General features: G+C 40.6%; 1 protein-coding gene across 5 annotated transcripts; it reads right to left on the bottom strand.

The window, feature by feature from the left end:
* Window positions 1-25,026: 25,026 nt before the first annotated feature.
* Window positions 25,027-54,343, bottom strand: LOC131223861 (glycerol-3-phosphate dehydrogenase [NAD(+)] 2, chloroplastic). 5 transcript variants are annotated; one of them, XR_009160739.1, is made up of 9 exons: window positions 53,815-54,300; window positions 44,892-45,028; window positions 30,361-30,466; window positions 29,491-29,692; window positions 29,179-29,266; window positions 28,688-28,835; window positions 25,967-26,116; window positions 25,618-25,884; window positions 25,027-25,475 (listed from the first exon to the last, which is right to left on the bottom strand). XR_009160739.1 is itself a non-coding variant. In XM_058219386.1 (9 exons), exons 1-9 carry the CDS (start codon window positions 54,160-54,162, stop codon window positions 25,461-25,463), a joined length of 1,344 nt encoding a protein of 447 aa, XP_058075369.1. In that variant the 5' UTR covers window positions 54,163-54,294; the 3' UTR covers window positions 25,027-25,460. The 5 variants fall into 5 exon arrangements, 2 of the variants coding, with proteins under 2 accessions (XP_058075369.1, XP_058075370.1); XM_058219386.1 differs by having other exon boundaries at window positions 25,735-25,884; window positions 53,815-54,294; XR_009160740.1 differs by lacking the exon at window positions 29,491-29,692 and having other exon boundaries at window positions 29,179-29,372; window positions 53,815-54,304.
* Window positions 54,344-72,089: the final 17,746 nt, after the last annotated feature.

Genomic DNA, 72,089 nt, shown 5'->3' with positions numbered 1-72,089 from the left:
TTAAAACGAGAAATCTCTTAGGCCAAGATCCAAAGGACAACCTTATGAATAGGTGATTTGAACCTTTTAATGATGGATATTCCCTAAACATTTAGGTTGATCGGACTATAGAATTATGGAACTATACACCTGCAAAACATTCGCGGTTTGACCCAATTCTCAATCTTAAATGACTACCAACGGACTCACTGCCTTGACCGAGCAAAAGACCAGGATCCACCAGGAATAAAAAGGGAGAAAATGAACCTTCTACACTGGACAGGTAGATGATCGTTGTATTAGGTTTAAACTAACTACAACCGTCTCTCCGTGTTGGCCGAACATTGAAAACATGCATTTTTACTCTAAATAGAGGGGAACTGTCGTCATGAATCTAAATATTACAAAAAATGAATAAATTAATAAAATAAAAATTTTAGTAAATCATTAAGACGGAAAAGTTTTAAGGGGGGTAGACTACAATCAACCAGACTAGCATAGATAGTATGCACCTTACAATACACATGAACGTAAAATCAATGAAACTTAGACATGTAGAATTAAAATACATTTACCTATTTATTGTAGGCAATTTCGAGGATGAAATTGGTTTTTAAGGGGGGTAGATTGTAACACCCCAAATTTTTGCTATTTTTTTATTACCAAAAATCCTTAAAGCTAACCAGCCACGTCGTCACTTAGTGACCCTTAATGCTCGAGGTGAGCTTACACGCGGTGGGTACTGATAAAAATCGTACAAATAAGATTGATCAACCATAAAAAAACCAATGAATCCAACCGATCACTTAAACATCGAGATTAAACGCATGATTTGTTCACATAGGGCCCAAATCTAACTGACCTACCACCGACTAACCAAACAACCGTAACTAAATTAAAGATCTACCCAAACCCAAGCCAGCTATGAATCAGCCCTTAATTAATAAACCAAATAAACCCAGTTACTCTTTTAGCCTAAAACCGATGGTTTAGAGTGATCATGACTAAATCACCATTTTCGCTCATTTCGAATAAGTCATACTATGAACTTAGTTAATCCATACCTCAACAACTGCGCCCAAGAAATCTCCCTACCCAATTTACTCTAGAAATGCCCCGATTACCCGAACAAGCTCTAGACTACTCATTAATGAGCCACAACTCTAAAATTATAGAATAATGTCCATCTCACCGGGCTTGTGGTCCATCACGGGCAATACACTTAAAAGGCGCCTTGAAATGGACGATTTGTGCCCTCTAGTCAGCACATGTAAAATGCAGCTCTCCCAAGTATTGGTCAAAAATCTGAATTTTAAAACAAATGGCCCCGCCACTTAGGACAATAAATTAGGACATTTCAGCCATCGAATTTCTTCCAAATTTGCACCATAGGTTGAAGATATCTCCCTGCACTCATCCATAAATCTGACCCCCGATCGAGAAATGGTGACATTTATCGCAAATCGAACCCTTGCGATAAAACCCGACGTCCGTTTACCGTCAAACTTTGCACAACCCTTCATCGGGCCATGGGGCACCCATCTCATACTTAGATGGGCCAAAGGACCACCAGGGTAGCCCTAAAAACCATAAGTGGGCCCTAAAGGGTCACTTGAGGAAGTTATTGGCACCCAGGGCCAACAGGGCAAAAGTCTAGCATATGTAACCCTCCAAATCTCTCTATCCCTCTCTTACACAGCAATTTCCATTAGCTGAGAGATAGAGTGAGGAGAGAGAAGAGAGAGAGTGTCACGCCCTAGACTCGATAACTGGACTCACAAGGAACCCGATGGCCGGTTCTGGCCGCAACAGCCTCCGTAGTACCCCATTCTCGGCTCCTGAGGGAGGTTCCGACCCTGGTATCCTACAAGGAGGATTTTCATAATAGTATAATCATTCCATTACGAGCATACCCAAGATCACAGCCAGTATATCTGAGAATAACAGAGCCACACATCACAAAATCCACTATGAATTTGAACTTTTACAAATATCCATAAGGTCCAAAAGGACATACATAAGATAATAAAAGAAGGAGAGGAAAGGAAAGTCTGCAACACTGGGTCCTCAAGCTCAGCTCTAATCCACGCTCTACCGCTCTACGAAACCTACCTAGGATCACCTGCACGCATCAATCGTGCATAAGCTTATAGAAGCTTAGAGGGTGGTGTAAGTGTGTGACCATAGTGCGCAGAAGAATGATAAGAGGTACGAGAAGAGAAACATGCTTAATGACAATATCATCAGCCTTACCAAGGCTTATCATGAATACGAGGCAATGAGTACTGGGCACCTTACCAAGGCAATGCATGGAGGGGCTCATAAAGTCGATTGAAAATGTTATGCAAGTAATGTCAGTGCTCATATCCAATCTATATAGTAAGTACATTTCCAATCATAATGAAATCACTGGGGTCCATTACACTGCAGAATGACTGCCGCTCTACTGACCCGCACAGCTAAACGAGCGTAAGAGACCTCACTACCTACCTGTGGACAGCCAATTACCAACAAGGCTCGACGACGGCAAACTCATTTCATGAGCTAGTCAGACTCAGCCTAATAATGCCCTCCCTCACAGGCGGATAAGGCCACATCACTCCTGTCACGCCCCAGACTTGGTAACTGGACTCACAAGGAACCCGATGGCTGGTTCTGGCCGCAACAGGCTCCGTAGTACCCCATTCTCGGCTCCTAAGGCAGGTTCTAATCCTGGGATCCTACAAGGAGGATTTCCATAATAGTATAATCATTCAATTACGAGTATACCTAAGATCACAGTAAGTATATCTGAGAATAACAGAGGCACACATCACAAAATCCACTATGAATTTAAACTTTTACAAATATCCAAAAGGTCCAAAAGGACATACATAAGATAATAGAAGAAGGAGAGAAAAAGAAAGTTTGCAACACTGGGTCCTCAAGCTTAGCTTTAATCCATGCTCTGCCACTCTACGACACCTGCCTAGGATGACCTGCACGCATCAATCATGCATAAGCTTATACAAGCTTAGAGGGTGGTGTAAGTGTGTGACCATAGTGCCCAGAAGAATGATAAGAGGTACAGGAAGAGAAACATGCTTAATGACAATATCACCAGCCTTACCAAGGCTTATCATGAATACGATGCAATGAGTATTAGGTGCCTTACCAAGGTAATGCATGGAGGGGCTCATAAAGTCGATTGAAAATGCAATGCAAGTAATGTCAGTGCTCATATCTAATCTACACAGTAAGTACATTTCCAATCATAATGAAATCACCGGGGTCTATTACGCTACAGAATGACTGCCACTCTACAGACCCGCACAGCCAAACAAGCGTAAGAGACCTCACTACCCGCTTGTGGACAGCCAATTACCCACAAGGCTCGATGGCAGTGGACCCATTTCACAATCTGGTCAGACTCAGCCTAATAATGCCCTCCCTCACAGGTAGATAAGGCCACATCCCTACCCAACCAACTACATGACAATGGGAGTCGCGGCCTAATGGTATAAGGCCCTTGTGCGCTCATAGTTTCTACTCAGTCACGGCGTTGGGGCAGTCCCTTAGTACCATGGAAGTTTTAAGAATTTCACCCATGGGCATCCTATGTACCCGGTATGCTTACGTAATATTTCTGGTGTCCACTCATACAGCCATCCATGAACATCCCTGTGGAGGCAGGGCCCTAATGAAGTAAGGGCGGTATCATCATGAAATGCAATGTCAATGCATGACTCACATATATAGATCAGACATAAGCTTCAGGCACTCAACATGCACAAGGGGAGAAACTCCATCCCTCTATGACCATCATACAATGCAATCAATTCACACAAATGATGCGTATGGGTCACAATGACGTAAGTGTACTACCTGCAAAATATGCATTCCTCCTTCCCAAGGAGTGACAATGACAAGATATATATAGACAGGTACTCTAAGGTGAAATGAAGTTCTCTTAGTGGGGGCCCAACAGTTTGGAATGACCCACAAGCTAGGGGAGTCCTAAGGCCTCAAAAAGGAAATGGGCCTAACAAGGTCCAAGGTGGGCCTTCAACCACCTATAAGGGCCTTATGGGCCTACCATAGGGCCACCAAGGTGGACATCTAACCTCAACTGGGTCCCAAAAGGTAGCCTGCTACATATGTAAAGTAAGGTCTAAGGCCCATGCAATGTGTGGCCTAATGGGCTATACATAAAGCCCAACTCATAGGCAATATGGTGGACCCTCAAGTAAGGTTTGGGCCCAACCATAAAGGACATAAATCCATATATTGTGGTGGGCTTTATGGGTAGCCCAGTAGTTCATCCTCGTGCGCAAATTTCATATTTTACACAAGTGAGTTGGGCCCCACTTTTTGGCCCAAGTACAAGGTCAAGTTAGTGGGCAACCAAGGGCCCAACTACTTACATATTATAGACCTTAAATCCATCACAATAGATAGGAGAGTATAGGCCCAAGATCAATGGGTCTATCTAAAAGGATTTAGTCCACAAGGCTTAAGGAACTAGTCTTTCAATCACATGCAACATTCCATTCAAACTCAACTTGGGTGGGCCTCATATGGGCCTTAATTACACTCAATAATACTATTAAAAAAGGTAAGATAACTAATTTAAATCGTCCTCAAATCTAGTGGGCCATACTGCCCCAACACAAACATTTATAGGCAACAATTATTGGGCTCATTGCCAAATTCCAGCCCACCCATTTTTTGGGTTGGTTGGAATTAACAACAAAATTTATTTTATAGCATATGAAATTTCTGATGGCCCACATACCTAACAGTGGGTCCCACCAGATGAGAGGGGGACATACAACTCATATATTAAGTGGGCCGTGCCGTTGGAGTGCAGGCCCAGCAACAGCCCAAGACAGGGATGCCTTATGTGTAGGCAGCCCTATGGGCCCGGGTATTTAGCCGAAAATCTCATCCAAATGGGCCCCAATTAGAAACCACCAAAGGGGAAGATGATCAAATCCCCTAAGTACCCCACATGGATGGATGATGGGATATACAATACATGTAAGTGGGCCCACAAAGCAGGCTGGATGGCCAACCAAGGCTGGATGCCCTAGCCTGGGCGTCCCTGCTTGGTGGGCCACTTCAGGCCGTACCGCGGGCGGTACAAGGTTCTGATGGCTCTAAAAAATTTTTAAGGTGATAATTCCATGGGTATGCCACACCTCCACAAAATTTCAGGATTTTTGGACATTTATAAATATTGTAATTTATTTAAAGAAATCAATCTCTCCTGAAATTCTGCCTGATCTAGAAACCACAATACAGTGGGCCGGTCCAGCCACTGCCATGGTATGTACAAGTGTCCATTAGCCTCAAAATTTTATAGGTAGGTCATATCATGGGTGGGACACATCTCTAAAAAAATTTATAATTTTTTGATACTTAGAAGTATTTTAATTTATTTACAGAAAATAGTCTGTCCAAAAATTCTAATCATCCTGGACGTCCCAACATGGTGGGCTAGTCTGGCCCTTGCCACGGTGTGTACAGGGGTTCATTGGACCCAAATATTTGTAGGTGGGTCCCACCATGGGTGGCCCACCTCTGTATAAATTTTTATAATTTTTTAAAGCTCAAAAGTATTTTAATAAATTTCGGAATTACAATCTGTCCAGGGTGAAATATTGCTGGAAATATAACTGTCCTGAATTTAGGCCATCCAAATGAGTGGGTTCTAGGCCTCCAAAATTCCTGAAATTTGGACCCAAAGTCCCTCATCAAGCCTACAACAAGGTAGGACCCAGAAATATGGCCCACGTTCTGAGAAAATATTTTTAAAATTTTATTTTTATGGGACTATGCTGCTAGACCGCACAATAGAAATTTCTAGCAGTCCACTATGTTGGCCCACCCTTTTAGATCCCCAAATGGGGTCCATTGGCCCTAACATTTTGCAGGTAGGTCCTAACATGGGTGGAGCACCTCTCTGTAAAATTTTAGATTTTTTGGGATAGTAAAAGTATTTTATTTAACTCATGCAATTTATGGACAGCAAGGTATATTGCTGCCTAGGACAGCCCATAAATAGAAGTTCAGCAAGAAAAATCCTCATATACATCAAGGTGGGGCCACCTAAATGGGCCACACACATCCGGAACATGCTCCCGACTGATCCGGACCTTACATGTACAAGTGGACAGCAAGATAGGTCTCCATATGTCTAACAAATGGGACATAGGGGAGTCCCATCAAGTGTGGACAGTTGGATGTGCCTTGCACATCATGTGGGCCACCATGATCAGCAACATTAGAGAGAAAAAGAGGGAGAAGGAGAATAAGAAAGAGAGATCAGCCATTCAAGAGGGATTTCGCAACTATAAATCCCCTATGCACACATAAAGAATCAACCATACAATACTCATCTTATAGATCATACATGCATAGACCTTCATAATAAAAATCTGAGGTGGGGATGCCATCCCCACCATAAAACAAAGGTCTAGATGACCATAGAAGGGCTGAGATTATGAAATGCATCATGATGGGGTCCATGGAGAATGGCCCCATCATGTAGTTACACATGCATGAAGGATGGCCAATAGCCTCATTCAAAGGGTTAGATGGGGCCCTCACCATGGATTGGTCGGTCCCGCATGTCCCAAGCATGAAGAAACAAAAGAATAAGAGAGAGAAAGGAGATCAGCAATTGTAGGAGCACCCACCTTAAGATCACTCCTTCCTTCTTCAAGGACTAACTCCAAAGCTTCAAGGGAAGGCCTCTAATGGTGGTGATGAGGATTAGAAGGTGGGATTTGGAGAGAGAAGAGGGAGAAGTTGCTAGAAAATGGGGAAGATGGTGGACGTCCCACCTTGTAAGAGAGGGAAATGAGAGAAATGAAAGAGGAGAGAGAGGGAGGGAGAGTTGTAGAGGGGTAATCATGAGCTCTCTTGCCTTGGATAGGAAAACTCATCATGGCAAGTAGAGTGATATAAACAAAGTTGTAAACTTATAGGTTTGGGTGGTGTTTGTTTCATGAAATTTGTAGTATGTGGGTGGTGTGCATGTGAACTTGTGCCATGGGAGTAGTCCATATGCTTTTATACAAAAAGTGGGCCACATGATGGAATGCTCATAACTTTTGATTTATTAGTCGGATGAACGCACAAGATATGTTGTTGGAACCGCAACGACAATACGAACGAGATGGCATAGGTATAGGGTCAATCCAAGTCAGGTCTATGTGACCGGACTCAAGGATGACCGTAAACACAATCCGAGGGTCGCGGGTTGCCAAAAATTGACTGGTAGGACCGCGAGACCAAAATGAACAAGATGCATACTCACACACACATGCACACATGTGAACTAGGGTCGGGTCTCACAATCCTTCCCAACAACAAAGAAATTTTGTCCTCGAAATTGACAAAACTGGACCAACAAAATACATAAACATCATCATATATATATCTCAATCATCAATCACAAGAGAAAGCAATGAAAGTAATACAAGCAATCAATCATCGAATAAATGGGGATAATGCTCTCTAATCTCGGCCTCGCGTTTTCAAGACACCTCGGCCTCCGAATGATGACCCCATTGTACCTTCACCAAGTGAATGACCTTCGTCTGAGGACCTACTCCTTCTGGTCAAGAATACGAATCAGCTGCTCAATGTAAGAAGCATCCTCACAGACCTCGAGTGGCTACCAATTAATCACGGGAATAGTGTCTGACTCACATTTCTGTAACATAAAAACATGAAACATGTCGTGGATCGCGGACAACTCAGGAGATAAGGCAAGCCTATAAGCCACAGCGCCCATGTGTTTGGTAATCTCAAAAGGTCTAATAAATCTCGCGGCGAGCTTGCCCTTCACACCAAAGAAAACCACGCCCTTCATAGGTGAGACCTTGAGATATATCACGTCCCCGATTACGAACTCGATGGGTCGACTCCGACAATCAGCAAAACTCTTCTGCCGGCTCTGACTTGTGCGCATCCTCTACCTAATAACATCAATAGCCTCTGACGTCTGTTGCACAAGCTCGGGACCTAAGAGACAGCGTTCTCCAACCCCGGTCCAACAACTAAGAGATCTGCACAGTCTACCATAAAGTGCCTCAAATGAGTCATGCCGATAGTCGCTTAATAGTTGTTGTTGTATGCGAACTCGGCGAGGTGCATATGATCATCCCAACTACCCGTAAAGTCAATCACACAAGCTCTGAGCATATCCTCAAGGATCTGGGTGACCCTTTCGGTCTGCCCATCCATCTGCAGATGATAAGCGGTGCTGAGATGTAAAGTGACCCCCAGCACCTACTGGAAACTCCTCCAAAACTAAGACGCGAATCTGGAGTCTCAGTCTGAAATGATCAAAACTAAGACGTCATGCAGTCTCACTATCTCCATCGACCAGGAAACACGCACTAGAATAAAATGAGCCGACTTCGTTAGATGATCGACGATAACCCAAATGGTATCATGACCGCGCTGAGTCCTCGGCAAACCTGCGATGAAGTCCATCTATACGTGCTCCCACTTCCACTCTGGAATGCTCAATGGCTGCAAGGGACCAGGGGGTCTCTAGTGATCGGCCTTGACACGATGGTATGTATCACACTCGGCCACAAAACTAGTGATCTGGCGCTTCATCCCCTGCCAAAAATACTACCTCCTCATATCACGACACATCTTCATGGAGCATGGGTGAATAGTAAGTCTCGATCGGTGTACCTTGGTCATCAGATCACGACACAGCTCTGGCACGTCCGGGACACACAATTGGCCTCTAAAGCATAATCCACCACTGGAACCAATTTGTCAGTCTGACAGCTCCATGGATGCGGCCTTTGATTGGTACTCCTGAAGTGACTTGTCCATTTGCTGAGCCTCAATTACCCTAGCCACTAAAGAGGGTTGAATCGACAAGCTTGAAAGTTGAACAATGGAAGATAATCTTTCAGCAATTCCATCCATCGCCTCTGACGCAGGTTCAACTCAAACTGCGAAAATAGATACTTCAAGCTCTTATAATCCAAGAAGAGCTCAAACCTGACCCTATATAGATAATGCCTCCACACCTTCAATGCGAAGATGACCGCTGTAAGCTGCAAATCATGGACCTTAAGCTGACACGAGGCATATGCCACTAGCTTCCCGTGCTGCATCAGGACAGCACCCAAGCCAACTCTAGAGGCATCGATGAAAACAACAAAACCCTTACTCCCATCGGGAATAATAAGAACAAGAGCGGACGTGAGGCGGTCCTTCAACTCCATAAATACCTCTTCATAGGTATCACTCCAGATGAACTTGACGCCCTTTCGCGTCAACTGGGTCAGTAGTGCTGCAATACGAGAGAAACCCTCGATAAACAGTCGATAATACCCCGCTAGACCAAGGAAACTACGGATCTCGGACGCGTTCGTGGGCTAGCCCCACTAACGCACTGCATTAACCTTTGAGGGGTCCATAGAGACACCCTCCCTCGTCACCACATGACCGAGGAACTTCACCTCCTCCTGCCAAAACTCGCACTTCTCCAGCTTCGCACACAGCTGGTAGGTACAGAGGGTCTCCAACACAATCTGCAAGTGCTCAACATGGTCCTCCCAAGTCCTCGAATATATAAGAATATCATCAATGAATACCACCACGAACTAATCGAGGAACGGCCGGAAGACCTCATTCATCAGCTGCATGAATATGGCGAGCGCATTGGTCAGTCCAAACGACATGACCAAAAACTCAAAGTGACCATAGCGCATCTGGAAAGTCGTCTTCGAAATGTCCTCCTCTCGGACCTGAATCTGATGGTAACCGAAGCGCAAGTCTATCTTGGAAAAATATTGTGCACCCTACAACTGATCGAACAGATCATTAATACGGGGAAGCGGGTATCGGTTCTTGATGGTGACTCTGTTGAGCTCATGATAGTCTACACAAAGCCGCAACGAGCCATCCTTCTTCTTCACAAACAACACCGAGGCTCCCCAAGGCGAACTACTGGGACGATTAAAACCCAACTTATAGAGCTCATCCAACTGCTCTTGCAATTTCCTCAACTCCAACGGTGCTATCCGGTAGGAGGCCTTTGAGATAGGCACAGTACTGGGCACCAGATCAATCTGAAATTCCACTTGCCATGCAGCGGTAAACCTGGTATCTCCTAAAACACATCCGGGTACTTGCAAACAACTGGCAGCTGCTTAATACTCTCTGCCACAGAATCCTTGACGACTGATGCCAAGAAACTAGATAACAGCTCTCCTCTGGGCTCAACAACGAACTAGAATACTGGCAAACCGAGAATGTGGAACGTGACTGTCCTCGCGGCACAGTCCAAGATGGCACAATACTCCGCAAGCTAGTCCATACCTAGAATAACATCAAAGCCTAACAGCGGCATCACGAACAGATTGCCAAGAAGGAACATCTCGCCTACTAACACCGGGCAAGAAGGACAGCCACGGGTCAACACAACGGACTTCCTCATGGGTGTCGAAATGGCCAAGGCCTCAAACACGAACTCCGATGTAATACCGGTCGATCAACAAAACTGCTCGGTCACAAAAGAATGGCAAGCACCCGAATCAAACAAAATATGAGCAACGCAAGTAGAAACAAGAAGAATACCCTCGATGACTCCACCGGTCGATGACTGCAGGTCCTGGCCTGGCGCCTGCTGCGAAGAATAAAAGCGGCCCTGAGCTGGTAGAGGAAGCAAACTGGAAGACTAGGGGTCCTGAGTCTGTGCTTGCTGGGCTGTGATACACACTCGACCGAGGGACTGGACATACAGATATCCCCTCTGCTGCTGCTGCTGCCTCTGCTACTACTGCCTCTACTGGGAAGGTCTGCCTGGCTGCCTCTGCTACTAAGGAGGAGCCCTAGGAGAAGGGGCTGGAAGCTGTGCTCTCTGCTGCTGAGAAGGACGAGGAGGAGGCAACTGCGGTGACCTCTACTGCTAAATGGGGAGAGGGAACTCACGCCACTAATGCCCAGCCTGTCCACAACCGAAGCAGACACTGGAAAATGGGCTGGAAGATGAAGCGGCTGGTGGTGCTGATGATAATGAAGAAGATACTAACTGAGCCGCAGGCTATCGATACCCTAATCTGCACCTTCGTCTCTGCTGACGGTGCTACATGGAACTATCGGCTGGTGCTCTCCTCTTCCGATCTCCACCAGAACTCTACTCTTTCGACCTCTAAGTCATAGCCCAATCCTCCTCATAAACTAGTGCTCAATGAATGACCTGGTCGAACGTCTCCAAGCAATGCCCTACTACACGGTTGCGAAGGGCAGGACGAAAATCAGTCACAAAACGATAGGCCCTCATTTTCTCATTGCTGGTGAGATGAGGAGCAAATCTAAAAAAGGCCAAGAAACGGGCCTCATACTGAGATACGGTCAAATCTCCCTGAACTAGGGTCTTAAACTCGATCGCCCTCTAGATCAAAACATGCTCGTGGAAGAATTTCTGGTCAAAATGGACCACAAATTCCTCCCAGGTCTGGGGCCCGACCATCCTGGATACAGATGACCACCAATTGCAAGCCTCCCCCTGAAGAAGATAGGTCACAAGGAAACTCTCTGATCCGTAGGACACTACATAGTGTTAAAAATCCTCGCAATCTCAGTGCATCATGCCTTGGCGGCAGAAGGGTCAGGGCCACCACTAAACCTCGGGGGATCATGCTGCCAAAACTCTCGAGATATCACGCTCACGCGCGGGAAGTCAGACTACCCAGAAACCTTGGCGGTAACAGGCTGACAGGTCTGTAATGTGGTGGCAACAATCTGCATCAGCTGGTGAAAATGCTCGGCCCCTATAGGCACTGTCAGGAAGGCAGGAGCGACACTTGCCTCAGGCAGAGGTACGAGTGCGGCCGACGAAGCATGAGCCTCTGCAACCGGAACAGCAGGCTAAGGAGGGGGGATCGGTGGGGGAATTGGAGCAACCGGAGGAATAGGCGCTACAAGAGGAACAGGCTGGATCGATACCTTAAGAATCGGATCCTCAATAACGGGAGTGAGATGCGCTCGAGTAGAACGGGTATCTCAGGCGCCACATCCACGGGCACCACGAACATGGGCACCATGGCCACGGGTGCCACGTCTAGGCTGCATCGTCAATAAAATAACAACAACAGAAGGAATCAGGACAATTACAGGCTCAATACGAAGTGAAAGGAAGGGTCTCAGGACACTACTTGTCCTATGTTCTTAACAGACATGCGATGTTATCCCGAGTTATTCCAGAATTACTTGCTATGCTCTGATACCAACTCCTGTCATGCCCCAAACTCAGTAGCCGGACTCACAAGGAACCCGATGGCCAGTTCTAGCCGCAACAGCCTCCATAGTACCCCATTCTCGGCTCTTGAGGCAGGTTCCAATCCTAGGATCCTACAAGGAGGATTTCCATAATAGTATAATCATTCCATTACGAGCATACCCAAGATCACAGTAAGTATATCTGAGAATAACAAAGGCACACATCACAAAATTCACTATGAATTTAAACTTTTATAAATATCCATAAGGTCCAAAAGGACATACATAAGATAATAAAAGAAGGAAAGGAAAGGAAAGTCTGCAACACTGGGTCCTCAAGCTCAGCTCTAATCCACGCTCTGCCGCTCTACGACACCTGCCTAGGATCACCTGCATGTATCAATCGTGCATAAGCTTATAGAAGCTTAGAGGGTGGTGTAAGTGTGTGACCATTTAACATTGTTAATGGTAACAGATTCACTGCAAACCCATTATCCACCATTATTCGATTGACTTGTTTACCGCGAATATAGCCCATGATCATTAGTGGCCTATTATGCCCTTTATCACAGGTCAAATCATCATCAGAAAAGGAAATTACTAGCATGCAATCTTTCCGCTCTTCGGGCTCCCTACTTACCATTTCTATAAGCAATGCTTCTCTAACATTACTGTCGAACAGGGCTTGGATCAACCTTTGCCTGGAGTCCTTTGACAACCTTAATGCATCATAGATGCTTAACCGAGCCGGTATGCCTTTAAGATGACTCACTATGTCATAAGTCACTTTCTCTATTTCATTCTTCTCTTCCTTTTTATTACTATCGAAATGATTCTGGGTAACTTCTGCCTTTGCCGTTTCGGCTTTCTGTCTGGGGGACTTGTCACCCATTTTCCTGATCGTAGGGTGATAACTGCAGCTTTGGCTACAATCTTATGTCGTTCTTTCCCTGCTCTTTCATGAGTGTCTTCTCGGACAGTTAATACATTCACTGTCACTTTTTCATCTCTTTCTTTTTCTTTTCCAATTATTATAACAGCCCTGTTTATCATTCTTTGTATTATGCATTTTAATGTGAAGCAATTTTCTGTCAGGTGCCCTACCAAACGATTATAATGACAGAAGTCTCTTTCTCTTTCTCTTGCTGCCTCTTCAGGGCGTTTGGATGGAGGTAATCTATCGTACCAACTTTCAACAATTAGTTCATCATAGGGACCACCTCTTCCTTTTCAAATGTGAGCCATTCATGAGAATTAAGCGACCTGGGCCTTTTATCACCGAATCTACTTATAGGACAGTTTGACTCTTCTTTTACGCTCAGTCTTCTTTCCTCTCATTTCTCTTGTATCTTCACTTCTCTTTTCATGATCGACAGTGTTTGCAATCAGCCTATTGGATCCTCTTCTAACCATTTCATAGTGAAACGCTGGCATTTTTCGGGTCATCAATTCCAAGGCGTGAGCTTTTGTAGCTAAATCGCGGAAGGTCTTGATATCAGCACTAATGAGGCCAAACGCGATCCCCGTCTCTGTAGAGTTTAAGCACATCTTTACCTACTCTTTCTCTTTCGGTAATTGTTTACAAGAAGCTCCCAATGTTTTCCATCTGTCTATGAATTTCTCTATGGGTTCCCCTTCTCTCTGCCATACTGAAGCTAACTCTATGATGCTGACGTCACACTCTAACAAAAAGAAATTTGACATAAAGGTGTCTTGCATCTATTCCCAAGTCTATATCGATCCTAGTGCCAAATTGGAGTACCATCAAAACGCCTTACTCATCAAGGAGGAACTGAACAATCGAAGGCAATATTGCAGTACTGTAGAGAAGTTTCCCATGCTGGTAATGAAATGCATCAAATGTTCTTCTGACAATCCATCTCCGTTAAACTTTTGAAAATCCGGCAGCTTAAAGTTAACTGGAAAAGGAACATCTTCTACCTCTCTTGGATATGGTGTTCGATATCTAAATCGGCCAACATCCTCACGTTCTCTTTCCGTTCTGACGGCTTCTTCGACAACCTATCACACTTCCTCTTGAGTTATCGCTCTTGTTGTAGGAGCAGATCCGAGTGATCCTGTTCTTGGCGGTTGGGAGACTTCAGGTTGTTGTTCTCGTCTGTTCATATTACCCATCATTGGAGGAACTATCATGTGTGCTACATTGTGCGCAAGAGTTGCTAAAGCTTCTCGAAGATTCCTGCATTCTTCCATTAGTGTTTTTTGCACTTGTGTCATCTCGGTCATACGGTCCTCTGTTGTTGGCGAGGGTCCTTGACTTGTTCCAGCCATGCACACAGCGGCTTCTCCATTTCCCGATGAAGCTATAGTCGGAGTAGAATGGGAATATGTCGATGCAATGGTGCTTATGAAAAGAGGAGTGTTGTTCGAATTTCTTGTACTTCCATAGCAGTTGGTTGATTGGAGCAATACAGGAGTTGGTGAGCTTGCGAGTAGTGCCTTACCCTTTTGATCTTTTGTCCATCGAGCTCTCATAGCAGGCAAGGCCAGGAAATCATGCGATGTCAATGGAGGAACGGTTTTCCCAGGATATAATGCAGGAGGAGTGAGTTTGGAGTTCTTTCTAGCAGCATTTCACGTTATTGGCCCCCTGAGTCTTTGTGGAGGTGAATTCACTCTCGTTATTACTGCATTTCGAGCCCTTGTTCTTCGAGATGTCACAATGACCCAATCTTTATCACCTTCTTGTGTTGAAGGCGAAGCAAATATAACTACAACTATCACTTAGGATTTATCAACCTTGCTTGTGAGAGATTGGACCTTATGATCTGAGGACTGGTTCGTTGCATACTCCATCGTGAATCCGGTTGTAATGAAATAGAAATTCACCTTTTTCATTAGGTTTGCCATTGATCATGGCTTGCAGTTTTATATTCTTACCTTCAGACAAAATATAAAATTGCAATTAACATCTGAATGGTAAAACATTCCATCTTAGAGATGAAGGGGAGGATGTTCCCGTTGAGAGTCGCTATTTTCACATCCAAAAGACGCCAAACTATGACAAAAGTCCCCATAACCTTCTCAATGTTAATTTTAAATAAGACAAGATCCCCGGTGGAGTCGCCATTTTGTTTCAACAAGAAACAAATGCATTTGATTTGGGAGATTATCTTATTCAATCATAACAGAGAAAGTGTGTAGAGAACAATCATCATTTCTTATTTATACTAAATTCGTTTACATCCCTTGATTTCCCTTGATTCTAAGATAGTATATCTAAAACAAAAGTATTGCAAGAGTTTGAATATCCAATCCGGCAGCATTTTGGCTTGTGATTTGGTCATCTCATTAAGAGGAATACAATGATCTCATGTCTTCCTTCCGGAGAAACCGTGGAACTGAAGAAAAGATAACATTTTGACAGCATTTTGGCCCATTTATTGATGCCCGCACAACCAATAGTGTTTGCGCGGGTCTGCGCAACTGCACTACTGGTTGAGCAGACCAGGACAACTTGCCTCTCTTCATTCTTCTCCTAAATACCTTCAAACTTCTCTTCTCCAAAGCTCTGATCTTCCTCAGAATCTTCAACATCCAAATGAGAGAGGGGAGTGGGGTATTTATAGGCCTCCACAGGTGCGAACCCTCGATCTTTGTGTCATGAGGCCCACCTTCCATCAGATCCAACCGTTCATCCTGAAGGGTTTAAACTAGATGTTGTGCACGTGCGTGCAATCAACATAATTGTTTACGTCACGCAAATGCTATGAATTTTCTTATTTTCATCATTTTCTCCTCATTCTTTTCCTTCTAATTTTTTTTCTGATTAATCTTTGATCCTTCATTTTATGCATCAACACATCCATTAATTAGAATTCTTATAGGTCAGTTTCCCTTACTTAGTTTTGCATTTGATTTGTCATTCTCTTAAACCATCTCCCTGTGGGATCGACCCTATATTCACAGGACACTACTTATGAACATCTGCACTTGGAGGCAAGCAAATAGTAAGTTTTCCCAAAGTAATGAAAAACTAGAAAAACTTCTTGGCTTAGGTAGAAACTTCAAGAATAGGAGAGGCTTGGGCTACGAAATAGGTAAATTTGGTTCTTCACCCGTACCTCCTGTAACTAAGAAATATGTTACATCTGAAAGCAACACAAAAGCTACTCATATTTGTCATACATGTGGAGGTATGGGGCACTACAAATTTGAATGTCTTGCACTTAGACAGCCCCACTCCACTTTCGAGTTGAGGTATATAAGTATATCCAAACCTACCAGAGAAATGCAGAAATTAAAGAATTCTCCAAAATAAGAATATCTAAATTAGTTACCTAGAGAATTCAAAGCACCCATGGGTAACCACTCTAAACGAGAAAATGAAACATCATACTTAAAGAAAGTGGTTACCAAATGGGAGATATTAACTCGGGCACTTGTAGTGATTGCTCCAAGTGAATCAACTAGTGACTATGATCCATTTATGTGATAACTCTTAAATTTAATAATGGGTCAATCACATAAAAAGGGAGCTCTATTAAGAAAAGTGAGCAAGGAACAATACTTGAGTTTGGATTGTGTAGGATTGAAGATGCTTCAATGGTTAAGGGACTAAAACACAATCTTCAAAATAATTCCCAAGATCTGTGATCAAGATCTATCTATCATCTTACTCAAGGTAATGTGCAAGATCTTGGATCACATCAAAAAATGAATATAAGATTTTTGCACAATTAATGATTGTCAATACAGTTGTTGATGACCAACCACATGACAAAATGGTCTTTCCACTAATATGGAGGCTAATGGGAATCATGCATTATAGGAAAACCTGAAAACTACTCCATTCCTCCATTTGAGTCTCAAGTGTTGAGTATCATACCAGTTTTTAAGATCAACACCTCAATCAAATCATCATAGATCTTATAACCAGTGTGGAGACCCAGCAGTGCCTTAAGATCAACAAGCCGTCATCTTCAGATATTCGGATGGAAATTGGGATGGTAGTATTGATGATCACAACTCAAACAGCGATGGTTGTATATATCGGTAACTAACTTGTACATTGGCATAAAACTAAACTTGATATTCTTGTCTACTACCAAGGGCAGATACATTAAAACCGGTAGTTGTTATGCACATCTTATATTATTGAACATATAAAGGAAAATATTGCAATACTGGATCATGTGCCTACGGAGCAACAACTTACCGATATTTTAACAAAACCGTTGAATGTTAATGGATTTGGAGACCTCCAAATATCTATTTGAGTATGCATGATATAAATGACTCATTTGAATGAAATGTTATATTTGATGATTTTTGGCCTCATTACTCTTTTTGAACACGGGTATTTGTTAAATCTTTTTTCTTGGTTTGTGAATTTTAATTGGGTGTACAAATGACAATCTGTTGGTAAATATTTGTGTACATCTCAAAGTATAGGTCGATGCATGCTGAATTGGTAAAATGTATCTAAAAAGGATGTTTTGGCTATGGCAATATCACTACTGAGAGCTCATAATTCGTCCTTGAGTTGCTGAAGTTCTAGGAAGGTGAAGGAGATTCACTTATGGAAATATCATTGCTGAGAGCTTGGCCGAGAGAGGAGAGTATAACTTCAACAAGAGATATTTTATTAGGTGTCAGTACCATTTCTATTTGTGTAGGAGTAGAAGAAAATGGTGGCTCCGCAGGAGTGATGACTTTGGATATGGTAAAAGTAATGGAGCCTGTCACAAGAACCTCAATGACTATTTCTCGGCCAGAGGTAGTTGTTTATGGAAAATCAATTGGCCAAGTTGGTTCATCTTCTTCCTCATCTACAATCACTAGGCGTCTAGCAGTTGTGACAAGAGTAGGTTGTTCAGTAGGGCCTAAGGATGGTACAAAGTGGCTGGCTGATGTGTGAGTAGAATGAGAAGATGCACCCTGTCGAGGGTTCTATAGTGTTAACAAGATTGGCTGATCATTTTCTGGATCGAGAATGACCGATGGAGCCTCAGAATGAAAGGAAACATGAAAAGGTTCCAATGATTAGGTAATTTTCATGACTTCAAGGACATCTCCTTCAGGCCGAGGTGCATTGTTTGTGATTGCTTTAGAATTAGAGCCACTAAGTTCCACCATAAGATTTGTAGATTTGAACGCAGCAACAGAGGTGGTAGTTTCTTCAATTTGTTGGGGATCAGAGACTATTGCAACAGAGGCTTCTTATTCAGCAGACGTAGGTTCTCTCAGTTCTGCACTAGATAAGAAGGTTAGAAGAGGTAAAGAATGGGAAATAAATAGAAAACAAAAGGAAATATATCCACCTAAGTCAGAATAAATAGTGAAGGTAGACTATCGGTCGATTACTAACTGAATTTTGGTTGGGCGATAGATAGCCACTGTAAAAGGACAAGTTGATTGAAAGAGGAAAATGTGGTAGATTGGGTATGTAAGGTTTAAGGTAACAATAGAGAAGAAGGATGGGATCGTTCAGCCTTTTTCTTATCTTTTTTCCATTTATTCCAAGCCTAATTGAAACTAACTTCTGCATGTTCTTATGAGCATGCTTCATTTCTCAATCGTATTTGAAGCAGGTATTCCCGGTCAGTACTAAGTTTTATAATATTTTTCAAAGGCAGAAACAGCCTTAGCTGCAGGAGATATACTTGGAGTGTTCCTCATGGCTCGGCCAGCCCAAGCCGTCGTAGAGGAACTCATTGGTACAGCTAAAGCAGAAGGAATTGTAGGAACACAACCTGGTAGAGGTTCAAGGTTCGAAATTCTCCTAATGACTTAAGGAGATGTAGAAGCTAGAATAGATTGAGTTGGTTGTTCTTTCTTGGAAGGAGTAGCAGCCAAGACTTTCTGGCATTTACGCTTAGCAAATGTTAGATAAATCACTCTTATTGTTGTTTAAGGTGAGGTGGTCGGGGTAGCTAATGTTCTTTGTGACCACGTCATCCTCTAATTTAGAAACAAAAATGGCTTCGACATAGTTTTCTTTTTATTACCTTCGGTCACTATTTTCTTCTTCTTGACCATAAGTTTCTCTTTCCCAATTAGAAGAGAGAAAAGCTTAGCAATGATGAGATCAGTGGGTTTGATAAACAACTTATTATAGTAATTCTGCCACCAATCATAGAAATTGATCATTTTTGCGACGATAGCTTTGGAAGATAGGCAGTTCAAAAGTAGCACAGATCATTTGAAAATTGTTGTGAAGGGTGTGATAAATGTCAACCCACTTTATGATCAAGCGATGATGAGAAGGTTAATTAGCAATTTTATGAATGAAAGGATAAGGAATGCATTGAGTTAAGCCGAATTAATGGGCAAGAAGATTGGGATAGTATTGTTCAACCCCTGCCTTAGTATTGACACCAGCTTCTACAATGCCACTGTAGGGGAGATCTCTGTAAATGAGATAGCTTTCCTAGGCCCAATCTCTATTCTCAGCCATGACAGTGTCGACTTCATCAAAATCCTTTTCAGTGAACCAAGCTGGGCCGATGTCTTTATTTTAGAAGGGATAGAAAGAACAATTGGATTTATTAGCACAAAAGGAAACTAAGAAGATCATACATTCTGCAAATGTGTAGGTGATCCTATAAGACATTGCACTGACCATAGGAAGAAGGAAGATCAAAAGAAGTAGTAAGGTTGCAAGTGAATGAATGGAAGAATTTGTAAAGCCATATTTGGAGAAGCCACAAAGGTCCTCTGTTGCCGTAAAAACTTTGGTTTATTTCTTCATATATACCGCGATATAGATGGTTGAGGATGAACAGAGCAAGAGCTAGTTGTCGTCCTTGAGCTAGCACATCGGTCAAATGAACGTACTTTTTCGTGATTTCTATAACATTCATACAAAGCAGATAATGGCAGATCCACATCAATAGGAACGATATATATTCCTATTCATTGACTTTAGCGTGATTCTAATGCTGAATAAGCATGAAGTTGGAGTAAGCTCTTCCATTTTTTTTTTCTAAAAGGTCGAAGTAGTAATCATCATTTTGAGCAAAACTTGATAAGTTTGTTTCACCAAAAGGAAGAAGATGGGTGAACGCACAGACATCCATGATTATTAGACTCATGGAACCACATACGAAATGGAAGGTGTTGGTCGATAGGCTCCAAAATATTGAAGCTGCAGTGAGAATGGATGTGTATGCTACAAATTCAAAAAGAGAAAGCCCGATGCATTCATATATGCCAGCTTGTCTCTATATATCGCCATGTTGTTGTGTTATACAATTGTACCATTCTACCCATCCTTTCATTGTCTCGGTAAGATCTTGGTACTTTGAAGGCATTCGCATGGTCTGAGAGGCTGGATTGAAGTAATAGTTTTTCACCTGGACAACCTAGGAATAACTAGTTTGTCATTGAAATCTCTTGGTGAGTGATTTCAAGGTGAAAGGCTAGTCCAAGCGAAATGAATGTTCTCTTATCGACAGGAACATTGAAGACGATATCTTCTATGATCTTTGGAAAGAGATTGTTTAATTCCCTGATGAAATCTTCCTGATGGAAGGTCGAAAGAGCAGAAGATGAAGAAACATCCATGGCAGTGATAGGGATTACCGAAGAAAAAGAAGAGGGATAAGAGAGCAAGATGCGTAGAAAATCAAAACTGATTTTAAAATGCGTATATATTGGTCAGGAACGTGCGCATTAATGAAAGGATAATTATTACTCCTTGTATAATTCGATTGTGTGCTACGTGTCATAAAAACAATCGTGGGAAAAGCAAAACCATCATTAAAGTTTTTGTCCTAAACGAGCAAAATTAATAGAAAGTTGACACGTGGAAGCATAAGCCGATTGCATTTATTGCATTGAGTCATGAACCACGCCGCTTTCATCTTTTTTTCCAAAGGTGAAGCAACATGGGGGGAAATGTTGTACCATATTTTGGAACGACCAATTAGGAAAGAACACATGTCATTACACGAGAAGTACAAGCTTAAGATCTTTAAGGATATTCCGAGCGCATATTGCAGAAATAACAGTTAGCCTTGGTTAGATAATACATGTCACCCAAAGACGAAGCGTGACCGAGCAATGAAAGAATGAACGTGGTTGAGAGAAAAACAGTGCTAAAGTAGTTAATAGGACAGGTGTCCAAAAAGAGTCTAGAAGGTTAGAGTGGTACTGAAGCAGTTGTTGTAACCAACTAAATGTGGGAAGAAGCATCTAAATGGCTATCTCAAGGAAGTCTATAAATATCAAAGGACTTCAACCAATCAAAGTGTCTCATACCAACCCAATTAGACAAATCAAATTTATCAATTATCCTTTATGTTCCTTAGCACAATCTAACTTTTGCATTCCTTAGTGTAACCAATAGCTTAATCCTACATTAGGAGTAACAGTAATCCAGTAGCTGTAATCTACGTCTACGCTCATACATTGGACGATTTCCATTGTAATACAAGTAGTTCTCTCATAAAGGTGCTTTGCAGTTACTTCCTACTGTCAATTGTAAATATTTTCTTTTTGTTTGTTTTTGTATTTGAAAATCTTTTTGTATGAAAGACAACAAAAAAACAAAAAAGTGCAACCCATCTTCGGAGGACGAACCCTACCCACTGATAATCGCCTAATCATTTTAAATAACATCTTGCAAGTGGCTAAATAGGAAGTCAGTCTTCTCATATCTTGGTCATATACAGTTAATTCTGACGTATCTGCCTATCTTGGCGCTTAGGGTTAAAGTCGTTCGATTAGAATCAAGCTGCACAGTCAATTCTACCACATCTACACATATCACACATGACTAAATTTGAAACCAAGAAGCAACACACAACTCAAATCAAGTGAATCGGCTTGGAGATTTTCTTTCATAAAATGATTAGGATGAGATTTGAACCAATTGAAGAGAGGCCACTAATCTCAACTAATACAACGCATGACATAGATTTGTTTTCATTAGCAAATCTATTTATATTAACTAAGTAATCATTTTAAACATTTATAACTACTCTTAGATATTTTTAAATTGATTATTGTATCTAGTCGAGTTTCTGAACTATGCATACAACTATTTTAAACATTTATTACAACCTTCTTTTTTTCCTTACACACGAACCCAACACACACCCCACCACCTATGGGTATGGAACCCCAGACCTCGTGTTGAAACTCCTGGGTTCTACTACCGAGGCAAGGATAAGACCATTAAGTATTGTTAAGGGATTGCTATAAATTAGTGCCTCATTAATTCGGTTTTTTACTTTCCGCAATGTTTTTAATTGATTTTGCAAAGGTGAGTTAATAAGCACTTAGATCCTGTAGTGTAGAAAACAGTACCAATGTCAGCACTGTGTATACATGGCACCCTGTTGGCCTACTATGATGTAGGTGTTTTATCCACGCCGCCTGTTCACTTTTCCAAATCATTTTAGGGCATGAACCCAAAAATGAGGCAGATCCAAAGCTCAAGTGGACCATACCACGTGAAACAATGGGTATATTGAACACCTACCATTGAAAACTTCTTGAGGTCACAGAAGTTTTGGACCAAGCTGATGTTTGCCCTTCGTCCATGTCTATGTGACCTCATGAACAGGTTAGATGGCAAATAAACATCATAGTGGTGGGCGTCATTATCTCCCCCTCTTCCTATGATGTGGTCAACTTGAGCTTTGGATCTGCCTAATATGTGGGTTCATGCCCTTAAATGATCTAGCAAAATGAATGAATGGCAGGGAGATAATGGATAGCATGGATAAAACACATTCGTCTTGGCGCAGCCCACGGAGTTTTGCTGCATATGCACAATACCGATAGTTGGTGCTGTGTTCTACAACACTACACCCCTCGATAATTCAGACTTTATGGGTCCCAGTACCTTCCATCAAATTTCCTTGACGTTTGTTAGTTGAAATGGTTCTTTTTTATAATGACAAAAATGCCCTTCTATATAAAATGAAGGAAGCATGTCTACGCATATAATATTAGAGCACTATTCAAGAAAGGGCCATTGCTTTTCTAAAGCATCTAAAATGGGTCTCACTACCTAAACGGTGGAATTTGAGAAAAGATTGCAAATTCACAACTTGTACGGCGTATGTGTGCATGCATGCCATCCATCACTGCCAGAGTACCAAACTGTTTCTCTTATCCCTCTAGTGTTAAGGTTAGTATCTCTCTAAACTCAGTACAACTTTTGTACATTTTACACTATCTACTTTTAGCCCTCCAATGAAAGGTTAGGATCTTCCAATTGGTGGATGTCCCACCCACTATAGGGCCTGTAAGATCAACAGTCTAGATAATCAAACCATGTGGGCCCCATGTGCAGAAACTTACTTTCGAGTTTCATGGGGTACTTTCGTCATTTACCAAAAAAAAGCTCTTTAAACTAACGAGTGTTGGAGAATATGATGGAAGGTACGAAGATGCAAAAGACCTGAACCGAGGTACTTAGGTCACAAAGTCAATTAAAAAAGAAGGTAAATGAAAAAAAAAACAATTAGTCAGATACTGATTTATAAAAATCCCTACCATTAGTTTAATTGCAAAACATAAAATCTTCCAACTGAATGCTTTAGAATCTAAGGTCTTCAAATTAGCCGAACAAAAACAAACTATTTGGAATGAAATTTTAGTAACATTAGGAGCAAATGAGGAATTAATTAAGATCATTGACCAAGAGATACCTCAAAATGACCATTTTCGATATATTGAGTCAATAATTCTGGAGAGCTGAGAGATTGAAGAGGATGTTACTCAGATAATTAGAGCTAGGCGGATAGAGTGGAGATGTGACTCTAGAGTTTGATGTGATAACCGTCTACCAATAAAACCGAAGGAGAACTTTTTATAGGCTAGCTACAAGACCAGAAATGTTTGACTAGACAAAATGTTGGGAAGTCAAGGAACAACATGTTTATACAATGAGCATTGCAAAAACAAATATTGAAATTGGATGGGTGGCAAGACAAGAAAGGATAGAATTAGGAATGACTGCATTCGATGGAACATAGAGAGCAGCACCAATAGATAATAAGATGAGGGATAGTAGAGTATGATGGGATGGAGAACCAATAACTGCACCTGTAAGGAGTGAGTCGGCTCAAGTTGAAGGCTCTAAAAGGGCAAGGAAAAGTCCCAAAGTGATGCGGGTGGAGGTAGCTGAGGATATGGTCCGTAATAAAGTGGCATGGCCTAACAGGATCCATGTAGCTTACCACAATTAGTTGGGTTAAGGATTAGATGATGACATGATGATGATGAATAATTTAATTTTGAAGTATCGAGTCCGGGTGAAATAAAGACATCCAAGTCTTTGAATGTTGATGTGACTGGACATTGAATTGAAGTTTTCAAGTTTTCGAACTATGAGTCTATAACCAACAGTATAAACTTAATCTAATGAAACACATGTGAGCCTCTGCCATGGCCAGTCCAAGAGTCTGGCGGCGGTGGTGGTGGTGTGCACATAATAATGAAAATAATAGCAATATTACTAAGTACCTACTAACTATGACTTGTGATGGATTTTAACTCAAGCTTTAATTCCAAAAACAGGTTTACCTGCTAACTATGACTTCCAGATAGATTTTAACTCAAGCTTTAATTCACGAAACAGGGTAGGAAAAAGAAAAGAAAGTCCTTTTTTTCTTTCCATATTTATGCCTGATAAATTTTATGATTCTGATTTCCATTTGAGATTTTATGAAACAGGTGAGCAATTCCCGAACTGGAAACAATTGCACAGATCATCTCTTTCCCAAAATCAGATGAAAAACCCCTCAAATGACTGGTGACATCAATGGTTTCCATTTTTATAACCATGGGTGCCTGTGGAACCCAAAAAAGTCAAACCAGAACAACTGGGGAGAACCCACTTTCCATTGACATGTATTAAGACTTCTATTCTTATTTTCTATTTTTGTATCAACTACCAAGTGGAACACTAACAATCGCAAAGAATCTCAGACAGGAGCATTCTTAGACACTGAACATGATTCTCAGGAAAGAGAACACCAACAATTTTCAGAAGGTAGTATCTCGACTTCAGTAATCTAAAGAGGCTTCAGTAATCTGGCAAATTCACTTTCCCATCCAAGTTTGTCATGCCAAGGTAAACATCTGCCGTTGTATAAATTGCACGTGGAAAAAATGACAAGTGACCTTTTCCTGTAGGTTTTGTTCTTTGAAAAAATTGATTCATCCAATGGTTTTACCTCACCACTTCACCAAAACAGTAATTGGGTCTCTGACTGCACCCATGAAATTTCTTTCAATGTTATTGTCCAACGCTTACGTCACACTTCTTCCACCTGTCATTCAAAATCAAAATTTCAAAGACCAGAAAGTTATTAATAGACTCTCTGTTACTTTTGTACTGTGGAAGGATCATGCTACAGTTCCAATAAAAACATTTCATATAATAAAGGGAGGAAGAATTGAATGTCAACATACTTTTTAAATCATTTACCTGCTTTCAGTACAGGAAAACTGGATATGCAAGGATTAATACATTTCACTGAAGCTAAAACACAAATTGCCAATACGAACTTTAAAAAAGATCAGAATAACCTGAGGAAGGCTCATCAACTCATAAACAGCTTTCTTTGGAGTCAGTTCATTGTCAATGATGTGAGCCACTGCTGTCAAGACAGGCATCTTCACATTGTATTTCTGCGCCAATGCGATAACAGCTCCAGCCGTTGATACCCCTTCAGCTACCTAAGCAAACTGCTTTGTAAGTAATTTCATTTCATATTGAACGGGGCAACCTTAAAGGTGTATAAAAGATCTTTTAAGTAACCTGATTCATTGAACTCAAAATTTCTTCGAGCTTTTCTCCCGAACCAAGACGCACTCCCACTGTTCGGTTTCTTGAAAGATTGACAAAGCATGTAAGCATAATGTCACCAGTTCCTGATAATCCAGTGAGTGTTGTTGACTTTGCGCCCATCTTCACATCCCAAATGAGTGTAAATGTAAGATAATTGCACTGAACAGAGAATGAAGCAAGTCTTTTCTATTAAAGACAAGAAACATCTGCATCAATTTCTAAAATGCAGATTGAACCTTAGAAAGAAAGCACCCCCTTTCCTATCAATCTGTGTATATATATTGAAATCATAAGGACACACACACAAACATAAAATGTAGGGAAAGCATCTGGAGGGATTGCCAAGGGATTGCATCTAGAGGGAAAGCATTGATGTCGTTTGATTGGTTGTCTCAATCAGAAACTTCTTACCAGTGATAGACTGAAACAAATGGAGATACATCATTAATTTATCCAATGTGCAATTGGGCCGAAGCATATTTCCAAATATCAGCATCGTAGCAGCCATTGCAGTTCCAAATATTGGGTTTTGGGGGAGTTATTGTTCTAAGTATGTTGAACATAGATCTAGCATCTCGCAATGCAATTACTTTCATTTGATTTTTTAGTCTTTTCTTTAATTTCATCAGGATCTTTTTTTCTTTTTTTTTTACTTTTTCGGGATTCACGTATGGAGCTGAATCCCATTATTTTCACATCTTTTTCATTTTCTGGTTTTTTTATTATTACATTAAGATGATTATAGTTTCTTCTTTTCATTTTTTTATTTTTTTATCTTAAAGATGATTATATGATTAAATTAATATGTAGAAATGTAGGTTTTAACATATGTATTAATGTATAATCAAATCTAGATTTTAGGATATATCATGTGATATTAATTAAAATTTCTTTCATTCTTTATTGGTATGTTTGTTTTGAGTTTTTTAATTGTACAATTTACAATGCCTACATGTACTTTGTGTGTTTATTAAACATGTGTTTAACACTTTAACTATTTATATATTATGAGTAAATGCTTGGTGCTCTTACAATCTTATAGGGTACAGTGGAGGAAGATCACGAAAAATGAAGAACGTAGACCAATACCAAATCACACTACTGTCCAATAAATCTTGACTATACTTTCACTGAATATGAACCTCTTTTGCCATCATTGGAACAAAGGGAGAATGACAAGGAAGAAAACCAACAGTGAGGAACAAGAATATGAGGATATCGTGGAGAAGCATGCTCAGCCTCAGAGTCAATCCAGAGACGATTATTGAAAATGATAACGAAGAACATAGTAGCAATATATTGAGTATGAAGACCGTGGATTAAGCAATAGTGGACATAGTGGTGATGGTGGCGGTGAAGGTGGTGGTGAGACAATAGTGTCCAGCACCTATCCATATCCCCATGATGACACCATAACCACATGATACTTTAGTGGGGATCACAGAAAGAGGGCACTTAGAAGGGTGTCATCTGCTGAGAAGCAGAGTCATGGAGATGATGGTGGTGGTGGCAGTTGTAGTAACAAAGGACACAAGACTATGATGACCAGCTTGTGCCTAGTTATTTGGCGATGCAGTCTCCATGGTCAAACTCGGCCCCATACCCACACGTTCAATACAGAGAATATTTGCAGAAACCACCATAGCTGCCGTCCAGAGCCGACACATGCAATTATTTGTTCACGTATCCTCATTATTTCCATTTGCTAGTAAGGATATGATCAACAGTAATACAAAAGTCCTGACAACTGACAAGGATGACAATGCTGAGGCTGGTCAAACATACTTCTGGTATTGATAAGGTAATGCACTTGGAAACTTGGTAATAAACTAAGTAATTATAATTTGTGAATGTACACGCATAATATATGTTTTTCAGTACTATGAACCTGACAATGATACCCCTTCCTATAATTTATGCCTAATTGCCTAAATAGTCTATAGATCATACTTTATGCATCATGAACTGTTGAAGATGATAGTTGAATAGTTCATAGATTCATATATTATATCAATTTATGACATACATTAAACAATTGCAGTGCAAAGACAGACACTTTAAAAAAAACACTGCAAAGACTCAACAACCCAGCTAACAATAGGTCAACCCAATAGAAAGCATTGTTACCAAAGAATGGTCCAATACACCATTAAATACATGTCCAAAACACACACACACACACACACACACACACACACACACACACACACACACACACACACACACACACACACACACACACACACACACACACACACACAGAGACACACACACACACACACCATAACATTTTTTTATTTTTATTTTTGACCAATATGGTCTGAGATGGGGCTGATAACAACACATGACACCCATACCATAAATATTTTCAATCATGCCAATATGCTCATTGGCACCCATAGTCAGAGCCATGGGCAGAAATGCATATCTTATGGCTTCTTTACCTACGAAAAAAAAAAAAAAAGACGAGATCGAAAATAAATTGACTTGTACATGCTAGTATAATCCATTCCTACCATTTTACAAATCAAGCAGACAATATACAATCAACAAGCTAATTTCACATGGGTTGATTGACATCTCAGCAGTTGAGAACTGTAAGAGTAAACGGTGTTGAATCCATTGATTATCCGCATGGGAGAAACAGTCATTCACAGGAAAATGCCCACAACTGAAAAGAAATTCAAATACCTTTGTCGCCAACCAGCGGATCTCTGAACAACCTTGCGCGACAAGAGCTGCCATGCAATTATTCCCAAGATTCATCCCCTCTACGATCCCTGCTGCTATAGCAAGCACATTCTTGAGTGCGCCTGCGATCTCCACACCTGTAACATCACTGGAGCATCACAGATTACAATTGAACCTATGCCCTTAAATCTATAAAAAATATAGATCCAACAGTTTATTATCCACCAGAAGTCAAAATCTCTAAATCAACCTGAAAGCAAAATTTTAATCAATATATGTACAGGAAATGCAGCCTGGTTAAAAAAGAAAGGCTGATGTCTGGTGGACAGCCGATCGTAAAACTTTTGCCAATCTAAAATTTAAAAGCAGACCTCAAATTACTTAATGAAATTGAAAACACAATTGATAGAGCAGAGGTTGCATTAAAAATACATATGAAGTTCTGTTGAACATGTTATCATATTGGAAGGAAAAAAGCAAAGGTCTCCTACCTTGATGAGCTAATTCTCAAATGTTGAGAAGCTATCAGCTGCTGAGCAGCACTTGCCAGGTTTTTGTCTTTTGAAGCCACCACCATAGCTGCAGAGTCGTAAATCAAGTATAAGAACCATCTCCCCAACCCCTGAACCACGAAGAAGTTGCAGCTATAACTCGAAAGTCTTGACTTAACAAGGCCATACGCGACCTGCATGGCCTTCTGATTGTCAGATCATGCCTATTTAAGTCCAACATATGATGCCTAATCCACCACAACATAAATCCATATTGGTTGTTTTGACTCTTCTGGTAAGTTTGTAGATGACCTGTTGGCAATTTCCTCATCAGCTCCAATGCAAATGAAGGGCCTGATAATGCAACAAAAGGTTGACCAGGGTTTCCCAATGCTTGAGGAATAATTTGAGACATCATCCTTAAGGTGTTGAGCTCCAAACCCTTGCTGAGGGATATGAATGGCAATTTTGGGTCAACATGCTGCGAAATGCCTTCAAGAAATGATGAACTGAACTGCAAGGAGATAGACGAGATCAGGGCATTTGCTTCCAACTTGTATGCAATATGTTCATTAAATAAAATTGCCCACGTGAGGAATCAAATCAGTTTTTTATGATATGTAAGCATGAAGATCCAACATATCTCATGTCAATGCCATGCACTTGAAGTCATCATTACCAGGGCAAAAGCAATTGCTAGGACCACTCAAATGTAATCATACATTTCATTTTCAAGTATCAAATGAACACAGCTCGAGACGGTTGATCAGTCAACGAAGACTGCACAATCTTCTAGCAAATGTGCTAAGGGCATGTTTGGATACATGGAACCCAAGGCAAAAGAAAGGAAAAAACCGATAAATGTCCAATGATGATTTCCATGAGAACTATTGAAACATGGATTCCAATTTTGAGTTCTTGTTTGGATAGCATGTGGAAATATCAAATTCCTCCCACAATATTCACCTAGTTTCTTGTGCCAAGAATCCAAATTATGAACAGTGTAATGATTGCAAGGTGTAATTCACCCTTCTCTTTGCTGTCCAAACAACACAAACAATCACATCAAAGAAAACACTTTTCCTTCTCCATTGGTTGGCATGGAAACCATGGTTTCCAAACATGGTCTATGAATCAAATTGATCATCATAACGTGAGTGCATGAAAGGGGTTTCCAGTTACCTGAACTGGGACAGCATGTAGACAAAAATCAGCTCCCAGCAAGGCAGCCTTTGCATCAGTAGTTGCAGTAATATTGTTTGGTAGTCTATCATCCGGAAAATATTTGCTGGAAGAAAAAAAACAAACAACAAGCAACATTATTACCCCTAGGATAATGTCTAGACTAAATTACTATGAAAAATAAATGATCTAGACTAAAAATCTTTTAAAGAGAAATTACTATGGAAAAGAAATGAGAAAGAAAATATGAATTCTTCTCAGGACCTATAGGGAGCTTGGAAAATATTTGGGTGGAAAAAACTTATCCAAGAAAATGATATTTTCCCCTGATTGAGAGCTCACTTTTTGGTGGATAACATTTTCCAAGAATCTGTCCTAAAAACATTTCCCAGCGCGCTCCTTTTCTCTCCAGATGCTTTCTCTGAAAACAAATTTCAAAGAAAATTTCACTCTCCTTTTATTTTCCAATCTCCCAAACAGGCCCTTAAAAAAAACTATTAGCTTTGTGAGATTATCAATGTTGCATACCATCAACATGCAATCTGAGATAAATTTAATATGAGGCAAGCACTAACAACATGAAAATAAAACAGGAACCGACAATCGGAGCACAACATGAGCACGCACATGGAGTTTCACCACATTTCAAATTGCTGCCTTATTATTTAGACAGCCATGAATCATTTATAAAGAAACAGACCCCCCAAACAGTGAGAATAAGAACAATATTTTCATTTTTCTTGTAGTTCCTAACGGCCTATTTGGGAGTTTGTAAAATAAAAAGGGGAGTAAGTGACATTTTCTTTGTGGGTTATTTTCCAAGAAAGCATTTGGAGAGAAAATAAAAGAAAACGCTGAGGACTAGGAAAAATTTTAGGACCTTTTCCATGAAAATCCATTCTCGGAAAAATCTCGTCCACCAAAATGTCATTTTTTGGAAAGTATTTTCCACACAAATACTTTCCAAGCTCCCAAACAGGCCCATAGACAATGTAGGGATGAAAAAAGGTATATAATCAGAGACAAAAATAGGGAGTCAAGACTTCCACACAAGATGAAAACAAGATTGCATGGGGCAAGGTATATTAATTATGGATCAACAAACAAAGTAGCCGATATTGTAAATTGTAATAAGACCATTAAACATGCAAGATCGAAACAACTTAGGTCTTACCTAAGGTCTCAAAATTATATTCTAGTGCTTATTGTAGACGACTATAAACCACAAGGGACGACATCGAGGAAACTATAAAGTTGTTTATTTCTTTGAGAATAACATAAATATATAGAAGAGATAGGAGATCTGTAGAGATTTGTGAGGTCTGGAGAGACCTTAACAAGTACCGTTCTTAACATAAAAGAAAATATCTTAATCAAAGTAAGATTTCCCTAATCTACTCTAACATCCCCCCTCAAACTTAAAGTGTCAAGGTGTCCTGAATCCGTTACGTAGCGGTATCAGGGGGACCCAAAAAAGATTTGACCATAATGGTCATCTTCTTCTCCTAGCCTCCCTCGGTCTTTTTTGTCATTTCAAAATGAAAAAGCATTCAAGAGGGGTGACTTGGCCTAATACTAGCCAAGCTTTTAAAATGACTTATATAAGATACTCTTGTGGCATATGAAGCTTGACACACTTGCATTCAAAAATTTGCAAATTGCACACATGGGGCGTGGCACGTATTAAATCACAGTAAATAGAATAAAATATGGGACCTGTTGTTATAAGCAGTGTTCGCAATATCGGCATCGCAATATCAATAATATCGGCCGATATTACCATTATTGCTAGCCAGTGAGATGAAACCCATCAAAAGTCCCCAAATTTTCAAAAAAAAAAAAAAAATTTGTATCGCACGATTTTTTGCTAAATCCCTAATATTAACGATACTATCGCACATTACAGAGCCAACAACCATTTAAGGAGAGAATTCCAACGATAAAAGGCCGGGAATGTTGGGTTTGCAATATTCTCAAAAAAAAATTAAAAAAATCCAAACAAAAAGAGGGAAATCCATGTAAGAGAGGGGATTTCGGTACCTGCAAAAGATGTGAGCGTGAATGGAAGCTAAATCTGGTGGGCCACTGTTGAGGGTCGAATATTGCATATCAGACCCCAGTTATTGCCAGGATTTACAAACATAGTATTGTTTAACGGCCTGATTTAATCATGTTTGTGATGCAGGGCATATTCACGAGCATGAACTGGAAAGGATGCTAAAAGCATGGATTTAAAGCTCAGGCATCACCAAGACATTGGACGGGGCCCCATGGGACCACGATCGAGGATTTACACGTCAGAGATCAGAGAAAGTCCAGCCACTCATCTTAAACAGGCCTAAAAGACGTCCAGAATACAAGATCATAGGGTTCACACCATCTGATCAGTTCAAAACTTCATACGTGGCCTGAGGACCATGAATTAACCGTACACATCAAATTTCAACCCTCGGATCCCAATAAAAGTGGCTCAACGGATAGATCAGCCCATTAAACTCCAATTTGGGGCCCACTTGATAACAGGATATGCTTCAATTTTGGTATCAACCTCTTAAATAGGGAGGCAAAACGAATGGATGGAGTGGATTGGGAAAAATCATCGCAGTAGACCCTGTACGTGATGCATGTACATCATGCACATCAGCGCCCACGCCGCATCAGAATCGGGAGGAGGGTCAGCAGATGCTGACCCGATTTCCTGCTTAAACACGGAGCTCTGTTTTCTGCTTCGCAACAGGGAAGTCGCGGTCGACGTCAGTGGGCCACCACCGTGCATAAAAGGTCCAATCCGGACCGTCCATGAGATTCATATGGCCCATGCCACTCAGGCCTAGGTGGAGAAATTTTACAATATAATCGGAGATTGGTTTCGATCATCCAAACAGAAAACGGACGGTGACTTGAAAGATAACGTGGGCCACACTGAAACAGACCCAAAACCGATTCTGATCTACCGGTTTTTCACGAAAAACTCGGTGGACGGAATGGATTTTTCAAAAACAACATCAAAGTGGGCCCCATCAATTCGACAGCAATCACCTCGTGCGCAGGCCCTGTTTCCGCATCCGGTCGAGTCCGGAATTTGCGGGGGGCAGTGGGTCACGACCGTTAACATTTTGAGTGATCCAGACCGTCCAATGTGTCCACAGGGAGGCCAATACCCTAGCCAAGATTTCAGAATTGTCAGGAAGGTCGATATCACGCCACAAATACACTCCAAACGCAAGTCGTTTTGCACTTGTGCTGCGCATACGAACTCAGTTGCGTAAACAAAGTGCGAAAGCTCTCCTGGTGCGGAAGGGAAACTTCAACCGAAGTGTTCAGGGGGGTCTTCTATAAAACAGGGACGTGAGAGGCAAGCCAGGAAAATCATTGGGAAGGAACGTGGAGGCTGAAGAGGGGAGCTTGGCTTTTTGCTGGACGTCAGGGAGGAAAAAGTATTGGAAAGAGGTGGAGGCCGTGTGAGATAAATGGAGGCTTTGCTGCTGGGACTGGGACGTCGGCAGAGGTTTGTGGCTGAAACGTGAAAGGGAGTTCTCGTTTTGGACGATTGAAGGCTTGGGGCTTGGTTGGAACGAGAAGACGGCTGTGGAGGAGTGAAGGGGCTAGACTGGAGCAGAGGCCGACCTGGTTTTTCTTTTCCTTTCTTCTTCTTCTTTTTAATCGGAGTTTAGCCTAATCATTCATGTGTGGCTAAACCTCTTAGCTAGGGCTAAGAGGTGAAGCCTGTAGTGAGCTGGGAGACACTATTTCATGCATTTAATTTAAATTTCTGAACTGAACTTGGTTTTAAGTTGATTATTAAAGGAATATTTTCTCAGTCTTTAATGGTCTGTTGTGACTGAAATTACAATGGCTTTGAATATTTCTTTTTCTCTTTTGATGTTTATGACGTCAGGAGGCCCTGTTGTTTACCATCATCTCCTGGGCATGGTTGGATGACAGTACTCTTCCTGACATTCGTACAGATTGGTTGTGAATTGGTTTGATTTTGTTGTTTGCTTTGTCTCATGGGCATGGTTTTGTGATGAAATCCACTCTAATTTACACCTGTTTGATCTCATGAAGACTATATCAAAGGAAGTTCAGTTTAAATTCCATAATTCTTGATGCAGGCATAAGATCTCACTGATCTCTACAAGTGGATCCTCTGAATCCCTAGTTTCCCTTCTCTGAATTCCTTAAAGTTTAGACTAATCTCTCACCATTATTCATCAATTTACATTGGATTTAGATTACATCTTTTGCTAGTTCTATATCTAGTTAGTTTCAGATCACGTACAAGTTTCAGTCCCTGTGGATTCGACCTCGGTCTTACCGAGTTTATTACTACATCACAACCCTATACTTGGGGAGTGAACAGCCACTCGATCGAGAGGTAGTGGTGAGCCGTATAAGTGAGAAAAAAACCCTCGATTTTCCTATTTTTTCGTCGAATAGGGGTGAGATTTTCTACGAAATAGAGATTTCGGCCAAAATTTTGCCAAAATCGTAGGGATTTTGGATTTGGGATTTGAGATTTAGGGTTCCAGAAGGACCAGAACCCTTTCTTGCCATGAAAATGGCTTCCGATGCCATTTTATGGAAGCAGATCGGGTGGTGTACCCCACACCAGCGACCTGGCTGGTGAGTCGACGAGTTCTGTGGGCCCTACCATTAAGTAAATGTTATATCCAAATCATTCGTCCATTTCATGAGATCGTTCCAAGGGTTAAGCCCAAAAATAAGACAGATCCAAAGATCAAGCGAACCACACCGTAGAAAGTAGTGGGAGATTAAACGTCTACCATTGAAACCTTTCTAGGATCGCAAAAGTTTTTGATCAATCTAATATTTGTTTTTTCTCTGAATCCATGTTTGTGTGGCCTTATGAATAGATTGGATGGAGAAGAAACATTACGGTAGGCCCTACGAATGTTTTAACGGTAGGAATCATTGTCCCACTGCTATTTGTGATGTCGTCCACTTGACCTTTGGATATGACTCATTTTTTGTTACGTGTCCTTAAAATGATCTCGCCAAATGGATGGTCAATATAGATATAATAAATACATCATGATGGGGCCCACATAGCTTTAATCCTCTTTTCATAGTTAATACGCACGTAGACATACACTAGCGAGGCCGCTGATGTGCGGTACAACAACTAGTTGGCTTACTTTACAAACGGGCTGTGGGGTCCACCTTGATGTATATGTTTTATCCATGCCATCCATCCAATTTTTCATATCATTTAATCCAATTTTTCATATCATTTAAGGACTTTAGGCCAGAGCTTCAGCAGATCCCAATCTTAGGTGAACCACAACATAAAAAGTGGTGACTAATCATTAAAAGCATTTTATAGGCCAAAAAAGTTTTGGGTTAAGGTCATCTTTGTATATTCCCTTCATTCTGGTTGACTTATCAATGGGTTGGATGACAAATAAACATGATGGATCTACTTAAAGTGGGCCTTCATATGTTTTTAATAGTGAACGTTTAATCATCACTATTTCATTTGGTGCGGTCCACCTAAAATTTGGATGTACTTAATGTTTGGGACATCCAAAAATGAGTTGAAAATTGAATGGACGGAGTGGATATACAACATATCATCATGGTGGGCCCTACAATAGCACTGTTTTCTATGGTAGGGTCCACTTGAGTATTGGATCAGCCTCAATGGTGGGTGTCATTGTCCCCACTTTTGTCTGTGGTAGGGTCCACTTAAGTATTGGATCGGCCTCATTCTTTGGCTCAGGCCCTAAAATGATCTCTCCAAATGGATGGACAGTGTGGATACAACACATACATAATGGGTGGGGCCACAATCAGGGTTCCACGCACATAGTTCTCTGGTTCATGCTCTAAAATGATCTCTTGAAATGGATGGATGGTATGGATAGATCTATCCATACATCATGGTGGGCCCATAGTCGAGGTTCACCCTCAGTGCGGCCCTGAGAAGTTTTTAATGGTGGTCGTTCAAGAATCTCTGTTTCCTATGGTGTGTTCCACATGAGATTTGAATCTGCCCCATGGTCCTATCAGGCTCGCGGTGTGGCCCACCATGATATTTGTGACAAATCCACTGTGTCCATCCTTTTTTTTCATGGCATATTAATTGTCCATTATGCATCATATCTGAATATAGTTAGTTGTCTTAGTTCAATCAGACAACGCATAGCTTAAGACCCTATACAAAGGAAACCTATTATGTGCATTTCTTTTTTGAGATTTTATAATTTAAAAGTGTGTATTGAGGTATTTTTTTAATAATTCCGGAAGTTTCATTGAAAAAACCAAGCAATTTCCCAATGTTTCCCAACAAGTGTGATAAATTACGCGATACAAACGATATATCCCGTGCGATAACTTATATGTATCTGTATCCCAAGGGTGCGATACATTGCGCAATACCAATATTTCGAACACTTGTTATAAGTTACAGTTCCAAAATCAGATTGTTTGAATGATTCTAACCATTAATTTGTGGACACTTGTTTATTGAAATAGGACCAATGGATATTTTTCATTCTTCACTATCTAATAAATGTCCATTGATCTAATAATTAGATAATGAAATAATCATAACTTCAGACCGATTAATTTGGGGGCATTCAAGTGGCCCCCCAAATCGGCAACACCATTCATTCAATTTTGTTTTTATTTTTTTTTCTTATAATTACTTGGGGGGAATGATGTCAAATACTTGGAAATATCATCAATGGGATGAGTGCCATAGATTGCATGATTTTTAGGTTGATTAAAGGGCATCAGAGTGGTCCCCCAAATCAGTGACACTATTCATCCGAACTTAATTTTAATTTTTCTTATAATTACTTTGGTGGGGTAGGAATGATTTTAAATGCTTAGGGATATGCATTAGTGGGATGAGAGTGTCATAGATTACATGGATTTTGGAGCATTCGAGCGGGGTCCCCTAAATCAATAACACTATTCATCCGAATTTTATTTTATTTTTTTCTTATAATTACTTAAGGCTAAAGATGTCAAGGGCTTAGGGATATAATAAAACAAGTGCCATCTATTGCATCAATTTGGGGCCAATTTGGGGGACATTCAAGTGGTCCCCCAACTTGACAACACTATTCATTTGAGTTTAATTTTAATTTTTTTCTTATAGATATTTGGGGGGGAATGATGTCAAATCCTTGGGAATATGCATTAGTGGGATGAGTGTCATAGATTGCGTGAATTTAGGGGCATTTGAGTGGTCCCACTAATTAGTAACACTATTCATAGGAATTTAATTTAATTTTTTTCCTTATAATTACTTGTGGGGAGTGATGTCAAATGCTTAGGGATATAGTGAGACAGGTAGCATATATTGCATGAATTTAGGGCCAATTTGGGGGCATTAAAGTGGTTCCCTAAATCAGCAACGCTATTCATCCAAATTCAATTTCAATGGGGGGGGATCTTTAGGGATATACATTAGTGGGATGAGTGTCATAGACTGCATGAATTCTGGGCCAACTTGAGGCCATTCAAGTGGTCCCCTAGATCAGTGACACTATTTATCCAAACTTAATTTCAATTTTTTTTCTTAGGGCCTGTTTGAATTCATGGAAAGAAAAGGACGGGAAACATTATTTCCCGTGAAACTCACTTTCCATTGTTTGTTAAGCCTTTCTTTATAGGAATTTATAGGAAATGCCATTTCACACTTACCATCTCTGTTGGAAAACAAACAAAGTTATTTACCTACCTCCAATCCTAAGGCATTTCCCTACAATGAAGGCAAAATGGGTTTCTCAAGGGTTAAGCCCAAATGTGCTAGCATCCATCACATGTGCTACACGTTTCAATGTGCCACATATGCCACGTGTCAATGTAATGAGCCATTATCAATTTCGGTTATGGTCCACACGTGACACTATGCCACATATCCCAATGTGCGACATGTGTAACCATCCATCTTCTCTTGCAAGTTGCGCCCCACATTTAAAGCATCCCACATGCTAATGAGCCACACGTGATACCATCCATCTTCTCTTGTGCTCACATGTGCAAAGCTCTCCACATGCATCGTTGTGCCATCATCCATCTTCAATTGCTGCAAATATGCCACATGTCAACGGCGCCAATGTGCACAAGTGCTACCATCTGACTCCAAATGCCTACATGTTCAATGTGCCAATATGTGACCTGTGCCACATGTGCCACCACACATCTTCAAGCATCTCACATGTACCGCGTGTGCCACAATTCAGTTGCAAGCACCCACACATGGCGCATATGCCACATGTACCACTATCCATCTTCAAGCATCTAAGATATGCCACGTGCTAATTTGGCACATGCTAGTGACTACATAGATTTATTCTTTTTTCTCAAGAAAAATTATTTTTTGTTTTACCAATCAACAAATTTGAAAATATATCCTAAGTTTCTACGAAATCTTGTTGAAAAGCAAACAATAAAAACAATGTTTCCTTTTCCCATAATTTCCCCAAAAATAATGTTTCTCAAGAAACATTATTTCCGTTTTTATGCTTTCCATGAATCCAAACAAGCCCTTTATAATTTATTGGGGAGAACGATGTCAAATCCTTAGGGAGATGCATTAGTGGGATGAGTACCATAGATTGCACGAATTTAGGATCAATTTGGGGCCATTCGAGTGGTCCCCCAAATCGGTGGCACTATTCATACAAATTTAATTTTAATTTTTTCACAAAACTACTTGGGGAGACGTGCATTAGTAGGATGAATTCCATTACTTACATGAATTTCAAGCTAATTTGGGGTAAAGCTAAGCCTATCAATGACGCAGGACAATTAACCACTAGCTCTAAAAGCTCAAACTGATAGAGCGTGGTGAATCAATCCCTTTATCTCATAGCTCAGGCCCCACATCATATGGGTTAGGTCCTCGACCGAACCCCCCTCGTGGGCCCCACATCACATAGGTTCCGCATCACACGAGCCACCCACCTCACACGAGCCACCCACCCCGAGTGTGCCCCTGCATCCCACAAGTAGGGCTGAAAGTCGGGTGGGTTGGGTCGGGTTGGTGCTCAACCCTAGCCCAACCCAAGGTTCCTGTACCTCAACCCTAACCTAACACAACCCAACCTCGGGTTGGGAATTCTCAACCCAGGCCCAACCCAAGCAGGCTCGGTCGAGTTGGTCAGGTTGGTCGGTTCAATACATGATAATATTTTCATTATTACATTAGTCTATTGTATTTCAATACGCCTCTTATTTTTTGTATCTATAGTTTTATTAATTATATATGTAGTTATTTATAGTAAAAAAAAACTTCATTTTTTTTAGTAAACAAACAAGCTAAAATATAGGACAACTATTTCTTTAAAAGTCATGTTGTGTAGCACACAATTTATTTGGGAGAGAAAAATCCGGCATATCTTATTAGCTTAAGTCATAGGAAGAGACCCGACAACACTAGAATTTCCTATGCCTTCAACACAAACTATCCACGCTCAATTATAATTTATTAGTAACTTATATATTGATCAGGTTCAGGTTGGGTCGGGCAACCCAGGACCTCAACCCGAGCCCGACCCAAGCTTTATCAGGTTGGTGCTTGTATAGCCCAAGCCCGAGATCGGACTCGATACATCCTGCCCGAGCCCAACCCAATGTCGGGTCGGTCGAGTTGAACCCGCCCAACTTTCAACCCTACCCACAGGCCACCCCACTCGAGCCCGATGTGAAAATGCCCTTGCATTAATCACTTCCAATGAAAAGTCTCGAACACAAGAACTCTTGCTCTGATACCACGTTGACGCAAGATAATTAACCACTTGCTCTCAAAGCTCGAACTGATATAGCGTGGCAAATCAATCCCTTTATCTCATAGCTCATGCCCCACATCCAATGGGTTAGGTCCTCGACCGAACCCCCCTCGTAGGCCCCACATCACATGGGTTCCTCATCACATAAGCCACCTGCCTCACCCGGGTGGGGCCCGCCTCACACGAGCCACCCGCCTCACACAGGCTACCCACCTCGAGTGTGCCCCCGCATCCCACAGGCCACCCCACTCGAGCACTATATGAAAATGCCACAGCATGAATCAACTTAACAAAATCATCAGACATATCAAGACAACATTCTCACCAAAGAGTGGACCGTTACACAATCATAAATATGTTCAAAACCATAAAAGAATACATATATGGAATCCACTGAAAATTTGGAATTTTTGCCATATTTTTCTCAAGATTTTTGGCCAAAAAAAAATGATTGTTACGCCCCTTGTAACAACCATTATGCATAACGATAACAGTGGGGACCATTGCACCCACCATTATTATTACGGCACACCTTGTAAGGTGCTTTGAAAGGAATAACTTGAGTTTGAAAGGTACGATCACTTTAATTTAAAAGCAAAAGAAAATTTCAACAGTAAAGTGGAGCAAGCATAAGGCAACGAAATGATGAGTACCATGACGCGAGCAAACACTTTTGATGATTTTTTATAAGTGAACCAATGGCACGTCCAACAACTAACGAATAATCTAACGGCACTTTTGGTGGCTAGAATTTCACTCATTGCTCTTCTGGTGAATACACACTTCTAGTGGCTGAAAGTTCAACCATTACTCTTCCGATGGCTCTAGATGTTCCGACAGGAAAAAACCACTTCCACCATAAGGCAAATAGGGTAATGGATTCCGGTTCATCCGTCCGACACAATAACAACTCTAATTCATAAACTTGGAACAAATGAGTTGGGTCAAGGCGACCAGCACAAACGAGTCCAGTCCAAAATGCATGGCACAATAAGGGGTCTGGTCCATACACCTAGCACAATATTGGGTTCTATCCAAAAATGCTCGAAGCAGACAACTTCAGTCCAAAAGCCCAACACAAACGAAAAGCACATCTTATCAAAAGGCTTGATATGGATAAGACACATCACCGAAGGTGAATGAAGGAGTCGATTGATGGTGTGATTGACGGGGTATCACCCCAACGAGCATACACTAAAAAACTCGCCAAACTCAGATGAAACAAATTGGCAAAACCACCAAAATTGCATGTAAAGATCTGTCATCGATGCTCAAAACCATCATGACTACAAAATACAAATCTTTGATCCTCAAAACACCATGATTCTCAATCATGACCCCATCTTCTCCCTCTTAAAACCATATCCTAAATCCCCTTCTAACAACCTCATAAACCCCATCACCGGATGGCAAACGTCAACCACAGAGTCCCATATCATGGACTCCAACCATTGAAAGAGAGTCAAACCAGTGAACCGATCAAATCGGCAGTTGTGGAGGTTGGGGATTTCAAAAAATGGTGTCATGGATGCAATGGCAAAGCTTGAGGACTATGTCATGCATAATCAATCAAATTACAGTGGCAATCGAAACATTGAAGACAAGAAAATGGGCCTCCCCTAACATGCATAGCTTGGAGTCGTGGATGATGGCAGAAGAGGTTGTGACAATGGTAGGATCGAGGCTAAGCATTGTGGATCGAGGCTAGCCACATCTGTAGACGACAATGGTGATGAGTTCCAAAGATAGAAGCGTCGTTGCATTGTAGAGATCATTAGTTCAATAAGATGAATCAGAGAAAGAAAGGACGGTGGAGCTCAAGGTGCAACAACGATGGACGGCAGTTAGAAACAAGAGGACAGTGGTTGCAAGCGGCTTCAATTGTCAAAGATGAGGCATTGTGCAACCAAATGGAACAGATGGGGGTTGTCGAAGCTACCAATGATTTTTAGGACAACAGTGATGGCAGAACGGTGCATTGGAGACAATCGAGGTGCAAATGGTTGCGAGATCTAGAGTGCAGCGATGGTTAGACAACAACAAAATTAGTGGTGGATGGTTAGACGGTAGATCTAGTGGGTTCTGGGTCACAAGCAGTGATGGCCAAAGCAGATCTTGTGGACAAAGGCGACAGTTTGTGGACAGTAGATGGAGGTGATAATAGGCAAGATTGTTGCAATGGGTGGTGTGTTGGTGGAGATCTTGCTAGAGATGGAGATGAGGGCGAGCGGCACTGACATTAAAGTTGACAGTAAGGGGAAACAGGGCAGTAGATTTGAAGGGCCGACGAGTTCAAGGGTCCAAGAACAAGTTCGGAGTCTTCAGCAACGAGCATGTGCGTGATGGGTTCAACGGCAATAGGAAAAAGAGGGGTAACCAGATCCTGCAATGATGTACAGATGGCAACAAGATCTGTCAGATTCAATAGCCAACACTGTCGACGAATTATATAATACTTGATAACACGACTATCTATGTACCAGCAGATGGCTATTTACAAGGTTGATGTAGTGTCTGCGAGGGCACCAGCAAAGGCGGTGGCTACCACCAGTGCGGCAAACGCCAAAACAAGAAGGAGAAAGATATGGGGTCTAAGGATTTATCCCAGCTCTAATACCATGTAAAACCATAGCGGGCCACATTGTGAAATTTGTAAACTTGTTTTTTTTTTTTTTTCTTGAGAATTACATGAATGTATAAAAGAGATAGAGATCTAGAGAGATCTTAAAAGATACCCTTCTCAACATAAATGGGAATATCCTAATCTAAGTAAGATTACCCTAATCTACTCCAACAACAACAAAACGTACCCAGTCTTTGTCACCCAACCACCTAATCATATTCAAGAGTAGCTCTCAACTTGCAAAAGCAAAAGGAGGAAATAACCCATGTAGACGGGCAAAGCTTGCAAAAAAAAAGTCTTGCAGATCCATGAACCTAGGAAGGAGAAGCTAAAAACCTCCAATATCATTTGATTCTCTAAATACGCAAGCAATTTATCCAATCCCACATTATATTTCTTGTAGCCAGAAAATTTTAAATTGATCAAGTTTCATCCAAAAGAAACCAAGCATAACAAGATTTTTCTTCTACTTTCTTATTGTGCTGCCAAAACCCCAAACAATGAGGGATGGCAAAAGCCAATTCCAAAATTTCATATTGTTGAGCTCCATGCTTCCAAAGGCAACCAATATAAATCATTGAAAATTATGTTATTTGTATCTTTCCCATCCATCAACATTTTGAGAAGAAGAGTGTCTTTCGCTAAAAGATAACAGTGCACAAACAGTTTAGATAACCACATAGCAAACTCTATATATCATCATACTTCTTTAAATACTAAGGCAGATGTGAGGAGGAAGACAAGGAAAATGAAGATAGAGATCCAGGAAACAATACAAGAGAAAATGGGGGCCCTATATGGTTCCAAAACTGTCTCAAACAGGACCCGACACCCAACCCAACAGCAGCAGCAAAAACAACAGCAATACAAAGCTGTTTGGCAGATTTGGAAGCCCAAATAGGGGATGACATCATGCAGACAACAGCAATGGGCTGATGTCAAACTTCAAAGCATTCTATTAGCCCATGTGTATTGTGTGGATCCCACTTCTTTCAAGTTTTAGACTAGGAATTATGCAGGGGTTTTACTCCATATTTGGAGTCCTTATTGATGCCATACAGATAAGCAAATACACTATAACACCCGATTTGAAGTTTCAGGTTTGGAGTTAACTTCAAACCTAGAGTCCTGGTTCAGTCACACAACAGATTGAAGCATCACACCACAAAATTAGTCCAAAGCAGAATTAACATAGAAATATTCACACAATTCACCATTCATACATAAAAGTGTCTTTACACATGCAACCACACAAAGAACTTTCTTTTTCACAATTCACCATTCCTTTGTAAAAGAATCTTACCCACGCCATGCCCATGAACCAGTGCCTGCACATCCACAGGCAAAGATGCACACGTGCATGCACACACGCACTTTTCCTAATGGAAAAAATTGGTCATCTGATCCCAACTATCCATCATTTCTAATTCCACCATCTACTTTAATATGATATTTATAATGACTATACTTTCCTTAAATACCATCATTATCATACATCTCTTACATAAATCAGTCGTAACTCAATTCATGTAAGAATTGCATTATCCTGGTTCCTTTGAAGCTAACTCGAATAGTCTTTCAAATGGACTATTTTTGTGCCTTTCAGACATCGTTTTCATATTGCTTGCATTTTATTTTCTAAAGATTCAATATGAGTAGTAAATCACTTTGGTCATCCAAAGATTAAAGCCACAATTTCTCTCAATCCTCATCATCACCATGTACGTAAAAAGTTTTAAAAATAATAATAATAATTAAATTAAATTAAATTAAATGATGCAATAATGGCTATATGTGTGTCCATCTTTCATCAATGCATGTCACTTATGTTAACCATACATGGCGGCCCAAATCGTTTTGACGTGAATGGTGGCAGAAGTTTCGTGTTTCTATTACCATATTGAAACCAAAGGGAAATGAATAACATGTTATCTTAGGGAAAAAAACACAGATCCACATGTTGCTCCTGAGGTGGGAAGTTCTGCATTAGAAGACACCTTTGAATTACAATGTGTACTGCAGAGCAAAGAACAGCAGCAATATGTACTTGTTTAGGCTGAAAAGCATGTGCAATTATATCTAGTATTGCATAGACTGAGACATATAGCAAACTGACAATGTTGTTTACTCCCACAACTTACTAATTATAGTGGCTCTTGTTAATAGATTGGCAGATATGAGCATCCCTTACAAGCATGTTAACCTCCATTTCAGCCTTATTGCCTGCAATATGAGCTGCCATTGCAGTGCCAAAAGATCCACCTCCGAGAACAACAACCTAAAGATAACAAAATATCATTACTTCTGCAAATTTATCATTAAGGTCATCATTGTTCTTGAATTGAAGTAAGACACATGGTTTTAGTATCCTCAAACCATGTTTTCAGTATCGGCATCAACGTATGTATCGCACCATTGGGATACGGAAACATATTGGTTATTGCATGGGAAGTATCAGATGTATCGTGTAATGTTATGATGTTTTTGGGAAACATTGGGAAATTGATCGAATTTCTCAATAAAACTTTAAGGGAAGTTATAAAAGACATCACTACACACTAAAAAAATAAAAATAAAAATAAAGATCACAAAAAACAAGCGCCTATAATAAGTTTCCTTTGTATAGGATCCTAAACTATACGTTGTCTGATAGAAGCGATGAAACTATATTTAAAATCAATTCATATAATCTATAAATCATAGAAGACATGTATGAAAACATGACCAATTAATTATTTTTAAAAACTGCAAACATGGCATACAAGTAATTGAAATTAAATTATCCAAAGTATGTATCATGACCCAAAAATTAGGTTTATTTCCTCATCCATATTAGATTGATGGACATTTATTGGACAGTTAGAATGAAAAATATCCAATGGTCCTGTTTCAATAAACAAGTGTCCACGAGATCAAGATTGTACAAACAATCTGATTTTGGGACCATGAGTTAGCGACAGTGGGTTCCATAATTTAATTGGTTTAATTTGAGTTAATATATGACACATGTACAATTTCTAGTGCATGCGCAATTAAGTGTTATACATGTTGCCAGAGTATCATTCAAATCCCTTTTTTAAAATAGGGAACAGTAAAGTTGGTGAGCAAGTGGTTGCGGCTCAAGTGGGTCCCATTGTGGTGTTTATGTGAAATCTACCCTAATAACCAGGCACGTCACCCATGTTAAGCCTAGGGCCCAAAAGTCAGCCCTACCCGTGATTCAAGTGGACCACATGATTGGAAAAAGTGTACATGGCAATGCTTACCCTACAAATCGTTTCCCATGATGTGGCCCACCTGAATCATTGATAAGCTTGATTTTTGGGTCCCATGCCTAAATTTTGGTGTGGCATCTAATGGTCGGAGTAGATTTGATATAATCATCACAGTGGGCCCTGCAAAAATCCAGGTGGACATCTCTCTCCAAACTGTTTTCTTTTGTGTCCCACCTAAATCATAGGTCGACCTGTTTTTTTGGCCCCAGGCCTAATGTGGAATTACACATCTAATGGTCGGAGTGGATCTCACATACACATCAAGGTTGGCCCCATAAAAATCAAGGGTGTGTCCCAAAAGTTTTTTTAATATATTAGCCCAAATATCTAAACAAATGGTAGAGGGACGCCCACCCTCGATTTTTTTCCGAGGCTCACCATGATGCGGTATGTGAGATCCACTCCAACCATTACATGTGTAATCCCATGTTAGGCCCAGGGCTAAAAAATAAGACTAACCTATGATTAGGTAGGCCACGCCAAAAGAAACCGATTGGAAAGAGATGTCCACCCTTGATTCTTACCAGGCCCATCATGATGATAATATGAAATCAACTCCAACCATCAGATGTCACAACAAAATTTAGGCATGAGGCCCAAAGTGATTCAGGTGGGCCACACCAAGGGAAATAATTTAAAGGGTGAGCGTCACCCTATACACCATAAGAATTTTTCATGTCCACATTTTGGATTCTCTCCTTCCAAACATACCCAAAGTTATTCCCAACAATACTTACTCAAACCTTATTACACAACCTTGAGGCAAGTCTTCCATCCCTCATGCCTGAGTTCCACCCTCTATTCTCCTCATACTTCCACAACTCCAAAGAGCATTTTGTTCATTCTCAAATCTCTACCGCTATTTCCGGCAAAGGCTCTAATTTCTTTCTCTAGTTCTCCCCACTCTATGACTCACTCCTCACTTGTTGCACCTCACTCCATTTGAAGAGGTGGTATCATGCTTCTCTTCATATGCTTCCCAAAAGAAAGTCTATCTTCATCTTCTCTTTCTTCTTCTCTACGACTGTTGGAATGCAAAATAGTGATAGAAAGGAAACGTTGGACAAGGCATCCTTTACTAGCATTATGTGACCCCCCGGACGTAAGTATCTTCTTTAACACAAGGTAGCTCTCTCATTACTTTTTAGACTAGATCCCAAAAGGAGAAGAGTAGGTGATACGAAGAGATTTTTTTTTACAGCCCATTCTATTGGGACGTGAATAACAAAGTATCCTCAAAAGCAATACCATCCCGCTCTTGCTAAGATTGACTCTCAAGCTAGAAACTGCCTTCAAAGATTGTTAACTTGGGACTTTGAAGCTTCACATAGAACCAAAGTGTCGTCCATGAACTAAAGATAGAAGGTCCTCATATTCATATGAAAAAACCCACAACCCTTCACCATTTCGTACTCCTTCACCCAAAGGAAGATGATGCTCAGATTATCAACCACAACCATGAGAGGGGGGGGATCTCCTTGACATAGACTTGTAGAGCTCCTGAAGAAGCCAACCAACATGCCATTTAACAAGGCCAAAGAAGGGAGAAGATATGCACTCCCAGATTGGGATATCCTTGACATCCAACCCATGGCCTTTCCTTCTTTTGCATTGAATGTGGCCATTGATATATTTTTCTTAATTGTAGAAGGTTCAAGATTGCTCCTTCAAGGAGATTTTACGGGCATGGTCTATCTAAGGCAGGGCCTATCAAATCAATGTCCAAGATCACCACACCATGGCCCCCACCCGCAAGAACTCAAACTAAGACTTCATACATTAGTCCTAAAGGTAGATCATATAATTTACGAAAATCAAAAATAGATGGAATTCAAATAAATTCAAATTTTTAAACAAAAAAAAATCCAAGACAATTGATCGAATTCCTCATGAGAACAAAACAAAACGTTAATAACAATTGAGCAAATAATTCTACTTCATGGGAGGGTTTGCTTGAGAAACACCATTTTCAAGAAACTAACAAAAGGAAACGATGTTTCCCCCGATTGTTCATCAACGAGATTTTATTGAAAATATTTCTGCCATTTTCAATCATGTTGCTTGGCAAAGGGAAATTTTTCATGTAAAATTTACTTGAAGATGGAAGGTGGCACATGTGTAGCATTGAAGAAACATTGTGGTACGTGTGTCACACTGTCACATATGACACATTCAACACATGAGGGAAATTGCTTGATGTGGGATGCTTGAAGATAGACAGTGGCACATGGTGAGCATGTGGCGCATTGACAAATAGGGCACTTGAAGATGGGCAGTCGCACACGGTCACATATGTGGCACTTTATGATGCATAGTGGCATATGTTGCACATGTGGGCACTTGAGGATTGGCAAGGGTAAATGTGGCTAACATGTGGGGTGCTTGAAGATGGTCAATAGCACACATGGAGCATTTTATAAGGAGATGGCTTGTTTCATTTGCTTTTTCTTGAAATTCTTGGACATTGTGTTTTCTTAAGCATGGGCGAGGAAATGAAAAATTAACATTTTCCAAGAAATTGGAGGGAAATGGAAATTGAGTTTCCAGAAAAATTACAAAAGCCAGTAACGGAAACGTTGTTTCCGCTTAAATGGCATTTCCTTATTAGACTGACCAGATTGGGTGGCCAAATAGCCCTCAATCCACAGATAATAGCCATGCATGATGGAAATATATCCTCATACCATAGAATATAAGAGTAATATGATGGATGGTTAGAATGCTACCAAATCAAAATGCATGACCCTTGATTTGGATGCATCACCAAATATGGATAAAGCACTGACAAGAATACTATCCAATTGATCCTCAACTACCAAGTCTAATAAGTAGTTGAGGTTGAGTAACAGTCGGCAACTCCCTATTTGTTGGTTGCATTACTCTACAACCGAATAGAATTTAAAGGCAGATTTTACATGTGGGTTTGTTACGTAATACGCCTTAAAAAATCTCACCCAATGGGAAACAATCCATACAAAAAAAAAAAAAAAGTATCAACTATTTCTCATAATCCCCACTACCTTTTCTTTTTTTTATCTAGTTATTTGGGTATTTTTATTTACATGCCTTTAAGGCTCAGATCACCAAGATACAACAAATAGTTGGGAGGCTGGAGATCTAAAGTTTCGTGATTGCTCACTAGCATCAAATATTTTGGTCAATCAATAGCAATTTTACCAAGTGGAGAGATATCATTGCAATTCAACATCCACCTCTGCAAGAGGCAGCACCTAATAGCTTTCCCTTTCCTCATTATGTTGCCTAAGGAGTTACACACAAGAATTGACAGAGGCCAACAAAAGTAACCCCCTCTAGCAACTACCATAAACTTGCCACCGCCACCATCACCGAGGTATTTAATAACAGTAACGGTGAACGTAACAATCAACCTTATGACCGTTACAACAGGGAACGTTATGGTCCTATAACAGTTAAAATATTTTCTAAAGGCAGGAACTGTATCGGACCGTTACAAGCCATTCTTTTCGAAACAATCATTACACCCCATGTCGCATAACAGCTCCCACTGTTACCATTATGTAACGGTTGTTACCGTTTTTTAACACCATGGCCATTACTAGAAATTGTTATTGTTTTTATTCATGAATGTTGAATCAAAGCATCAAGCAGCCACCCCTATCAGCTAACAGTCTCTAACAACCAACACCACTCACGCAGTATTACCTGTCACAATGACCTCATAGCCACCCGTGCATCCACAATTGGTACTATCAAGATAAACATCCACCATTGCCACCAACAAACCCAGTCAAAGCCACCAAGCCCACCACTACCTTAATCATCACGGATGCGTGCAGTGACCACCGTTATCACCAATCATCATCAAGGGATCAGATCTGACATAACCGAAGATCATACCGACTGAGGTGAGCTTGGCGATAAATTTGGAGGGAGATCCATATCCAGGATAAGATTTCATCCCTATGAAATTCCACAAGATATGCGATCCCAGCACAACCCTATGAACCTTATAAATACTTCCGTCGTAGATGAAGAGAGGTATGTAACAAAAACCCTAGCTCAAGGATTCCTTCAACATTTATTCGCCCTGCCTGACTTAGGCATCGGAGGGTCCCCAGCCATGATTGGCACCCTCGTTGTCCTCTACAAATTGTCTGTGCAGGTATATTCAGTAGGCCTGCTTCTGTAGCTAACGATACATGTCCATCCAGATTCCAAGGATAACAATTGTCATTGGTCATTCCTAATTTGATTGGTATATCCTTTAAATAACCTAAATAAGCATGCTCCATGTTTTAGAGTTTATATGCACCATAATCCCTTGTTAGTATGTACTTATAGTAACATGTATGACTTGAGTTTATTTCCATTTTATGATTTTATTGGTATATTTATGAAATTAACTCTTTGTCAAATACTGACAAAAATGGAGAAAAAGATCAAGTCCCACCAAAATGAGTTTAATTCGGTTGTGCAGGATTGGTTTGTTGTTGCAAGAATTGATGATATTGGGGGAACAATTATGGGGAAGCATTGCTAGTATTACATATCTCGAGTCCTGTATTTAAATTTATAAATCTTCGTAATCATGGACAAGTAATATTTGAGTTGTTTTGGTTTGTCATTGGTATGGACCATAACAATATTTAGGTTAGGTTTTTGTCGCGTAATTGACAAAGGTGGAGATTGTTAGTATACTTATTTGTTCACATTGTTTGTCAATCACGTAAGTCTAAGTATCAAGGAGTTGGTTGAGCCCTTGAAAGCTGAAGACCAAAGACACAAGTGGACGTAGAGTATCAACGAACAAAGAACAGGTATATGAGGTGCCTTGTGACCCTAACCCTTGACCCAAAACAACCTAAACCTCTAGATGATCCAAGCCTAATAGGTAAACCTTTTTTTTTATCATCCCTTAACCTTATGAGCCTTAATTGAACATAATTAAATTGACTTTAGAGGTCCCGAGTTGCTGAAAAAACTATACAATTTCAGCAACCTTCGGTCCACCGAATCTACCATCGATCCGACCAAAATCGATTAAAATAGGTCAGCGTGCTTAGACAAAAATCCAAGATATCTCAGTTGCAACCGAATGTCACATTTGGTCCGACCAAATACCATGTTCGGTCCAACCAAAGACCAAATTTGATCGGACCGAAAGTGCCAAAATCTGTCCAGCGGCTTTTCCTATCTAATTCGGTGCGACAAAAGCTTCATTCAATCCAATCAAAGACTAGTCATTTCTGCCCATTTTATGACCATTGGAATTCAATTCCTTTATATAGAACATCCAATTTTTTGACATTTTGAGGAGTTTTTTGTGCAATAAAAGGCTAGGTGATTCCGTATTGATATCCACATCCTAGACCTCTAAATCCCATGAGTTTCAAGTCATCTTCCTTGAGATTTTCACTCTAATGAGGATTCCAACTTATGTCTTAAAGATGATCTTGAACTCCACCATTTTATAGAGATTAGACATTATGCCTATAGTCAAATCTATGTCTAAACTCTCTAAAAGACCCTTCTAGGTAAATCCCCTAGGATTTCAACTCTCCATTAGTTGTAGGAGATTCGCCCAACCTCCCATCACATTAGTCACCTCAATGGAGCATTGCATTCAAGGTGTTTAACCATAGGAGCTAAAGCATTGGCAACACATCGGCATCGAAATGATTAGGGGAGCAATTGAGGAGTTAATTCAAGTATGGGAGAGCTTTGAAGAAGCGACTCAAGCACAGCATATGAAAGGGACTCAATTCGACAAGTGTCATGTATGAGTCCATACTTTTTTCCTATTATAGGATTGAGGGTAAGAGTTTGTAACCCAAACTCGGTTCTTGTGTAAGAGATAGGCTCTTATGTAAGGCCGAATTCACTGGACACAAGTGTGTACGTGTTAGTTTTCGTGAGAGCCTCCGATGGGAGCAAACGTAAGTCATTGGATTATGACTGAGGTTGTTAGTTAGCCGATTGAAAACCAACTAAAGTCTCTTACGAGAGCCTCTAGCAGGATTGTACGCTAGGTAGGTTCTTATGTAGGGTTGTAAAGGTTAGAGGTGAACCTAATTTAAAACCTCCAATAGTGAAATCTAGTACATTCGTGGGTTGAGTGCGTCCGCCGGGAGTGGAGTAGGGAAACCGAACCACTATACATGATTGTATTTAGGATTATCTTTTGAGCACTTGTTTAATTATGGTTATATGATTGATTAGTGAATTATATGTATACATGATTCAATGAATGCTAGGAGTTAATAGTTAGGACATCCCACACACACATGTACATTATCATTTATAAACACATTGCTTAGCATGTCACTTTTATTGTAGTCTATGTGATTGAACCGACTATTGGCTTAGAAGCCCTAGTATTAAATTGCTTTAGTTTAATTTGGAAATTAGTTTAAGTAAGTAACTGCGTTTTAATTGGCATAATTTTTATTTGGTCTTAATCACTCCCATAGGACATAACCTTCATTCCTTAGCTCCGCCAACCTTCCACATATATCACGCAATATCAGGTTGTATCATATAAATATATCCGTTAAGTTTTTCATTTAGGATGTTGTTTTAACATCCATTTAATATAATTCCAAATCAAGGTGGGGAACAATTGACATTAATATTTTAATGGATGTGAACTACCCACAAGTGAGTATGTTTCTTCATGTTCCTCAGTTTATGTTTCAACAAATCCAAACGGGCCTAAGAAAAATAAAATAAAATAAAATAAAAGAATTTAAAATAAAATCAGAAACCTTAAGGCCTGTTTAGATTCATGGAAAGGAAAAGAAATATTAATTCTCATGAAACTCACTTTCAATTATTTATTAGGCCTTCCTTTGTGAGAATTTGTGGGAAACACCATTTTCCACTTTTTCGTTGTTGGAAAATGACCAAATTCGATTTCCCACCGCCACTCATAAGAAAGGCATTTCCCCACAATTGAAGGAAAATGTGTTTCTCGGGGATTATGCCCAAAAGTGCCACCATCCATCTTCAATTTCCCACGTGTACCACGTGTCAAAGTGCCAAATAAACCATTGCCCATCTTTGGTTATGCCTCACATGTGACACAATGCCACATATGTCACCATCCATCTTCTCTTGCACCCCACGTGTCAAGCATCCCACATCTGCTAAGGTGCCACATGTGACACCATCCATCTTCTCTTGCGCCCCATGTGCTAACGCGCCACATGTACCACCATTTATCTTCTCTTAAGCCCTAGATGTGTAAAGCACTCCGCATGCGCCAATGTGCCACATGTGCCATCATCCATTTTCAATTGCTCCAAATATGTCACATGTACCAATGGTGCCAATGAGCATAAATGCTGCCATCTAGCTTCAAGTACCCACATGTCAAATGTGCCGACGAGTGCCTCATGCCACATGTGCCACTATACAGCTTCAAGCACCTCACAGTGGTAGACATGTGCCACAATTCAGCTTCAAACGCATACATATGCCATGTATGCCACATGTGGTACCAGCGCCATCTTCAAGCATCCACATGTGCTAATTTGGCACATGCTAGTGACTACCTAGAATTTTTTCACAAGAAAATTTTGTTGTGCTAATTTGGCACATGCTAGTGACTACCTAGAATTTTTTCACAAGAAAATTTTGTTTTGCCAAACAACAAATTTGAAAATAGATACTAAATTTCTAGGAAATTTTTGTTCAAAACAAACAAGGAAAATAATGTTTCATTTTCCCCCAGTTTCCTGGAAATAAGGTTTCCCAATAAACAATATTTCCTTTCCTATGCCTTCCACGAATGGAAAGAATTGCCGACCTTTTTTGTCCGCTCGAGAACATCAGCCTTCGCCTTGGACCGCCACGAGCGGGACCACCGGACCAGCTTCTCCCACGCAATCCGGACAGCTCTGCGCCGATCCTTCCGGACATTGGGAGGACCACCAACTGAATTAGGTCTAGGGTTAGGGTTTTCTGGTGGAGGTTCGGGGTCTTCTTCTAGGGTCTGACGAGCAGAAGAGCAGAGACAGGGTTTGGAAGGAGAGAGGAGAGAAAGAGAGAGAGGTTTTGGAGGGGAATTTGTAGGCCTGAGGTTCTGAAGCGGATGAGAGAGAGAAGGAAAGAGAGAGGAGTTGGGAATGGAAGAGGCTTCCAGAAGAGCTGCCATGAACGTGGGAGAGCGAATCAGGGCGAGCGCAAGCGAGCTTTGGATTGAGAAGAAGGAGAGGGAGAGATTTGAAAGGTTTTTGAGCTAGCGTACGCTAGTCCGGGGGTGCAACTTGCCTGTAACCCGCGGTTACATGAATCCCCTTGATTTGTTATCCTTGCAGGATATCAACTCCGTCCATCCGTCAGACGGCCCATGTTAGAAAGAAATCCGGCAGAGTCAATACCCATTTGACCCACCCCGGAGGAAACATTAGTAATTGAACACCCAGCCTTTGACGGGTCTTGGTAAGTTTTTTAGACCAAATTGTCATTGTCGTTGGTCCAGCACTAGCACCGGTGCAGTTTTTGAGTGAACAAGACATCGCGTGGTAGTTAATGTTGAGAAAGTGACGGGGAGGGATGTCTTTTTAGACGTGGGAAGCCCCAAATCGTGAGGCGCACATTGATGTATGTGTATAATCTATGCCACCCATCTTTTTTGCCATGTCATTTTAAAGATAGGGCCCAAATATCAGACTGATCTAGAGCTCGTGTGGGCCACATAATAGAAAATAATGGTTATAATGGCACTTATTGTTGAAACTTTGCAGGCTCACTGTGATGTTTGTTAGAAGTGGACACTGCCCAAGTCAGGACTTTTTAGGCCATAACGAGCTGGCCGACAAGGTGGATGGAATGGATCAACCCATTATTGGCATCGACTCCTATTATTTAAAAATAATTAAGTTATGAATTACATCACCCCGACAACCATGACCCTTACCATTTTACATAGGTATGAGTCATGGTTGTCATGTTATATGGGTCATGGTTGTAATGCGGTAAGGGTCGAGGTCATTATGTTATATAGGTCGTGGTTGTCATGGGTCAATGTTGTCATATTATATGAGTCGTGGTTGTCATGTTATATGGGTCGTGGTTATCATGGGTCAAGGTTGTCTTGTTATATGAGTCGTGGTTGTCATGTTATATGGGTCGTGGTTGTCATGGGTTGAAGTTGTCATTTTATATGAGTTATGGTTGTCATGTTATATGGGTTGAGGTTGTCATGTGACGTGTGGAGTTTATAGTTGTAACATAATAAGGGTCGAAGTTGTCATGTTATAAGGGTCGTGGGTCCCGTCGTTATTTATGTGTCGAATCCAATCCGTCTATTGGATTTAGAATTTAATTTAACGTCATGGGTTAAAAAATGAGTTACATCAAAAAAATTTATAGCCCCCAAAAGGTTTTCAATTTCACTACTTTCTATGGTGTGGTCCACACAAGCCTTTGATATGCTTCATTTTTGGGCTCATTCCCTAAAATGATCTTTTAAAATAAATGGGCGACATGAATAAAATATATACATCACAGTGGACCTAATAAGACCATCCATCTCTACATGGTGTCCTCATTGCATGGTCTTTTCCGAATGGCTAGTTTTCCTTAAGACGTACCTTTCTAGGTGATTAGTTTTCTTTGGGCCACCCTTTTGCTAGCTAGATGTGCATCCTCAAGTTTGTGAGCATATGCATGCATTCATGCATTTAACCAAGATTTATCGTATGTCTCGTGCAATGTGAACTATTATTTCTACTTATTAAACTACACTTAACTAATTCGACAGTGTGAAATCTTAAAGGGAATTCACATTGAGCTGGCCACTCATTCTTTGAACATTTAACCGTACAGGTTGTAAAGACGATTTTAGTAATATTCATGACTGGATTGATGAAGAGCATGGTACAAAAATCGGAGATGTGTGGTTGTACACACAGCTCAAGTCTAGTAGAATTTTATTTTGATTTATTTGTTAAATCGTTACTTCCTATAACTGTGTATCCTTAGACATTAGTTTGTATAAGCCTTCGGGCAACCATTTGGATAATTGGATATGTATATTAGATTTTCTTTTATGCTTGACTAGTTTCTATTTCGCTAAACTATTAACTCTGAAAAAGAAAAAATATATATACGCGAAATTTGGACTATCTTTAATGGTTAACACTTGGGTTTTCGGAAAACGAGTAATATACTTGGGTTTCGAGAATCAGGGTGTTACACCCTTAAAAGTTGAAGACCGTAGACACAAGTGAAGGTGGAGCATCATGAAGCAAAGAACAGGTAAATGTGACGCCTTGGTGATCCTAACCCTTAACCTTTTTTTCTTTCTTCTTTTTTTTCTTCTTTTTTTTTTTTTCCGGGAGGGGGGGGGGGGTACACACACTCCATGTTAGCCACCCCCGTTATGGATCGATACTAAGACCTTAAGTGTTAAAACAAGGTATCTCCACTCAATCTGCCAGTTGAGGTATGGATCTGGGTGTCTTAACCCTTGACCTCAAACAACTTAAACCTCTAGATGATCTTAAACCTAGTAGTTAAATCCCTTATCGATCATCCTTTAAGCCATAGTAGCTTAAATTGATCATCTTTAGATTGGCTTTAGAGGTCCCATGCTATTGAGAAAACTGTATAATTTCAGTAACCTTTGGTCCCACCAAACCCACCGTCGGTCTGACCAAAAGCAGCTAAAACAGGACAATGTGTTGTGGTAGAATTTTGAATAATTTGACTCCAACCGAGTGCTGCCTTCGGTCTAACTGAAGACTTCTTTCAATGTGACCGAAAATACATCAACTAACTTTCTTATCTAAAATTGGTCCGACCAAACCTCAATTCGGTGTGACCAAATGTCCACTCTGTATGACGGAAGATTAACTGTTATAGATCAGTTGAAGCCAATTTCCTATAAATCTAGCAACCAGATATGTGTGGAGAGGATGAATTTTGGCATTTTAGAAACCCTAGTGCATCCTAAGCTATATCAAACCTTTTAGGATATATCCCAATGAGATTCATGCTCTCTTCTTAGTGATTCTTCACTCTAATGAGCATTCTAAACCCTCTACAAGAAGACCATGATCTCAAGCCCTCTCTAGAGTTTAAACACAATTTTTCTTGGCAAATCCAAATGTTTATCAACCTTTAGAGTGCTCATCAAGGAGAATCTCCTAGACTTTACAACTTTCCATTACTTGTAGGGAATTCTACCTAAGCTCCCATCACCTTGGTCATTGCATCGGAGCATCACATGCAAGGTGTTTGATCTTGGAGCTAAAGCCTTAGCAAAGCATCGACATCATATCGGGAGAGAAAATTGGAGTTGATTGAAGCACGTAAGAATATCGATTAAGCAACCCAAAAAGGTGATTCAAAAGGAGGCTCAATTCGACAAGTAAGTTGTCATATGTAAAAGTCTGTATACACTCATGCCTTGTGTAGAATTGAGTGTAAGAGTTTGAATTGTCAAACTCAACTAAGTTCTTATGTCGGACCTTGACTCTTGCGTATAGCTTAAATTAAAGTCCTTCTATAGGCCACCAAACACGGGTGTGTACATGTTAGTCTTTAAGAGAGCCTCTATTAGGAATAAACGTAAGTCTTTGGATTATAACTGAGGTTGTTGGTTTGCCTATAAAAAAACAACTAAAGTCTCTTGCGTGAGCCTCCGATGGAAATGTATGTCAATAGGCTCTTGTGTAGGACCGAGTTTCATGGCGAGCCTATAAAAAATCATGTAAAGTCTCTTACAGAAGCTCATCCTTATGTATTTTTGTAAAAGTTAGAGGTAAACCTGATTTAAAGCCTCCAATAGTAAAATTTAGTACACTCATGGGTTGAGTGCGTCCATCAGGAGTGAAGTAGGGAAATTGAACCACTATACATGCTTGTGTTTGAGATTGTTATTTGAACACTTTCTTAATTATATATGTATGCATGATTAAATGAATGCTAACTGTTAATAGTTAGCACATTCTACATACACATGTACACTATCATGTTTATAAACTAGTTGCATGAATGACATATCTTTTATAGTCTATGTGATTGGACCCTCTAATGGCATGAAAGACTTAGAGTTAATTGTCTTGCTTAGGTTAATTTCCATATTAGTTTAAGTAAGGGAATTATGATTTTAATCGACTTAAATTTTATTTGGTTCTCTAGGACATAGCCATAATTCATTAGATTCACCAAGCTTCCACGCAAAGTCCGTGGGCCCTCCACGTGCAATTTAAGAAACTACCCGTGTATAATGCCCTAAAACCCAACACACGAGTACGGAGGCTCAGATCCCAAATTCAAGGGTGTTAACACTATGATGGTTGGGTGTATTCATACGAACTCTAGTAACGCCCCAATTTCATCACTTGAGTACAACGCTCTCGCCATGTAAACCTGAGTGTCGCCTAGGGGTGCCACACGTGGGGGTATTTCCCACTTGTATATGTAATCAGATTAACATTCATCCATACACAAACATCAGAGTAGCACATTTCAGTATAGCAAATGTCTAGAGATAAGCAAATGTTACTAATCCATAAAGTAGTTGGGCAAACATTCATATAAAAGTGTGCAAATCCAAAAAGATGCCCATATGGACCACCACAAATCATAAAGAATCCTAATGTATGAGACATATACAAAGTCAAAAGGAAGAGACTAGAAACTATCGGCTCGAGCTCCTATAGCTCAGCCACCTAGCCTTACTCTAAAAGTGTCATAGTTTGTCAAATTACGTGAATGTTGAGTTTGTCTTTAAATGAGTCCCAAGACAAATATTTCAAGATGAAAACCTCAATCAGAGAGAAGCTTGAATGCTCCAAACAGGTAATGAAACCTCGCTTCCCTAAACCAAACCCTAAGGTATATGACTCCCATCCAACTTAAAACTTACCTCTACAAATATTAGAAAACACGTTGGTAAGCTTAAGTAAGAAAGACACTTAAAATGTTAGAGGAATGAAAAATGCGCTATACTAGCAAGTCGATTACATCGATTTGCAATCGAAGGCACCTTTGATATTATCGAAGATGGTTTGATACTATCGATATATAGTCCTATTTTGTCAAGTAACAAAATGAATTATTTGCTAAAAATCTCGATAATATCGAATACAGTTCGATAATATCGAAATTTAAGCTTTGATAAATATTGAACCATATTCGATAATATCGACTCAAGGACTTCCTCTAAATAGAAGACATTCTAAAAAGTGTTCATCGATAACATCGAGTAACCTTCGATTATCAAGAGTAAGTTCTCATTAATATCGAAGTATACTTGATAACATCGAGTAATCAGAACATTTTGTCCAGCAAGCTATATATACATATCATCTAATCGAATGACATCGAAGACTATTAAAAATTCAAATCTCGATAATATCGATTTCTGGGACAAAATCTTTCAGCAGCCAAAGATACATTTCTAAAGAGAATCCAAACGGAATCGATCCATCTCTTGATGATATCGAAGTGCACATCGATAAAATCGAAATATGATATATAAAATTGAGTAGAAAATATTCTACACAAACTTGAATACTTATGTGTAGGAAGTCGATACAATCGAGTATGTATCAATAACATCGAAGTTCAAATCTCGATATTATCGAAGACTTCTCGATAGTGTCCACAATGTCAGTTTTTCTACCCATTTTATTACCGTTGCGATTCTTCTTCTATAAATACTTAATGTTGCTTCTTGTTAAAATGAGCTAGAATCTAAGAGAGTTTAAGCCTGTTATTCCAACATCTACCTACCCTCTTACTCACTGTATCTTTCCCATTAGAGTTCATCATTCAATTCTTTTCTTGAGCATCAACTCATATCTTATATGCTTGGATTAAATTATGAACTCTAGCATTCATGAAGTTTTCAACCAATTATACTATCCTTGGAACTTCTGAATGCCTAGCTCATGGGAACCTTCTCTATTGATTTAAATCTTATCATTTAAATAGAAAAGATCAAAAACCCTAAACCTCATAACCTCAGAGCTTTCACAAAAGTATTATCAACAGGTTGCGGTTCAAGGGAGCTGAAGATTCATCATCATCATCAAAGATCTTCATATTGCGCGAGAATGGGACTCACCAACTTACTTTGTAAATATTTAGAATCTAATGTGTCTGAGGCCCTTTCTTTGCGTAGGATTGGGATTCAGAGTTTGAGTGTCAAACTCGCTAAGTCCTAGTTGTAAGCCTCCGACGAGAGAATACGTTGTGTCTTTATGTAGGACGAGTAGCCTTACGTATGTTGTACCTTGTGTAGGCTTAGGTTGCCTTATGTAGGCTCCCAATGTCGTGTCCTTAAGTAAGATGCGTTACCTTATGTAGGCATTAAAGAACCTTGTGTAGGTAGGTTGTGAAGGTTCATGGTTAACCTGATTTAAAACCATTGGATAGTAAAATTCGGTACACTTTAGGAGAGAGTGCGTCCACCGGGAGTGGAGTAGGCAAGTAGCCGAACACTATATATTATTGTATTTGGGATTGTTTTGAGTACATTTATCTAATTATGCTTATGTTCGTCATATGTTCACATTGATGCATGATTTAGTTTATGTATAAGTATTGATAGAATTCACATCCCACACACAATACACACCATATGAATCTTGTATAAGCCTATGTGAATTGGACCCTCTATTGGCTTAAAAGCCATAGAGTTACTTTGTCTTACTTCCCTGTTTTAAAAGTTTGGTATAAGTTGTTATTAAAAGATAACAAATTTTGAAAAAGTCTTATTCACCCCCCTCTAGGACACTTAGTCATACTTCAGTACTACCGATTCTACCGCAATTTCATTTAGTATCAAACAGGGTTCCTCTTGAAGGCTTTAACAACCTAGAGGGAGATCCTTAAATTGAAGTAAGAAATATGGGCAAGGGAAGGGAACAACAGTCTCTCGTCCTCCTATTTTCAATGGTTCAAAGTATGCTTATTGGAAAGCAAGAATGAACTACTTTATGCGATCCTTAGATCATGAAGTTTAGGAAATGGTTGAAAATGGATATGTGCCACCAATCGAGCTAATTATAATAGAAAATGGTACAACCATCACCAAACCCAAACCAAAAGAAAAATGGACAGCTTTTGAGAAAGAAAGTAAAACATATGAAGTAAGAGCTATGAATGCCATTTACTGTGTGGTTTCTGAAGAGGAATTCAACCAAATAAGTATGAGTAAAATCTCAAAAGAAGAATGAGATCTATTAGAAACCACTTATGAAGGAACCAGCACAGTAAAAAGATCAATGTTGCAGTTCTTGACGACCCAATTTGAATAATTAAAAATAGAGGAAGATGAGACCGTCATGGAGTTCTTTGCAAAACTAAATATCATATGCAACTCCATGGGTAGACTTGAAGAAACAGTTCCTATACCTAAAATCTGCAGAAAAATCCTAAGATCACTTCCGAAATAGTTCAACTCTAAAGTAACCACCATAGAAGAATGTAGGAACATTGATGAGATGAAAGTAGAAGAACTGGTTGGTTCTCTACAAACATTTGAACTACATCTTAAAACACCCATAAAATCCAAAAATAATGTTCTCAAAACCTCTAAAAACATGACTACAATAGAGGAAGAAGACAATGAGAACGAAGATGGAGATGAGGAGGTTGCCCTTCTACCTAAAAAATATAAAAGATTCTTTAATAGAAACCGTGGGAGATCATACAATAACAAAGGAGTATAACTGAACCACAAGCACCAAACTGGCAAAACCTTCAACAAGTCTAAAGAGCTTCAATGCTGCAACTGTAGAAAATATGGTCACATCTCTATGGAATGTCCTACAAAGAAGTCTAAAAGGAAAGCTATGGCAACCACTTGGGATGATACTGATGACTCAAATTCAGATTCGAGTCAGAAAGTGATGGGGACAAAAAATCATTGAAGATACTCATGGCCACTACCACTACAGTCATTCCCAAGAAACTGGATGAGGAAGATGAACTTGATCTTGAGAGAATTAAAAATGGGAGAGGATATGTTGTTAGAAGTATAACCTTTGATAATCTGATAAAAAAAATAAATTGAACTTCTAAAATTGAAAGTTGAAAAATTAAAAAGAGAACAAAAATTTTAAAATAGAAGTAAAAAATTCTGATCATATAGCAGAACTAACTCGAAAATTCACTTAAAGTAATGAAAAGTTTGAAAAACTTCTAGGCATGGGTAGAAACTCCAAAAATATGGCAGGCTTAAGATATGAATAAGATTCTTCCTCTACCTCATCAAAGATGACAAATTCAACTACTCCAAACTAGAAAAATTCAGTCGAATCGTCATGCCATCCTTGTGGAAAGATAGGACACTACAAATGGGAATGTCTTATATCCAAGAATCCTCATGTTACTTCCAAGACGAATCACAAAGACACATCCAAATTGTCTAAAAGTTACTCAAAGAAATATTCTTCTGGCTCAAGGAAATTAGTTACCAAATGGGTAACACAGAACAAATGCAAGTGCCCTGAAATTAACTCGGGCCCTTGTAGCCATTGCTCCAAGTACATCAGTTTGTTATCTTGATCCATATTTTGATACTTTTTGTAATGGGTCAAGTACTGTATAAGGGAGATGTTAGAATTAAAAGAGAGCCATAGAAATTTCTGAGGATTGATTAAAGATATTGGTCAAGAAGTAAATCACAGTTATATAAAGTTGATTCAAGAACATTAAAATGATATTTTCTTTTGGAATCAATTTTCAATCTATCTCTTGACTAATAATTTTATCATATATGGAGTTTGTTGAGACTCATACATTTTAGTAAAAATGCCTTCATAATAAGCATCTCCATATAAAACAAGTATCATGCACAATTTTTATAACATCTCAGAAAAATCTGTACAAAGACCCGAGTACCACCTCAGGCAGAAACACTAAAAACCGAATCCTATAGAAATTAGATGAAAATTAATTAAGTATTAAACTGAATTGATAAGCAGATTAGCTTAAACTGCTTTCTATACGAACTGCAAAACCCAAATCCAGTACAATCGCTAACCCAACGTTGCCTAAAAACCTAGGATCAATCTTAAAACCCAGTTGCTCTCGGGAGCATCTTGAAACTCCGTATCGAACCTGGATCGCGCGTCGAAAGCCTAATTACTACGAAACTATACGGTAATGACCGCCTTACTGGGCTTGACAACCATCTCGGGAATCAAGTCTAAATAGTATCCAGGAACGCATAACTTGAGCCCCGATCAAAATATGTGAGAAACGCGAATATCTTTAGAAAATGAACTCAAAATTAAGTGAATTGGGCCATTCACTTGCAGGCTAAATTTAAGGTTTTAGACCTTCAAATTCTGACCCAACTACACCCTCGGATTAGGAAAATTTCCCAACACAGGTTAGTGTACCTGTGGCCCTGATCGAATGGTGATGACTGTTGAACTGAAACAGGTCCTTCGCGGTCGATCCGTAAATTTGATCAGACCAAAAACTTAGCCTGACATAGATCCATTGTCAGGGAACTTTCACCGGACCGTATGCAGAAAATGGGTCTCCAGATGAGCTCCGTTGGACCGAAATAGCCACCCTTTAGCTATGTCCTAAGTATACTGTGGCCCTGGGGCCATTGACACCAGTTCTGGGCCTATATAAGGGCCTCTACCCACCCCTCTCTCATTCCATACGAAATTCGTAAACCTTAGGAGAGAGAAGAGAGAAAAGAGAAGGAAAGAGTGAGGAGAAGTGAGGGAGAGTGAGAGATTGTTGCTGGGATTCGATCCCACCGCTCCACGTGCCGAATCATCCTACTTGTGTTGCTATATCGGCAATTTTGACTCCGTTCTTGGGTAAGAAATCCTAACCCTAATCTATTTTAGGTATCCAAGTAGAAGAATCATGAAATAGCTAAGCTATTTCATGATTCAGGTAGCCGTTGTGCCGTAGACGAAGGCATAGTGTTTGAACTGAGTTCGATACGAGTTTACCGACGGAAGGTGCGGACTATAAACGTTTAGGTTATGGTTTTCAAGGCTTTCAATGTCAGTTAATGATTTATGACTAACTTGATTGCTATCACATGTGCTTAGATACGATGTTTTTCATATATTACACATATATATAAACTATGTTAATTTTAATGCTTTCCATGTGTTTGTTGAAATGTTTGAAAGAATATGGAATTAGGATTTGTGCTTGCCATGATTATCAATTGAGAATATATGATTGTTGTACGTGTGGCAAATCCTTTGTGAAAGGATTTACTATAATACTTGTTATAACTACTTTATTATATGCATGTTGATATGTGTAGTCTAAGTGTTTGATAAAATGTCTGAATTAAAAAAAATATGTGTTGAAATGTATTTAATTAAAGTGTTGAGATGTGATTCTCAATTTTCTCATCTATAGTTACAGTTTCCTTTATGTAACCTATCTTACTACGTGATTTATGGATGAGATGCTTATATATAATAACATGTGCACTGTGTTTGTTAAAATGCTCAAATGAGATTTATATTTAGATTGGTTGTCATATGATGTCTTTGACTATCACAAGTGAATGAAATTGTTTTGGAGTGTGATTGGGGCTATGATGTAGTCCAGGCAATCGGTAACGACTTCCGATCGAGTGGCTGAATAAGCTTAGCCACCATGGACACGTTCGGTGAATCTGAGTCGTACGGTGATTGTCGACAGTGGTTAGGCCATGCGGAGTGCTTATGTGCTCCATGTCAATTAATTCAACGTGTGCTCATACCAGTTGAGCTTGTCAGGTAACTCGATTGACCTAATGTATATTCACCATATATGGACGTTACTGCTTGAATCTAAGGTACCAACTTACCAGTGAAAAACCCGTTTAACCTTGGTACCACGATCTGTCACGCCCCAAACCCAAAAATCGGATTCACAGGAATTTCGATCGCCGAATTCGGTGCCGACAGCCTCCGTAGTACCCCATTCTCGGCTCCCGGCATCCATATGCCAGATTTCGATCCTGGGATCTTACGAGGAGGATTTTTTTTTCAACATACATTTAACTCGTAATAAGCATAACCACAAGTTTATCCAAATCACAAGGCAACATCATCATCATATATCCACTAATATAATCATTTGAGTACAATGCTGAAAGGGAAATACATAAATCGAAAATCAAGCTCCAGAAGACCGCTGCACGCTCCAAGCTCAACACTGCTGCAACCTAACATCACCTGCACGCATCTATCGTGCATAAGCTTATAGAAAGCTTAGAGGGTGGTGTAAGTGTGTGTACAAGGTAAGTGCCAAGTATTCAACATAATGACATCATCATACAATATCGAAAATACCGGTAATCCATAAATCATACAATATCGGAATAAGCAGAAATATTGATAAGATCATGAATTATCAGAGTAAGCAGGAATATTGACAAGATCATACGATAACAGAGTAAGCGAAAATACGGACAAGTCCATGAGTCAATCAATGTCAGAATACGCAATATAGAACAACTATGCAAATGAGGAATCATAGATAGCCAACTATCAGATGCAGAGGATGCAATACAATTTACATTCCTGATGAGTAACACAAATAGCGTCTGCCGTACCTAGACCATATAAATGCAGAGACATAATAACCCAAAATGCTGAATGCCACGAATGTTATGCAATATGCGGTGCGAATGGAATGACCATACTGGAGTGTAAAGTCGGGATGATAGTACGTAGTATCGCAGGCTATGGGGTCCATCACAAGGGACTTTTATCTAAACCAGTCCTATACCTAAATTTGGATAGTCAGACTCAATGTGGTAAACTCCTAATCTTAGGTTAGTCGCGCGCCCCAACCGAAATCCTGGCCATTGCAAAGGCATACGTAACAAATAGTTGTGTACCACCAAACCGAGTGGATAGTGAATGAATGAATGCATGAATGAGTATGCAACTCTTGCTCACTAAATTCACATATCAGTACAGTTCATCTTTGAGATCATCACCGGGGTTTAGTATACTCCAAATAGCATTGCCGCTCTCCCAGCCGCACAGTCCAAGTGAGCGTAAGAAACCTCATTATCCACCTTGCTAATAGTCTGTCAATAGCTATCCGGCACGTCGGTAGCGGACCCATTCACGAGCTAGTCAAACCCAGCCTAGTATTGCCCCCTACTCTCAGGCGGGTAAGGCCACACCCCCTCCCAACTGATCACGACACAGTGAGAGACACGAGCACTCGGGTGCTCATGTATCCACTCGGTCTCGACGTTGGGGCGTCCTCTGGTACCAAGAGGGTTTAGGGATTTTCACTCAGGGACATCTATGGCGCCCATATGCTAGAACCAACATTTTTGGTGTCCCATCTGGCCATCCACGATATGCCTGTGGAGGCTATAACCCTGATGTCACTAAGGCACATAATGCAAGATGCATGAGTCATACAATCCAGTCATGCATCAATCCTGCGCATACCGTGTGCTCATGTGAGATAACCTCCGCCTATCAGGGAGTCTCATAACAACCTGCCCAATGGCATATGCAATGGTCAACCACATCTCATAACAAACATGTAAATGATGCATATGTGCATGATCATGATGCTATGTAGTCACATACTCATAATCAGTATCAATATCTGGCATCAACAATCAATCACAACAATGTGGACATTTAACCAACATTATCCCCCAAGGAATAGTGGACCCATGGCCTCATACAAGGGCCAAATATACAACACCACGGGTCCCACTCAATAGCGTAATACACACCACGATGGGCCTTTCACATGGGCCTAACATACATCACAATGGGCTTCTTTGCCTGGCCCCAAAATGCATCACAATGGGCCTCATCACCTAGGCCTCAATATACATCACATTGGCCTTAAACACGGACTGAATAGTCATCACGTCGGGCCTCAAATATGGATCGCATATACATCACATTGGGCCCCGACAATCAGAATCGGCAATCGGCCATGATAAATCAGAATCGATAATCGGCAATCGGCCACGACAAATCAAAATCGGTAATCGGCCTCGATCGATAATCGACAATCGGCTATGACAAATAAGAATCGGTAATCGGCCTCGATCGATATTCGACAATCGGCCACGATGAATTAAAATCAATAAACGGCCTCGATCGATAATCGGCAATTGGCCACAACAATCAGAATCTATATTCGGCCTCGATCGATAATCGGTAATTGGCCGATCAAGGCCTAAGGGAAGGTCATAGTGTGGACATCTAATCAATATTGCTCCCAACGAGTGGCCCACATAGGGCCAAATATATAGTAGGCCCATGACCTCACACAATGGTCTCATAAATCAAGTGGGTCGCATCACATGGGCCTAATGCACATCGCTATGAGCCGCATCATATGGGCCAAAAATACATCTCGATGGGCCTCATCATATGAGCAGGAATATATCATAATGGCCTCACTAAATGGGTCAGAAACACATCTCAATGGGCCACGACGTATAGGCCGAGTATAATCACAATGGGCCACGACCCATGGGCCGCAACCCATGGGCCTCAAATACAAGTGGGCCACATTAATGGGCCCCATATATACACCTCAGGTGGGCCCTGCTCATGGGCTTCAAATACATAACATGTGGGCCCTACCCATGGGTCTTATACGCATCAAATGGGCCACGCGTCATGGGCCTAATACATGTCACAATAGGCCTTGCATCAATGGGCCACACTAATGGGCCTCGTACACATCAAGTGGTTACATCAAATGGGCTGCACTAATGGGCCTCGCACACATCAAGTGGGTTGCACCAATTGGCCGCCCAAATGCACAATAGGTAGGTCCTATACATGCAACAGATGGGCCCCACTAGATGGTTAGTGTGGATATAGTATGCATACATCTAGTGGGTCACACGTCCCACGGACGGTGTGGATAAAACATACATCGAGGCTAGCCCTCTATGATCTGGATGGTTAGGATGGAATATATGAGGTGGGCTCTGCTCACGGACTCCAAATACATTTCGATGGGCCTTGAATACATCTCAATGGGCCTCAACCCATGGGCCCTAATATATATCATAATGGGCTGCCTGCCCTGGAGGACGACGTGGATAAAAATACATCTTGGTGCATCCCGTCCAAATAGTTGGATAGTATGGATATAAAACTTATATATCATGAGGGATCCATATGTAGAACGAATGCATCAAGGTGGGCCTTACACAGATGGACTGCGTGGAATGAAATACATATGTCACACAGGTTCCACATCCCATTTCCAGAGATTGGGCTGTGTCGATAAATAAATACATCATGCTGGCTCATACTGCATATGGACGGTATGCTTGTACAACACATATAATAAACGTATAATAGGGAGGGCCCCACCATCCAGTAGCTACTGGACGGTGTGAATATAGAATGCATGCATCAAGGTGGGCCATACGTCCATCAAAATGGACAGACAATGTGAATACAACACATTCATCAAGGCAGACCTCATACATCAAGGTGCGTCCATCTGCTGTGCTGGACGGTGCGAAGATAAAATACATCCAATCAAGGTGGGTCCACACGTCCCATGTACTGACGGCGTGGATGAAAACATATATCAAGGTGGTCCCACCGTCCAGACCTGCTGGACGGTGCAATTGCATCATGTACATCAAGGTGTAACCCACCAGAACTTGCTATCGTCAATCACACCAACTGCCTGCTGGTGTGAGTCTGCTTCCATTCAATAGGTGGGTCCCACGTGGGGGGCCCATCAGATATTTATCTATATATGTGTTATATATATATATATAACAATATATAATAATATCATTTATATTTATTTTATTATTATTATTATTATTATTTGAATGAGATGGTTCACCGCCCATACCCATGTTTGGACGGATGGTGTGGATAAGACAAACATCAGTGGGTCCCACCAGATGAACGGTCTAATCCACGGATGGACGGCGTAGACATAAGATACATACATCATACGGACCCACATGGGTGCTGACGTCAATACAACAGTTATATATAGCTGTGTGTAGTACACTACCCAATCCGTTTCCACGTAAGTGGGTCCCACGTGGGGCCCACCATAACGTTTATCTGCCGTCCAATCTGTTCATAAGGTCACATAGACCCTGCCGGAGAGGAAAAACAAATTTCAAATTGATCTAGAACTTCTATGGAACCCAACGGGTTTCAATGGCAGACATCCAGTCCCCACTGTTTCCGGTGATGTGGACCACCTGAGTCGTGTATACAGCTGATTTTTGGGGTGGCCCATGTTCAGAAGGGGGCCATCAGATTGCACAGTGTTGATTTTGTAACACATCATGGTACGGTCCACGGGTCCCAGCCCAGTCCGCCAGTCCGTCAATGAGCAGGCAGCGCTGGCAGCAGCAGCTGACGCTGCTGCATTTTTTTAATTTATTTTTTTTAAAATTCAATGGTTTTTCACGTATAAGGCCCGCATCTGAAAAATCCAACCCGACCATTGGATTCTACGGGCCCTGATCGACCAAATGAGACTAATATGTGACGTATTTTTGACGAATAGAAGAATCAATGTGGGTTTTAACGGTAATACCACTATTTCTTATGGTATGGCCCGCCCAAGGATCAGATAGGTCTCAAATTTCGGCTCAACGCCTAAAATGATCTGAGGAAAAGGATGGATAGATTGGATTTGATTTATACCTCAAGGTGGGGCCTACTTGAATGGCCTACTAAAAAGCTTAAAAATCTAAGGGTTTTTTTTGTTAGCTTGTTAGTACACACCTATGCCAGTACACGCAACACAGGCTTCGTGGTGGGTCCCACATGGACGTGGCCCACATTTCATCAAGGTGGGTCTCACATGAACGTGGCCCACCTGATTTGAATCAATCTAGTACTTGTGTTTTTTTTTACCACCTAAGGTAGGGTCCACATGATTTGGACGATTGGATAAGACATACATCAAGGTGGGGTCTATCCGAGTGGGCCACAGATCACACAAAAATGATAAAGAGAGATAGAGAAGCACCCACCTCAAGATCTTCTTAGACTTCTTTCGCTAACACGATCTAAAGCTCCAAGGAAACGATTCCGATGGTTGAGATGGACTTTGGATGGTGGAGATGGAAAGTAGGAAGGTGGGCTACACATGGCTTCTCATATGGAGGCTTGGACGTTGGAGTCTCATGGTTGCTTGAAAAATGAAGAAAATAAGAGAGAGAGAGAGAGAGAGAGAGAGAGAGAGAGGATGGGATGGGTGAATGAGGTGATGGGTGTACTTATGTAAGGGAGAGAGTTGACTTTAAGGGGGGTGGTTGTACTTAGGGATGGGTGTGAGTGATAGGAGTGATGTGTACTTGATTGATGTGATATTTTTTAGGGATTGCGATGCGCGGCGTTCATCCTCGAACTGAATGAGGGCCCACATCTCTTGGCCAGGGTACCGCATCGGCGTGCAAGACACGATATCGGAACCGCGGTGACGGCACGGTCACACTGGTACAAGTCTTTAGTCGAGCCGACTCAGATATACGGGACATATCTCAGGGTCACGCGCAAAAGCTGATAACTGTTCTCGGGTAGCTGGAATTTGACCGGGATGACCGTAGAAGCCTACGGAATAGTACGGGCTAGGATACGGGTTTTACACAATCCACTAAGACTGGTGAGCCGGGCATGGTGGTATGGGACACCGTGGTCTAGCTGTCGGCCTACGCTAGGGTGACAAGCCTCCCCTTAGTATTTAGTGAGCAAACTAAACTTGTGAGCTGAATACTGTGGTATGAGACACTGTATTCGAGCTGTCGACCTACGATCAGGTGACGAGCCTCTCGTAGTGACCTCGAGTATACACTAGGACTACGCTAAGGTAACGAGCCTTTTCGTAGTGACTTCGAGTATAAACTAGGCCTGCGCTGAGGTGATGAGCCCTTCTGTAGCGACCTGGAACTACCATCGTATGCGACTTACTAGGATTGTTGACCCTAGATGGATCATTGTTTGAGTCAATGATATAAAGAGAGGTACCTTAGCTTCCCAAACCTGCTGTATGCATAAGTCTAAGTAAGAACTTGGCTAATCACGCATATACACCGCATTGCATATGCCTTTGGCGTTGGAGTTAAGTACAGCGGGAGTGTTGAATGCCGCGATCATGAGATGTTGTCGCAGAGGGAGTGCAGGTGAGGGCATACATTATTATAACATATCATTCTTGCATTAACAAGAGTATTTAGGATATGATTGTTGTACTGCTTTATCATTGCTGCTTGATTGAATTGATAACATGTTAACCTTTGCCTTATAGCTCCACTGAGTTGATCACTCACTCTCACTTTGAGACGGTGTTTTAAAACACCAACCAAACTCTGTTGTAGTTTCAGGCGACGGCGAGGCTTACGAGGCAGAGCCTGACTTCTATGACGACGATGAGGAGTTCTCCTATCTGTAACTCTCTGGAGGGTATATATAGATTTGGAGTTGTATCATCGGGGGTACAGGGATATGGATTAGATGACATTACACTTCATCATTTTGTAAATTTTGGAATTACATATATAATTATTTAACCTGGTGACTTTCATACTTTGGGGACTTACAATCACTTATATGCTTTATATATCTATCACAGTCTTTCGCTTGCGTAATCTAATTATCTATGGAGTATAATATGCTAATTTAGTATAATCCTATTCATGTTTAACATGTTAATACAGACAACATTTAATCATCTTTATCTATGTTGCATAAGTGAAGCGTTGAAACTCGGGAGCTGGGCTTCTGCTTGACCCTCGATTTTTAGGGCATTACAAATTGGTATCAGGGCATGATTTGGATTAAAATGGACCTATGTTATGGATTCATGATGCACATTGACATACTTTGACCTAAGAGGGAGCGATGAAACATAGAAATAGTCGTAAGATTCCAAGTTTCGCCCGTCAACGATCATATGACCGTTGAAGTGAATCTGACCTTAGAAACGGGACCCATATGCATCTGTGATCATATAGATGATCCCAAGTCTTTTCTAGACCATTCATCGATGGGTTTAGGTGATAATTCGGTGTATTCCACACTCAAACAATCTGAAACACGTGAATATACACGAGATAGACTTAGAAAATGACTTAAACGGACTCGAGGG

This window comes from Magnolia sinica, chromosome 13, assembly GCF_029962835.1.
Source record: "Magnolia sinica isolate HGM2019 chromosome 13, MsV1, whole genome shotgun sequence".
Classification (NCBI taxonomy): domain Eukaryota; kingdom Viridiplantae; phylum Streptophyta; class Magnoliopsida; order Magnoliales; family Magnoliaceae; genus Magnolia; species Magnolia sinica.
Note: the sequence above shows the minus strand (reverse complement) of the source record. Positions and strands in the feature narration are given on the sequence as shown.

Bases quoted from the DNA above. Each gene is read 5' to 3' on its own strand.
- LOC131223861 (XM_058219386.1), bottom strand. From the start codon at position 54,162: ATGGCAGCTCTTCTGGAAGCCTCTTCCATTCCCAACTCCTCTCTCTTT. The intron at 30,467-44,891 runs GTAAGTTGTGGG...TTTTTCTTCCAG, and splicing joins AACAAGAGCCACTATAATTA to CAAATATTTTCCGGATGATA. The intron at 29,267-29,490 runs GTCATCTACAAA...ACGACTCTGCAG, and splicing joins GATGAGGAAATTGCCAACAG to CTATGGTGGTGGCTTCAAAA.